The sequence below is a fragment of the Phyllobates terribilis genome, unplaced genomic scaffold, assembly GCF_046119375.1.
Source record: "Phyllobates terribilis strain yellow unplaced genomic scaffold, ASM4611937v1 Scaffold_2__4_contigs__length_985480577, whole genome shotgun sequence".
Lineage (NCBI taxonomy): Eukaryota > Metazoa > Chordata > Amphibia > Anura > Dendrobatidae > Phyllobates > Phyllobates terribilis.
The window spans coordinates 17,726,104-17,798,192 of NW_027362762.1; the positions used below are offsets into that span (position 1 = coordinate 17,726,104).

The 72,089-nt window shown below is 48.1% G+C and overlaps 1 protein-coding gene across 2 annotated transcripts; it reads left to right on the forward strand.

The window, feature by feature from the left end:
• Nucleotides 1-7,803: 7,803 nt before the first annotated feature.
• Nucleotides 7,804-27,391, forward strand: LOC141189384 (uncharacterized). 2 transcript variants are annotated; one of them, XM_073661141.1, is made up of 3 exons: nucleotides 7,804-7,909; nucleotides 13,244-14,272; nucleotides 23,709-27,391. In XM_073661141.1, the coding sequence occupies exons 2-3, from the start codon at nucleotides 13,370-13,372 to the stop codon at nucleotides 26,073-26,075; spliced, it is 3,270 nt and encodes a 1,089-aa protein (XP_073517242.1). In that variant the 5' UTR covers nucleotides 7,804-7,909; nucleotides 13,244-13,369; the 3' UTR covers nucleotides 26,076-27,391. The 2 variants fall into 2 exon arrangements, with proteins under 2 accessions (XP_073517242.1, XP_073517240.1); XM_073661139.1 differs by having other exon boundaries at nucleotides 7,806-7,937.
• The last annotated feature ends 44,698 nt before the right edge of the window (nucleotides 27,392-72,089 follow it).

Sequence of the window (72,089 nt, forward strand, 5' to 3'; positions counted from 1 at the left end):
CAAGGCTCAAGTTCGATGCCGGCAAGCCTTCTATTCAGGAGACAGAAATACAAAACAAAAATCTAGGGTGGAAAGACATCAGCCCACCACCAGGATATAGGAGTACTACCGGACTAAGGCACCCTGAAGGAAAAGCCCCTCCAGAGACGGGCCGCCCTCCGGGCACCCAGTCCTTCATACTCCAGAGAACGTACCTTCACCAGGTCACCTAGGATGTTCCTACAGACTTCATCTACATGGAGGATTTTACTCTGCGTCGAGACTAAAACTCGTGCGTTCCACGTGAAATACCTGACCACTGCACTGACTATGAATAAAGTGTCTCGGTCCCTTCTCCCAAGGTCTCCGAACGCTCCATAGGCCCACCCGGCGTAGGACAGAGTAGCCAGCCGCGGCCAACCAATCGAAGCCCCCACCCTGTTGTACACCTCTGTATTAAAGGGACAATGAAGCAGGAAGTGCTCCATGCTTTCCAGCACGTTAGCACAAGCCTCACGGGGCCAATTCCTGTCCTCGGAGCTCCTGTACTTCAAATTGTCCCTCACATACAGCTTACCATGGAAGCAGCGCCAAGTCAAGTCCCAGTACTTCTTGGGGATACTGCTAGAATTTAACAAACTCAACCCAACCTCCAGATCCCGACTTGGGCAGTCTTTGAGGACCAATGGACTCTGAAAATGAGAAAGCAAGACCCTCATATCGAGGAGTTTCCTCGGGAGGGACCTCACCTCCCACATTCCCAGACCCCACCGGCGGATCATTTTCAGAACCGGGGTAACGTAAGCCGGGAGATGCCCGTGTGGTGTGCGGAGATCCTTCACTCTTCCCCCTGTCTCCCATTCCTGGAAGAAAGGCTGAAACCATCCCTTGCAGGAGAATACCCACGGAGGAGCCCTCTCTTTCCAGAGGTTTGCCACGTTCACTTTCAAGAAGGTGTTCACTAGGAACACCACGGGGTTCCCCATATTCAAACCCCCTAGTCTCCTCATGCGGTAAGTGACCTCCCGCTTGACTAGGTTCAGTCTGTTCCCCCATAACATCTGGAAGAACAGACTGTAAACCCGTGTCCAGAGAGGCTCTGGCAAGACACAGACGCTGCCCAGGTAGATTAGCAAGGGGAGCAGGAAAGCTTTGCACAGGCCAACCCTTTCCCTCAGGGCAAAGACCAACCCCTCCATTGGTCCACTCTTTGGGCGACACCTTTGATTCCGCCTTCCCAGTTTTTCGTGGGGTAATCACTCTGGCAGAATTCGATGCCCAGCACTTTGGCATGTTCTTGGGGTTCGGGTAGGGTGTCCGGAAGATCAAACCCGGGATCTCCGCCTCCCAGCCAGAGACTCTCACACTTATCCTGGTTGACCTTGGACCCGGATGCCTCCGAGTAGCGCTCCACTTCTGACATCACCGCCGCTGCCTCCTCTTGCGAAGAAACAAAGACGGTGACATCGTCCGCGTAGGCCACCACCCTCAGGATAGCCTCCGGCGCCGCCCCGCCCATCAGCACCCCCGCCAACGGTCCACAATCGATCCTTCTGAGGAAGGGATCGATCGCAAACGCGTAAAGCAAAGGGCTAAGAGGACAGCCCTGACGGACACCAGATCCTACCCCGAAAGGTCGTCCAATCCACCCATTCACCAGAGGGAAAGTCTCAGCCCCTGCATACAAGGTCTTAAGCCAGTCCACAAACCCTCCAGGCAGACCATACCTCAAAAGAGTGGACCAGAGGTACTCGTGGTTAACCCGATCAAAGGCTTTTGCCTGATCCAGGGTCAGCAAGAACCCCTTCCAAAGGCCCGCCCTGCCTTGCTCCACGGCCTCTCGGACACCTAGAACAGCACTAAAAGTGCTACGGCCAGGAACGCAACAGTGCTGAACCTCCGAAAGGAGCCGGGGTGCAAACTTCACCAGCCTGTTGAAAAGTATCTTAGCCAAAATCTTCCTGTCCACATTGAGAAGTGCTATGGGACGCCAGTTCTCAATGCGTGACGGATCCTTACCCTTTGACAAAATAATCAAAGCTGACCTCCTTAATGATCTTGGCAGAGTGCCCGAGGAGAGACACTCGTTAAACACCTGAGTCAAGAGGGGGACCAAAGAGTCCCTAAAGGTCCTAAAGAACTCGGATGTTAAGCCATCCGGACCTGGCGACTTTTTGGGCCTAAGCCCATCGATCGCCAGTCTCACTTCCTCTTCTTTGATCGCTTCTGCCAAACCGCCCAGCGAGAGGTCAGCCCCTGGCTCAGGAACAGATTCAGCCAGGAAAACCGACATCCCGTCACGATCCAGCTCCCTCCTTCCCAAGAGGTGCGAGTAGTAGGAACTGACGACCTCCAAGATCCCTGATCTGGACCTTCTCAGGGACCCCGTACTGTCCACCAGCCACGTCACTATCTTACTATTCACTGACATCTTACAGTTTCTGTAAGGGTCGGGCGAGCAGTACTTCCCGTAGTCCCTCTCGAAAACCAAAGATGCGTGCCTATCGTACTGACACCTCTTCAGCAAGGACTTCACTCTGGAGATCTCCTCGCGGCTACCTCCAGTCGAGCCAAGATGCTCGATTTTCCTCCTCAGGCTCTGATACAGGCGATCCCTGTTCAGGCTTCTGAGGTTCGAGAGCTGCCGGAAGAATCTCGCCACCCGATGTTTGAACATCTCCCACCACTCCGACTTAGTGTTACTTAGGCCCAGCAATGGTACCTGGCTCTGAAGGAATTCCTCAAACGACCGTCTTACAGCTTCTTCCTCAAGGAGTGACGAATTTAGCTTCCAATAACCTCTTCCCATCCGAGGAGTCTCTGTAACGTTCAGAGAAAACATAATCAAACAGTGATCGGAGAACTCCACCTCCACAACCGACAACGGTGAAGAGACGGCCTCCTCCTTCAAATAAAACCTTTCTAGCCTAGACCTGCACTGACTACCTCTAAAAAAGGTGAAACCGTGTTGCCCGGGTTGTGGACATCCACCAGGCGAGCCTCACTCACTATCCTGTTTAATGCGACGCAGTCATAAGCCAGCTGGTCTCCGGAACCTCCTCTATCACAGGATCTCGTGACGTTGTTGAAATCCCCTCCGAAGACCACCTGCCGACTTGAAAATAAAAAAGGTTTGATCTTCAGGAAGAGACATTTGCGGTCCCACTTGGACTGGGAACCGTAGATGTTAATGAGCCGAAGCTCTTGTCCCCCCATGGAGACATCTAGGATCAAGCATCTCCCCATTTCTAATTCGATCACTCGTCTGCATTCAACCGCTGCGGTCTTAAAAAGGACCGCCACCCCGCTATACGGCTCGGCCGCAAGAGACCAGTAGGAGGGTCCATGCCTCCACTCCCGCCTTGCTTTATGCAAGGTTGATATATCGGTCAACCTGGTCTCCTGCAAAAACAAAATGTCGGCGTCAAGTTGGCTGAGAAAATGAAAGGCCGTGTACCTTGCCGCATCTGACTTTATGCTGCAAACATTAATAGTTGCCAGCGTCAACGGGGTGGGTGCTGCCATCATGATTGATTGAATTAGATAGCCTTTTTCTTCCCACCACTGACAGTCCCAACCTCTTCCTCCGATAACGACAGGTTTTTAGTGCGCTTAAGACAAACAGACTCGTCCATTCTCTCCTTACATACACTCTTGCCCTTGTCTGGTGGTCCTGGGTTAGTCGTCCCCCCAGAGGGCTTTGTATTTGTATTTGCCCCCCGAGAGGAAGACCCAGCCATCTCCTGAGCCCCAAACACCTTGTCCGCAACCTCCGGCCCCGGGTCCCCACTTCCCCCCTCCAGAGGGAGGTCCTGGAGAGCCCCGAACCGGTTGGAGAGATCCACCAGAGGGGAGGCGGCTGAACCCTCCAATGGCGCCTGGATCACGGCCAGAGAGTCAGAGGGGTCGCACTCCAAAGAGGCAGCTCGAGACCTGGTCCCCCTCCTACCTCTGGCCGTTTTCCTGTTACCCTTTTTCTTTTTCTGTGACCACTCCCCCTCTCCCTCATCTAGACTGTCACCAGAAGAGGGTTCCTGGGAAGACGTGGCATCCTCTTGCTCTTCCCTTTCAAGTCTCTTGACCTCCTCACTCAATTCGCTGTCTTTAGGATTCTCAGGTGCAAGTGAAGTACCTGGGTCAGAGTTTAGGGACATTACTCCCTGCACCCTGTCCCCACGGCGCTGCTCCTGCCGCCTGATGGTGGATGGCGGCAGCTTGCTCCTCACCGGATCCCTGCCTCCCCCGCCTCTGCTGGTCCCTTCACCGGCAAGATTAGTCCCGGCTTTCGCATGTCCCGCACTCGCCGCTTTCAGGACCGCATTGGTGAAGGAACGCGGACAGCGACTGAACGGGTGACCGAGGTCACCACACAAGTTACACCTAATCCTGCAACAGGCAGCAGCAAGATGACCGAGGTCCCCACACAGTGCGCATTTCTGGGTGGTACACTGCGCACTGAAGTGTGTGGGGCTACCGCACCTGTGACAGACCTTAGGCTGCCCCCGGTAGAAAATCAAGATCCTATCCCTCCCCAAAAAGGTTGAGGAGGGGATATGGGTAACAGTGTTTCCCGAAACCTTCAATTTCACCATGAAGGTCCAGGCACCTGACCAGATACCATGGTCATCCAGATTCTTTTCGGGAATATTGGTGACCTCTCCGTATCGACTCACCCAGGTGGTAATGTCCATACAGGAAAGCGACTCGTTACTAGTCAAAACGGTCACTTTCCTGACTGAATCTTGGCGAGTTATTGCCAGGGAAAAGAGACCATGCCATTCGGGGCGACTCCGAGCCAGCTCATGGTGAGACCAGAAAAGCTCAAGGCCCTCCGGTCTCACGAAGCTGACATCGAAGTAGGAGGTCCCGTAGGGATGGATCAAGGCAAAGATGTCATATGCCGCAAAGCCCATCCCCAGCAGGAGCTCAACCACCTTCGACCTATCAGGACAGGCATCCTTGCTTACCCACTGGAGACGGACCACGTTCCTACGGTTACTCCTCTGCCCCGTTGTCGGCAGAGACCAGACAGTCTCTGCCCCTCTATCTCGGAAGGCTGAAAGACCATGTCTCTCTATCCAGAAAGACAGATCAACCTCCCTCCCCTCTACAGTGATGGAGCTCTCCCCTCTCCTCAGGGCATCCAGGAGTTGCTGTTGCAAGTCACCATCCCCAGGGCCACCAGACGAGGGCGCACTACTACCCCCAGCACTGACAGCTCCTGAATAACTTTGGGCTGAAGCCCCAGCCAATGCTGAGGGGGCAGCGGGACCATCGCCTACTTCCCCCCCACCAACACCAGTGCTGCTCCCACCATTCACTCCACTATTACTCTCACCATTTACTGCATCACTACTCCCACCATTCATTCCACCACTACCCCCATCATTCCCACTACTCCCAGCATTCATTCCACCACTACCCCCACCATTTGCTGCATCACTACTCCCAGCATTCATTCCACCACTACCACCATCATTCCCACTACTCCCAGCATTCATTCCACCACTACCCCCATCATTCCCACTACTCCCAGCATTCATTCCATCACTACTCCCACCATTCACTGCACCACTACTTTCATTCCCTTTACTTGTCACCCCATTACCACCATTTCCTCCGCTGTTCTCTGCACCTTGCACATTCACCTCCATTCCTTCCTCCCTTGTGTCTGGTGTCTCTGCACGCACACCTGCTGGGCCGGGGGAGGGGAGCACTTCCAGAAACTCTTTTCCCTGCAGCTTCACACCCGTTTTCTTTTGGTTGGTGCTGGCTTTCTGCAGGTCGTCTCCTGGAGCGCCCCGCCCCCCCTACTGCAGCATTTTTGTCCTTGTGCTGGGCAGACTGTTTGTTGGGCACTGCTGCCCACCCTGCACCCACAGACTTTGGGGTCTTAGTGTCCTTTTTGGGCGCTGGGGCACACTGCCCCCCTGTCGCAGCAGTGCGCCCAGTTTTCTTGGCGGATGTTTTTTTCACATCCCTCCCGGCCTCCCCGGCCCCGGTGATAACCGGCTTAGCCGCAGAGGGCAGGGAGGGAAACTCCACAGAACTCCCTATGTCCGGCGCTGTGAGTACCTCCACAGCCTCGCCCCCTGCACTGTTCCCCGCACAGATGGCAGCATCGCCGGACGTCGTTCTCCTCTCCCCACCTTGCCTCTGCCTCGAGCCCACTGCAGAGCCCGTGCCCTTAGGTTTGGTGGGGTTTACACAGGAGGTGGCAGGCGCAACATCAGACATTGGTACATACTTGTAACTCACCACCTCCTGTGCAGCTCCTCCGGTCTTCTTCTTCTTTTTTTTCTCCTCCACTGGATCATCCTCCCCGAAGGAAAACCGTGTCAGGTCCACTGGGGACTCCAGCAGTCGGATCTCCCGCAGCAGTCCTCTTTCCTCCTCCTCATCCCCCGACACTCCAGCCTCTGCTCTGGGAGTCCTCTGCCCTGCACGGAGACCACTGGAACTCCGGCTCTGCCCCTCACTGGCTCCAGCACCTGGGACTCCAGTCACCTCTTCATCCTCCCCCTCCTCTTCACTAAGGACGCCGGCTGGCGGTTCTGCTGAGGTGTTTAACCCCTTCATTTCTGAGAACCGCCGCTGGTTCTTAAACCTCTCCAGGAAGGGACCTGCGCTTTTCTCAATCCCCTCCCGGAGGAGAACTAACCTGACCACCTCGTCTCTGAGGGCTTTAAACCTCTGGGAGGTCGCGGGTCTCTCCTTGTTGGACGCCCGGGTGTTCAGGATCCGGGCCTCCTGCAGCTCCTCTTTCAGCTGGGTTAGTGCTTTGCCGGCGTCCTCGTACTCTCGTAACGTGGCGACCACTCGGGAGGAGAAGGAACTTGTGGACTCGCTGGAGCTCATCTCCCCCCAGGATCTTGCTGGGCTCTTGTTCCTGGGGCCTGGGGTGCCCCGGTCTCCCTCTCTGGGCGAGCGATGAATCGTCTCGGGGTTGGAGTAGGTGGGTATGTTTTTCTTCACCCTACCGGATCTCCTCACTCCCTCCTGGGCCGGTTGTTGTGGCTCCTTGTCCCCCACCGGCATAGACCGGGGGATAGGAGGCTGGGAAGCCATGCCGGCCTCCCAGTAAGCCTGCCTCTCCCTGGGGAGAAGAGAGGCAGACGAGGACCCTCCTCCTGGAAGTCCTGGATCTCAGGAGGCAGGTGCTACTCTCAGCAGGGAGAAACTGATTGTGGTCACCTGTCCTACAGTCACCTCCCCAGTAATGGCTGATAACAGGGAGTAATAGATTGTGGTCACCTGTCCTACAGTCACCTCCCCAGTAATGGCTGATAACAGGGAGTAATAGATTGTAGTCTCCTGTCCTACAGTCACCTCCCCCAGTAATGGCTGATAACAGGGAGTAATAGATTGTAGTCTCCTGTCCTACAGTCACCTCCCCCAGTAATGGCTGATAACAGGGAGTAATAGATTGTAGTCTCCTGTCCTACAGTCGCCTCCCCCAGTAATGGCTGATAACAGGGAGTAATAGATTGTAGTCTCCTGTCCTACAGTCTCCTCCCCCAGTAATGGCTGATAACAGGGAGTAATAGATTGTAGTAATTTGTGTTACTCTCAGTGCTGATGTGACAGGTCGCAGAGGTATTACGTGTGACCTCTGCTGTTTGCGGTGTGGACCCCCTGCCCGGTGGCTCTTGCTCTCGGTGGGTCGGGGTCCCGTTGTCAGGGTCCCGGGGTCGGGGACGTCTCCGCTTCCCTGGCCTTCGGCTCAGCTGTCATTCTTGTGGTTGATGTTACTGGCAGGACTGGTTTCTGCCCGGGCGGGCGGGGGAGTGACGAGAGGAATCATCTCGGGACACTTTTATTTTCAGTTTCGCAGGAACTCAGCGATGAGAAGAGGAGGGGATGTAAGAAGCGATCCGGGCAGAGGACGCCGCTCTCCGGGCTGCGGGGGAACAAGGTCTCGTCTGCGGAGGTCTCTTACCTATTCCTGAAAGCTCTGGGTGAGATGGTGAAGCCGGACAACATGGTGGACACAATGTGCAGGAAGCATCTATACAATGTTTATACTAAGGAGTCCAGACTGATACATTGTAGCAAAGCTGCCCTGCTGTGTTTACTTTCCTGAGCATTGTCTGCACCGAATACTTTGTATCCACTTTAATGGAATCTGTCAGCAGATATCACAACATTATCTGAGCATGATGTAGGCGCAGAGACCCTGATTCCAGCAATGTGTCATTAGTGGGCTGCTTGCTGCATTTTTTTTTTTTTATAAAATCACAGTTTTATCAGCAGGTGATTATCACTAGAGGACTAGTAAACCTCCTACCATGTAGTCCTCCATATTCATGAGCTTTGTATAACACCACTGATTGGCAGCTTTCTGCCTATGCACAGTGTACGCAGCTGTCAATCACTGGAGAAATGGGAGACCTGCAGCTGAGAAAACAGGAATTGTATCAGAACTGCAACAAACAGTCCAGTAATGACACATCGCTGGAATCAGGGTATCTTCCCCGACATCATGATGCTCTCAGATGGGTGAGCAAAAACACGGTGACACATTCCCTTTAATCATTCTCCTCCAGCCCCATTTTTCGTGGTGTATAGTATCCGGTCCTCTCACTCTCAACGTGTAACATTTGGCTGCATTGACCCCTCCGATGTATATCATTCAGCACCATTGCCCCTGGGGTATAATATTTGGCCTCTTGGCACCTCGTGTATAACATCTGTGTCCCGGCCTCCCCCCAATATCAGGGTCTGACCTCACAAATGCTCTTCGGAAAGAAGCGGCAAAATCATATAGAAATTCTGCCCAGAAAAGTTACGGGAAATCAGAAACCTTTAATAGACGTTTCCAACCCCCGTGTTTTAGATAAAAGTCCGCAGACCCGCTGTGAATGTCCGCGAGCATCGCCCGACTATGTAATGTGTATGTCTCATGATGGCGAAGGTCCGGAAACATAAAGATGAGATGATGGATTTCACACCCGGAAATAAACTGACAGATGGGTGCAGAAGAAACTGCAGGGGACAGATGGATATGGAAGGGACAAGACTCTGGAGAGGCCAAAGGGGCGTGGGAAGGAAAGAAGAGTCTGGAGGGAACGGAGAGACAGAAGTTTTGGGAGAGGACAGAAAAGTATGAAGGGGACAGAATGGGTTTGAAGGGGGACTGAGTAGTCTGGAGAGGACAGAGGAGATGAGAAGGGCACAGAGGAGTCAGGAGGGGACAGTGGTCTGGAGAGGACAGAGGAGATGAGAAGGGCACAGAGGAGTCAGGAGGGGACAGTGGTCTGGAGAGGACAGAGGAGATGAGAAGGGCCGAGAGGAGTCAGGAGGGGACAGTGGTCTGGAGAGGACAGAGGAGATGAGAAGGGCACAGAGGAGTCAGGAGGGGACAGTGGTCTGGAGAGGACAGAGGAGATGAGAAGGGCCGAGAGGAGTCAGGAGGGGACAGTGGGCTGGAGAAGGACAGAGGAGATGAGAAGGGTCCAGAGGAGTCAGGAGGGGACAGTGGTCTGGAGAGGACAGAGGAGATGAGAAGGGCCCAGAGGAGTCAGGAGGGGACAGTGGTCTGGAGAAGGACAGAGGAGATGAGAAGGGCCCAGAGGAGTCAGGAGGGGACAGTGGTCTGGAGAGGACAGAGGAGATGAGAAGGGCACAGAGGAGTCAGGAGGGGACAGTGGTCTGGAGAGGACAGAGGAGATGAGAAGGGTCCAGAGGAGTCAGGAGGGGACAGTGGTCTGGAGAGGACAGAGGAGATGAGAAGGGCACAGAGGAGTCAGGAGGGGACAGTGGTCTGGAGAGGACAGAGGAGATGAGAAGGGCACAGAGGAGTCAGGAGGGGACAGTGGTCTGGAGAGGACAGAGGAGATGAGAAGGGCACAGAGGAGTCAGGAGGGGACAGTGGTCTGGAGAGGACAGAGGAGATGAGAAGGGCCCAGAGGAGTCAGGAGGGGACAGTGGTCTGGAGAGGACAGAGGTAATGAGAAGGGTTCAGAGGAGTCAGGAGGGGACAGTGGTCTGGAGAGGACAGAGGAGATGAGAAGGGCACAGAGGAGTCAGGAGGGGACAGTGGTCTGGAGAGGACAGAGGAGATGAGAAGGGTCCAGAGGAGTCAGGAGGAGACAGTGGTCTGGAGAGGACAGAGGAGACGAGAAGGGCACAGAGGAGTCAGGAGGGGACAGTGGTTTGGAGAGGACAGAGGAGATGAGAAGGGTCCAGAGGAGTCAGGAGGGGACAGTGGTCTGGAGAGGACAGAGGAGATGAGAAGGGCCGAGAGGAGTCAGGAGGGGACAGTGGGCTGGAGAAGGACAGAGGAGATGAGAAGGGCACAGAGGAGTCAGGAGGGGACAGTGGTCTGGAGAGGACAGAGGAGATGAGAAGGGCCGAGAGGAGTCAGGAGGGGACAGTGGGCTGGAGAAGGACAGAGGAGATGAGAAGGGTCCAGAGGAGTCAGGAGGGGACAGTGGTCTGGAGAGGACAGAGGAGATGAGAAGGGCACAGAGGAGTCAGGAGGGGACAGTGGTCTGGAGAGGACAGAGGAGATGAGAAGGGTCCAGAGGACTCAGGAGGGGACAGTGGTCTGGAGAGGACAGAGATGAGAAGGGTCCAGAGGAGTCAGGAGGGGACAGTGGTCTGGAGAGGACAGAGGTAATGAGAAGGGTCCAGAGGAGTCAGGAGGGGACAGTGGTCTGGAGAGGACAGAGGAGATGAGAAGGGCACAGAGGAGTCAGGAGGGGACAGTGGTCTGGAGAGGACAGAGGAGATGAGAAGGGCTCAGAGGAGTCAGGAGGGGAAAGTGGTCTGGAGAGGACAGAGGTAATGAGAAGGGTCCAGAGGAGTCAGGAGGGGACAGTGGTCTGGAGAGGACAGAGGAGATGAGAAGGGCACAGAGGAGTCAAGAGGGGACAGTGGTCTGGAGAGGACAGAGGAGATGAGAAGGGTCCAGAGGACTCAGGAGGGGACAGTGGTCTGGAGAGGACAGAGGTAATGAGAAGGGTACAGAGGAGTCAGGAGGGGACAGTGGTCTGGAGAGGACAGAGGAGATGAGAAGGGCACAGAGGAGTCAGGAGGGGACAGTGGTCTGGAGAGGACAGAGGAGATGAGAAGGGTCCAGAGGAGTCAGGAGGAGACAGTGGTCTGGAGAGGACAGAGGAGACGAGAAGGGCACAGAGGAGTCAGGAGGGGACAGTGGTCTGGAGAGGACAGAGAAGATGAGAAGGGTCCAGAGGAGTCAGGAGGGGACAGTGGTCTGGAGAGGACAGAGAAGATGAGAAGAGTCCAGAGGAGTCAGGAGGGGACAGTGGTCTGGAGAGGACAGAGGAGATGAGAAGGGTCCAGAGGAGTCAGGAGGGGACAGTGGTCTGGAGAGGACAGAGGAGATGAGAAGGGCTCAGAGGAGTCAGGAGGGGACAGTGTTCTGGAGAGGAAAGAGGAGATGAGAAGGGCACAGAGGAGTCAGGAGGGGACAGTGGTCTGGAGAGGACAGAGGAGATGAGAAGTGTCCAGAGGAGTCAGGAGGGGACAGTGGTCTGGAGAGGACAGAGGAGATGAGAAGGGCCGAGAGGAGTCAGGAGGGGACAGTGGTCTGGAGAAGGACAGAGGAGATGAGAAGGGCCCAGAGGAGTCAGGAGGGGACAGTGGTCTGGAGAGGACAGAGGAGATGAGAAGGGTCCAGAGGAGTCAGGAGGGGACAGTGGTCTGGGGAAAGACAGATGAGATGAGAAGGGTCCAGAGGAGTCAGGAGGGGACAGTGGGCTGGAGAGGACAGAGGAGATGAGAAGGGCACAGAGGAGTCAGGAGGGGACAGTGGGCTGGAGAGGACAGAGGAGATGAGAAGGGCCCAGAGGAGTCAGGAGGGGACAGTGGTCTGGAGAGGACAGAGGAGATGAGAAGGGCACAGAGGAGTCAGGAGGGGACAGTGGTCTGGAGAGGACAGAGGAGATGAGAAGGGCACAGAGGAGTCAGGAGGGGACAGTGGTCTGGAGAGGACAGATGAGATGAGAAGGGTCCAGAGGAGTCAGGAGGGGACAGTAGTCTGGAGAGGACAGAGGAGATGAGAAGGGCACAGAGGAGTCAGGAGGGGACAGTGGTCTGGAGAGGACAGAGGAGATGAGAAGGGCCCAGAGGAGTCAGGAGGGGACAGTGGTCTGGAGAGGACAGAGGAGATGAGAAGGGTCCAGAGGAGTCAGGAGGGGACAGTGGGCTGGAGAAGGACAGAGGAGATGAGAAGGGCACAGAGGAGTCAGGAGGGGACAGTGGTCTGGAGAGGACAGAGGAGATGAGAAGGGCACAGAGGAGTCAGGAGGGGACAGTGGTCTGGAGAGGACAGAGGAGATGAGAAGGGCCCAGAGGAGTCAGGAGGGGACAGTGGTCTGGAGAGGACAGATGAGATGAGAAGGGTCCAGAGGAGTCAGGAGGGGACAGTGGTCTGGAGAGGACAGAGGAGATGAGAAGGGTCCAGACGAATCAGGAGGGGACAGTGGTCTGGAGAGGACAGAGGAGATGAGAAGGGCTCAGAGGAGTCAGGAGGGGACAGTGGTCTGGAGAAAGACAGAGGAGATGAGAAGGGTCCAGAGGAGTCAGGAGGGGACAGTGGGCTGGAGAAAGACAGAGGAGATGAGAAGGGCCCAGAGGAGTCAGGAGGGGACAGTGGTCTGGAGAGGACAGAGGAGATGAGAAGGGTCCAGAGGAGTCAGGAGGGGACAGTGGGCTGGAGAGGACAGAGGAGATGAGAAGGGTCCAGAGGAGTCAGGAGGGGACAGTGGTCTGGAGAGGACAGAGGAGATGAGAAGGGCCCAGAGGAGTCAGGAGGGGACAGTGGTCTGGAGAGGACAGAGGAGATGAGAAGGGTCCAGAGGAGTCAGGAGGGGACAGTGGGCTGGAGAGGACAGAGGACTCCATGGAGGAGGCACATGGGTCTGGAAATCACAGAGAAGTCTATCAGCAGTTTATTTCCAGTCATTGTCAGGGTCCTGAGTCAGGAATAACGTTTCACCCACTGGGCATTCGGCTACCAGCCATCATAGAGTATGACTGGTTCTACGGAGGTCCACAACGATGAAGATTGACGAGAGCTCGCCGCTCGATAAAGCAATATTGAATCCGTCGCTTTCTCTGCACAGTTGTATTTACTTGAAATCATTGCTAGTTGTAAAGAATCCATGTTCTGAGCCTTTTATTTAGGGACCTCCTTATTTTGGTGACTTTGAGAGTCCCAGCTCATGGACCCCACAGGTACAATCCACACGTTTAGCGTTATTATTTCTACATTACACAGCTGCTCTTTGTCTTTCAGGTGTGAATGGTCGGCTCCCTGTGGATCTAGCACCCAAGTTATACCAACATGATTTGGATCTTCTCGGTATCGGTGTCCTAGCGTGCCGACATCTAAAGTTCTGAAACTTTTGGAGTATTGCTGAAGATGGAATCCTACAATAACATGGCAGCCGCTTCTCATAATATTCCACCTGAGCCGGAAGTTTTTGGTTACTACTTTGAGATACCTGAAGAAGCAGAAGTGAAAAGAGTCCCGGTGTCAATGTTGTCATCCTCAGTTCAGCAGAAAATAACCAGTCTTGGTAGCGGTATCGAGACTTCTTATGTCATAGTTGTGTCACCAATTACTTTGCAAAAGTTCCCAAATAACCACAAAGCAAGGAAGACCTTGGCCAAAACAGCGGCCAAAAATCCCCAGGTGACATCCAGTAACAGGAGTCGAACATCTGTTAGAAGGTCGTCTGTGAGAAGAGCAGATGCAAGGACCAGGGAAGAACATGGGACTTATCTAATCCCCGTGAAATGTTTCAAAGACATCGCAGTTGCCATATTACAACTGTCCCAAATCTATAACCCGGAGATGTTGAGCATCAAGAGTGAATTCCAAACCCTAAGCGACTCGCTCAATGTTAGCCAACAGGCGATGATCAAGATGGAAGCTGCCGCTCTGTACATGTGCAAAAACGTCATGTATTTACTGCCTCAAGGCAAGAAAGCGGAAATAAGGGATGAAAAGTGCGAGGCACAGGCAAAAGTGGTGAAAGCAGAGGTCACCAACTCTCAGCTACAGGTCATAAACTTCAGATTTCAGGAATCGAAACCAAGTATTGTTCCCAAAAATTCACAGCTGAAGATGGAAGAACTGAGCAGAAATAGTGAAGGTGGACACGGCGACCTGGGCTGCGTATCACTCCGGAAATCCTCATTTCTGCAGCATCAAAACTGCAGATCAGAATCCAGGGCAACTGTTGTGAGATTGTGGGATGAAGACTCGAGTCCCTCCAATGACCGTCCAACATCTGGACCTTCCACCGAGCGCAAGAAGCAGGTAAGTCACAAAATTCCTCCTTCCACTGGTGGCGCCACAAGAAGAATGCGGTGCCGCACTTTAACATCACATCTACATAGGGTCATGTTACAACCCGCGAGCTGCTGGATCCGTTGGATTTTTGCATGCCGCTCGTATGTGACCTATTTGGGATTTTTTTTACAGCAGAATCAAAGCTCTAAAATACAGTAGTTCTGTGAAGAAGAGTATCACAAATGTGTTTAGTTCCATGACTTGTCTGAGAACTACCCCAAATTGTCTTCCCGTTCCTTCACTCACGACGTTGCCCATCATGGTCACTTTTCCACCATCTCCAGATTTGGGGTTCTCAGGCCTGGTTGTTTAATGCACTGGCCGGGGCCTAATGAAAGAAACTCCAGAAATAATATCTTTTAAGGTGTTGTACCTGAAGGATGACCTAAAAGAACCCGGGCATTTCTACGTGTACTAGTAATAATGGAACAACATAGACAAATATATAACATTTCATTATAGCTTAAAATATATATTTAAAAAGTAAGAGTCATGAAATGTGTACGAAAAGTCTAAAAATAAATAAAAAGCTTGCATTAAGGCCACGGTCCTACTATCAGTATTTGGTCAGTATTCGGTCAGTATTCAGTTAGTATTTTTTCTCAGGAGTTGGAGCCAAAACCAGAAGTGGATGATAAATGCAGAATTGGTGACTTGTTTCTATTAGACCTTTTCTCTGATTGTTTCTCATCTGGTTTTGGCTCCTGAGAAAAAATACTGACCGAATACTGATAGTGGGGCCGTGGCCTTATAAAAAAAAAAAAAGTGAAAAAAAACAACAAAAGTGCTTAGATTAAAAGAGCGGGAATCACACGTGTACGAATTACTGAAATCCACGTGCCACCTCCCCAACAATCCCATTCAGATGTGAGGAGCTGCAGACATTTCATGTATTCACCTTTAGGGATTGTATCTATGGGGCGGGGGCGGAAAAGGAAAATTCTTGCAATTTTCAGTAGCAATAAAGAGTATGAGAAAAAATCTGCACGTTTTTCTGCAATGAAACGAGGATTTTTCTGCATGGTTTTCACCAAGGGAAATCTAGTCACGGTATGTGGGAGCGATCCTAAGTCTAAAAGTCAAATTTATCTTCATCTTCCCCCACCCTCCAATAAGACATTACATGTCGGATGTTGAGCTGTGCACACACCAAACCTGGGAGATGCCGGCCGTGATACGCAGCCAGCATCTATCTATAACGGTGATGACGAGGATCTGCTCCGATCACTGTTGTTTGACTATTGAAATGCTGCTGCCGATGAGTGACGATCACCAGTCTGTGCATGCACCGGCTTCCTTCACCCCCCCCCCCCAATTCGGACACCATCACAGCGGACCCCAATGGGTTATCCTGGCAGCAGAGCACCTGCTGAAGGCCCCTGGAAGTACCATCTTAGTCCTCCTATAAAGCCCAGAGCACGGTGTTCTTCATAGACGAATGAAGGCCATTCTAAGTATAACACAGCGATATTGTTATACATAGTCCCCTAGGGGGACTAAAAAATAAAGTAAAAAAAAAAGTCTGGAAATTCAAATGATCTTCCATAGTAATATAGACATTTAAAAAAATAATCGGTATCACCACGTCCGTAAATGTCCAACCTATCAAAGTATGAAATGAATTAACCCAAATGGTAAACACCATCAAGAGAGAAAATCCGAACACCAGAATCGCATTTTTATTTGTCGCCCTACCAAAACCCCCCCAAAAAAAGAACATATCTACCCAAAACATGTGTCAATAAAAAACATCAGTTCCCCGTGCGAAAAACAAGACGTCACACGGCTCCATCCACAGAAAAATAAAAAACTTACGGGTCTCAGAAAATGGCGACGCAAACCACGTTTGTTTTCCGTGGAGTAGTTTGGTATGGCCATAATAGTACTGCCCTAGAGGATCACGCTGTCAGGGACAATGAACAAAGTAAAAGCAAACACCCCCCAAATGGTAGAATTATATATTTTTTTCACCATTTATCCTGTTTTTCGGTACTTATAATAATAATAATATTTTTTTATTTATATAGCGCCAACATATTCCGCGGCACTTTACATTTTAGAGGGGACTTGTACAGACAATAAAAGATATTACAGAATAACAATAATCATATAAATCACCAGATACCAGGAGGAGAGAGGGCCCTGCTGCTCGCAAGCTACAATCTATGTGGACATGGGGGAGACACGAGAGGTGGATGGTAACAATTGCTTGTATTATACGGTCAACCATCAATGTAATAAAAAGGGTAATCACTAGTAATGAGTGAACGTGCTCGCCACTGCTCGGAGCTCGCTGAGTATTTCCAGGGATATATATATATATATACTTTATATCCATCTGAACTAACAGTCCTTCTGAGGACTAATCCAGCTGCATATATTCAGTGGTGATAGCAGGAGTTAGGCAGGCAGGCAGTGTATATGGCAGACTGCAGTGTATGATACAGCACAGGAGGGTCCATTGAACGTCTTGTCTGCTGCTGCTGTAATAATTACAGATACAGTATTTGTAGACATAGCCCCAGATATCAGGGGCCAGGGCTGATTTTTGTATATTAATCCTGGTTATTTGCTTAAAAAGCAATCCAGAGTACACCATTTTTCCACTCCATTTGCTTGGTAGCACTGCAGAATACAGCCAGATCTTTTCCATATTACAGCGATAAAAATCCAGAAATTTGTAGTGCACGTAGAAAATATTGGCCTTCATTTACAGTTTGTTGCAGATGTGTCAGTGAAGCTAGTCAATGGATCCAGTTGGATGAACACGTAAGTGGGCTGCGCTGCTGGAGTAAATGAATTCTTCAGAGATGATGATGATGATGATGATGATGAAAAGGCTTTTTATTCACGCTTGAAGCTATTCACACGAGGTCACTGTGAAGAATAGTAAACTACAGGCCCGCTATTTAAAATCGTGGTTGTCCGTCAGACGTATCACATATAACTGCGGTTCAAAGGTTCAAATCCAGTCATTTGTAGTGAGCGTGGAAGATACTGTCCTCCATTTAAAATGGGCAAGGCACGTGGTAAGGGACGGGGAAGTGGACGTGATGGTGATGGTGCATGCAGAGGCCGAGGACAAGGCCGTGGGCAAGCTGAAATTGTGGCACAACAAACACCCACATCTTGTCGCTCGACCTTCCTGTCCCAATTATTAGGGGACCGCAGAACACCACTATTGAACACATAGCAGTGTCAAAAGGTTGGTGGTTGGATAGCGGATAATGCTTCCAGTCACTTTGCCACCACCACCACCCTGTCTTTCACACGGTCAAGCCTCAGTAGCCGTGAGTCTGGACCACATATTCCTCACCCTGATCCTCCTTCCTCCCACCATGCCGAGTACCCTGAGACAACTGATCCCACACTTGGATACTCAGAAGAGCTGTTCACTTTTCCATTTATAGATTCGGGCCTCTCACCCTGCCAGCTTCAAGCGGGTCAAGAGGAGAACACGTGTAGCGATGCCCAAATATTTGATCAGCCACGGTCACATGAAAGAAATGGTGGGAAAGTGCAATTACTGTCACAAGAGGTGGATGATGATGAGACACAATTGCCAGAAAGTCAGGAGGAGGACCAGGGTGCGCAAGTGGAAGACAAGGTGGTGGATGACATAGTAACTGACTCAACCTGACAGGTGGAAATGCAGAGCGAGGACAGCAGCACACAGGGAGAGGGAGGGTGGGGAACCATTCCCCAGAACACCAACACGACGGAAGTTGCCAGAACAACTGTTAGGTCTTCCCGAGTCTGGTTGTTTTTTAAAGATTCTGCAGATAAACCCAAAAAGGCCATGTGCACCACCTGCCAGGCCAGAATCAGCAGGGGTAGCAAAACTAGCAGCCTGACCACCAGCAGCATGATCAGGCACATGGCAGCAAAGCGCCCGACTAAGTGGGCAGAACCCAAGGGGCCAGAAACAGTGTCTGCAAGTGACACCGCTGCTTGTTCCACTGTTGTGCGTGCACATAGTGGAAGCCAGGAACCAGTCAGACCTTGGGATGGAACACGTCCTCCCGACACCGAGGATTGCGGGCCCTGGGTCAATCAGAGTTTCCCCCACATTCTACAGCTCCTGTACCTCCTCCTCCTTCTCTTCAGCCTCCATTTCTGAAATGACCACATCAGTCACAAGCTGGAAGCACTGCAGCACTGCCTCGGCCAAGCGGCAGCAGGCTGTGCTGAAGCTAATATGCTTAGGTGACAAACCGCACAATGCTGAAGAGTTGTGGACAGCTCTGAAAGAGCAGGCAGATCTGTGGCTGACACCGCTGAACCTACAGCCAGGCATGGTCATGTGTGACAACGGCCGGAACCTGCTGTCGGCTCTGAAGCGAGGCGAGCTCACACACGTACCATGCCTGGCCCATGTGCTTAACCTTGTGGTTCAGCTGTTTCTCAAAACCTACCCAGATCTGCCCTATCTGCTTGTCAAGTATGTCGTGTGTGCCCAATTTAGAAAGTCAGATGCAGCTTCCGCTGCCCTTGCCATGCTTCAGCAGCATTTGCAGCTTCCAGCTCACCGAATGGTGTGCGATGTCCCCAAGTGTTGGAACTCTACATTGCAGATGTTGGGAAGAATTTGTGAGCAGAAGAGGGCAGTTGTTGAGTATCAGCATCAACACGGTCGTCGGTATTCAGTTCAGACTCCACACATAAGACCTCAGGAGTGGACATGGATGTTAGACATCTGTACCATCCTCCAAAACTTTGAGAGGACTCCACCAAGATGATGAGCGGCGATGACGCCATAATTAGCGTCACCATCCCGCTTCTCTGTCTTCTGAAACGCTCTCTGCTCACAATCAAAGAGGATGCATTGCAGGCGGAGCATGATGAGATGGAGCAAGGAACCATACAGGGTGATTACACATAGCCCAGCCTCATCTCATCCCAACGTGGATTGGGTGACAATGAGGAAGAGGAGGAGGAGGAAGGACAGGAGCTAGTTTCCTGCGCAATAGACGGTACTACCTGCACAACTGTCATACCGTCTGTTCAGCGTGGATGGCCTGAGGACAGGGAGGAGGATGAGGAGGAGAGCATGGTCAGTCATCCTCTTCGTAAGGACATGGAAGTCTTGCCTGTTAGCAGTCTGGCACACATGGCTAAGTTTATGTTATGCTGCCTTTCCCATAACCCTCGCGTTGTCCAAATTTTGGGTGACAGTCATTACTGGTTGGTGACACTTCTAGACCCACACTACTAGGAGAACTTTCTATCTCTTATTCCCGCAACGGACAGGGGCAGTACCAGCAGGCCCTTGTCGCGGAATTATTAAAAAAATTCCCATCTGAAAACGCTGATGGCAGAGGTCACAGTTTGTTGGACAACCAAGGAGTACAGGTGAGAGAGACACAAAACCAATCCAAGAGAGGCAGTGGAACACTGTCAAAGTTCTGGGACAGTTTTGTCAGACCCTCCCATTGCACAGGCCCTGAGGTGCGGGGTACTCTCACAAGGAGGGAAAAGTTTGGGAAGATGCTTAAGGAGTTCCTTGCCGACCATACCAACATCCCCCGTGATTCCTCTGTGCCTTATAATTATTGGGAATCCAACCTGGACACATGGTATGAACTGGCTCTCTATGCCTTGGAGGTCCTGGCCTGCCCTGCCGCTAGCGTTTTGTCAGAACGGGTTTTTAGTGCCGCTGGTGGAATTATAACCGATAGGCGCAACCGCCTGTCAACTGAAAATGCTGACAGGCTGACTCTTATAAAAATGACCAAGGGCTGGATTGGGCCATACTTCTCAACACCACCGAATGATAGCATTGTAACATAAACTCAAATCCAGTCTTTTTTTTTTTTTGTCTATTTGATCTTGTCCTCCTCCTTCTCCTCATCCTCATCCTCCACTACCATATCACCACCATATCTGTCATATCACCATATATACGTCTCTTGCAAGGGGCATTGGATTTCCTCCAAATTTTCAGCAGCCGTTGCATTAACTGCATAGGTAAACAGTATGGGAGACTCACTTCCTAATAATGGGAATATTTTTTCAAGAGGCCCTCGTCTACGTCTCTTGCTAGGGGCATTGGAGTTCCTCCAAATTTTTGTCAGCCGTTGCATTAGCTGCATAGGTAAACAGTATGGGAGTCCCACCTCCTAATAATTGGAACATTTTTTCCAGGAGGCCATCCGACCTCTACGTCTCTTGCTAGGGGCATTGGAGTTCCTCCAAATTTTTGCCAGCCGTTGCATTAACTGCATAGGTAAACAGTATGGGAGACCCACCTCCTAATAATTGGAACATTTTTTCCAGGAGGCCCTCCGACCTCTATGTCTCTTGCAAGGGGCAGTGGAGTGACTCCAAATTCTTGGCAGCGGTTGCATTAACTGCATAGGTAAACAGTATGGGAGACCCACTTCCTAATAATGGGAACATTATTTCCAGGAGGCCCTCCGACCTCTACGTCTCTTGCAAGGGGCATTGGAGTGCCTCCAAATTTTTGGCAGCTGTTGCATTCACAGCATAGGCAAACAGTATGGGAGACCCACTTCCTAATAATGGGAACATTTTTTCAAGAGGCCCTCCTCTACGTCTCTTGCTAGGGGCATGGGAGTGCCTCCAAATTTTTGGCAGCCATTGCAGTCACTGCATAAGGAAGAACAGTATGGGAGACCTTAACCTTTCTAATGGGAACATGTCATTGCTGAGGCCCACCTCTATGTGTCTTTAAATTGTTATTGGGGTTTTCCTAAGTTTTGGCAGCCATTATACTCACTGTATACCCTACAACTGTATAGCAGACCCTCTCCTTTCTAATGGGAACATGTCATTACTGAGGCCCACCTCTATGTGTCTTTAAATTGTTATTGGGGCTTTTCCTACATTTTGGCAGCCGTTGGACTCACTGCATACCTTATAATTGTATAGCATACCCGCTCCTTTCTAATGGGAACATGTCGTACTCATTACTGAGCCCACCTCTATGTGTCTTTAAATTGTTATTGGGGTTTTTCCCAAATTTAGTCACTGCATGGGCATTATCACTATAGGAGACCCACTCCTTGTAATGGGAACATTTTTTTTTTACTGAGGCCCTCCTCTATGTCTCTTCAAAGGGGTATTGGGTTGCGTCCAAATTTTTGGCAGCCCTTGCAGTCACTGCATACGCAATAACAGTATAGGAGACCCACTCGTTAATAATGGGAACAACAAAGCATTTCCAGCTGATGGCTCTATAACAATAGTGAGGGTCTACTAGTGGCCCTTTAAGAATAGAAAGGACCACCTGATGGTCCTATAAAAATAGTGTTTGTGACTTTCAGAGTCCCTCCATCATAAATGAAACAGGATGTGTCTGATCATGTCTCATACACCACATGGCCAGATAAGGTAGTAAAATGTTAAAATGACATTTCCCGGTGACTGCAGTTTTCACCGTTGAAAGCAATGCAAAAGTGCAAAACCGCATCAAAAACGCTACGTGTGAACATAGCCCAAGGTGTGGAGGAGCATTTTTGTTTCTGTATATTTATCTTGCCTTATATACAAGTCATTAACCTGGAAAGGATGTTCCTTAACATTTTTCCCAGGAAAATCCATTTTAGTTTTGTTTTTGTATGTTTTATTGTGAGTCTGTAAAAGTGTTGTAATACTCTGACAACATTGTTGACAGCAGTGATCTGGGAGTCAGAGATGCATCCAGGGGTCTTCCCCAGGTGGAGTCGCCGGAAAAATGCTTGAGTTTCCCATAGACTTACATTGGGCTCGTTGCTCGGGTCGATCACCCGAGCATACCAATTTGCTCGACTCGAACAACGAGTACCCGAGCATTGTAGTGCTTGCTCATCAGTAGTAATTACATAATGCTAAATAAACCAGTCACCAACCAGTATGTGAACAAGTACAGACACAGAAGTCTATTAAGTACATGGGAGTGGGTGAACAGATGATATGCGGGTCCTGATTTGGAAGGAAGTATTGTATGGGGAAAAAAAAGGATAGTTAGATAAGTGTGTTTAGGTGATAGGCCAGTCTAAAGAAATGTGTTTTTAGGGCACGATTAAAACTGTGGATATTGGGGACTAAACGAAGAGTCCTGGGTAGTGCGTTTCAAAGAATTGGCGCAGCATGCGAGAAGTTTTAGAGACGGGAGTGGGAGGTTCGGATTATTGAGGATGTTAATCTTAGGTCATTAGCAGAACGGAGGGCACGTGTAGGGTGGTAGATTGAGAAGAGGGAGGAGATGTAGGGCGGTGCAGAAGCATGGAGCGCTTTGTGGGTAAGGTTGATGAGTTGATATTGAACTCTATAGCGGATGGGTAACCAGTGCAACGACTGGCACAGGGTGAAGGCATCGGTGTAACGGTTGGCGAGGAATATGATCCTGGCTACTTTATATGATAAAACAAATGGTGTCATTCAAAACTACAACTCATTCTGCAAAAAACTAAGCCCCATTATGGCTACAGTGTGTGAACAGAAAAACAAAAGGAAAAAGTTATAGAAGAATGGAAGGAAGAAATGCAAGTACGAACATGACTGCTTGTCATGACGGAATTCATTCTTTCCTTTATCTTCCCTTTGTATCCACTGTTCTGCTTATGGCTTCACAACGTGCGCCTAAAATCACGGGTTGTTCCAGCTTTAGGGGTTCACATACTTTTTTGCTTTATATAGTAGATATCCAAAGCAAAGCCTCATTCATACGTCCATTTTTCACATACGAGTTCTATCAGTGTTTTTCATGGATAGCGCTCGTACCTATGACAGTCTATGGGGCCTTTCACATGTTCAATATTTTTCTTGGACCGAGTGGCTGGCACTAATGTTGAGTGAGCGTGCTCGTTTAACCCTTTAAATGAGCACGCTCAGGTGCTTGCCGAGTAGTTTCGGCATGCTCGGCATCTCTGTTTGAGTGGCTGTTAAACAGCTGTGACATATGCAGGGATTGACTAATAAACAGGCAATTGCTGCATGTGTCACAGCTGTCTAATAGCCGCGACAAATGCAGCCGCGGCGGCTCAAACAGAGATGTCAAGCATGCCGAAAATATTCGGCAAGCACCTGAGCGTGCTCGTTTAAAGGCTTAAACGAGCACGCTCGCTCAACACTAGATGGCGCAAAATCGCAGAGACTTTCCCGTTTTCAATATGGTTGTCGGATCAAAATCAATAATGCGAGACTATGGGTGCATGAAAACATCGAACAGCGCTGAGATGTCATCCGACGGTTCAATTGGAGAAGGAGCAGAGTTTTTTTTCTTTCTATGTATGAGAGACTGATAAAATTCAGAATAAACTCTAACCGAAAACACTGATGCAACTCGGTCAGTTTTACTTGTACTTGAAAAAGACTAATGTGTGAATGAGGCCTAACATGAATAGAATCAGGATCGATGTTCTTGTGCAATGACTGAATTTTGTGGCTTCTTCTTCTCCAGATTTCTTCTAGTGGACAATCAGGAGGACCAATCAAAAGAAAATTCTACTCTATCGGCAACGAGGAAACTTCTATAAAGAAAATTTGCCAAAGTGATCCTGAACGAAAAAGCATTCCAGCCAGTTCTCCTCTCCTGCGGCATTCCTCATCTTCAGAGGCTTCTTCTCCGCAGGATCCTCAGGAGTTGACACCTTTATTTTCAGATGCAAACAGCAAAGATCTCAAGGTGTTCTCCCCCACTCCACACTCATCATTTTCAAAGGCTTCTTCTTCCTTGAATTCTCAGAAGTTGCCACCTTTATTCTCAGATGCAAACAATAAAGACCCCAAGGAGCTCTTGCCCAGTCCACACTCTTCATATTCAGAGGCTTCTTCTCTGCAGGATCCTCAGAAGATGCCAAATTTATATTCAGATGCAAGCAGCCCAGATCTCAAGGAGCTCTCCCCCAGTCCACACTCATCATCTCCAGAGGCTTCTTCTCCGAAGGATCCTCAGGAGTTGCCACCTTTATTCTCAGATGCAAACAGCAAAGATCTCAAGGAGCTCTCCCCCAGTCCACACTCATCATCTTCAGAGGCTTCTTCTCCTCAGGATCCTCAGGAATTGCCACCTTTATTCTCAGATGCAAACAGCCCAGATCTCAAGGTGTTCTCCCCCAGTCCACACTCATCATCTTCAGAGGCTTCTTCTCCTCAGGATCCTCAGAAGTTGCCACCTTTATTCTCAGTTGCAAACAGCAAAGATCTCAAGGAGCTCTCCCCCAGTCCACACTCATCATCTTCAGAGGCTTCTTCTCCTCAGGATCCTCAGAAGTTGCCACCTTTATTCTCAGTTGCAAACAGCAAAGATCTCAAGGAGCTCTCCCCCAGTCCACACTCATCATCTTCAGAGGCTTCTTCTCCTCAGGATCCTCAGGAATTGCCACCTTTATTCTCAGATGCAAACAGCCCAGATCACAAGGCGTTCTCCCCCAGTCCACACTCATCATCTTCAGAGGCTTCTTCTCCGCAGGATCCTCAGAAGTTGCCACCTTTATTCTCAGATGCAAACAGCAAAGATCTCAAGGAGTTCTCCCCCAGCCCACACACATCATCTTCAGAGGCTTCTTCTCCGCAGGATCCTCAGGAATTGCCACCTTCACTCTCACATACAAACAGCCCAGATCTCAAGGAGTTCTCCCCCAGTCCACACTCATCATCTTCAGAGGCTTCTTCTCCACAGCATCCTCAGGAATTGCCACCTTTATTCTCAGATGCAAACAGCCCAGATCTTAAGGAGCTCTCGCCCAGTTCATACTCTTTGTCTTCAGAGGCTTCTTCTCCGCAGTATCCTCAGGAGTTGTCAAATTTATATTCAGATGCAAGCAGCCCAGATCTCAAGGAGCTCTCCCCCAGTCCACACTCATCATCTTCAGAGGCTTCTACTCCACAGGACCCTCAGGAGTTGCCACGTTTATTCTCAGATGCAAACAGCAAAGATCTCAAGGAGTTCTCCCCCAGTCAAAACTCCTCATCTTCAGAGGCTTCTTCTCCGCAGGAACCTCAGGAGTTGCCAAATTTATTTTCAGATGCAAGCAGCCCAGATCTCAAGGAGTCGTCTCCCAGTCCACACTCATCATCTTCACAGGCTTCTTCTCCGCAGGATCCTCAGGAGTTGCCACCTTTATTCTCAGATGCAAACAGCAAAGATCTCAAGGAGTTCTCCCCCAGTCCACACTCATCATCTTCAGAGGCTTCTTCTGCACAGGATCCTCAGGAGTTGCCACCTTTATTCTCAGATGCAAACAGCAAAGATCTCAAGGAGTTCTCCCCCAGTCCACACTCATCATCTTCAGAGGCTTCTTCTCCACAGGAACCTCAGGAATTGCCACCTTTACTCTCACATACAAACAGCCCAGATCTCAAGGAGTTCTCCCCCAGTCCACACTCATCATCTTCAGAGGCTTCTTCTCCGCAGGATCCTCAGGAGTTGCCACCATTATTCTCAGATGTAAACAGACCAGATCTTAAGGAGTTCTCTTCTTCCAGTCCACACTCATCTCCTGTGCCCCTGGGACCTCACCCAACTTATGGAGAATATACGAGTCCTCCTCATCTGGAGGCCAAGTCCAGTACGTCAGAGTCCTGCAGGAGTTCTGAACGGGGAGACACGGCGTCTTTTAAAGACACCCTTTCCATCTCAAAGTATTTAGGATCTCAGCGCCCCTTGCTTCTAGACATTGATGACACGACCAATGATGAAAAAACGCAAAGACTTCTCGACCGTGTGAGGGAGTGCAACAAAATAATTGATGATATGCGACAAAAGAAAGAAATGGGTGAGAGCATCTCAGAAATACGAGATGTGCATAAAGGGGAGACCCACTAACCTATGAGGGTCAGGGGGTGGGTTGCACATCTGGGACTGGTAACAGGGGGCTAGTATAGGAGCAGCAGATCCTCAAAGAGTAAATGAAGAAGTCACAGGGGAGAGCAGTGGTTTTACCACATGATCGCTGGCCCAGGTTCTAAGCAAAGCCCCCGGAGCTGTCCTGAGATTGTCCCTGTTATCAGCCAACCTAAAAGTCTACCCCAACAATTCCCTACGTAGTTTACATTCCCCGGTAGTACTGCCTTTAAAAAAATAATAAATAAAAAGTCAAAATAATTTTAATACATTTTGTAAAAACATAAAATCAAAGAAAGAACAAACAAATATTTGTAATATAAAAGTTATAAAACATTAAAAAAAATGTATAAACAAATAAAATAAAAAAAATCCTTTAATCTCTACAGCCTATGAAATAAATAAAAATTTAGATTTTTTTTGCCTCTTTTATTGGTGATACATAATAGCCTAATTTGTAGGTCATTTTATTCACATACACATATAGATATAAATGAAAAAAAAATGAGAAAAAAATATATATATATACATTTTTATTATTATTACTATTATTATTTTTTTACTGACACCTAAGGAAAAATTAGAAAAAAGAGGAAATGTCTGTTTTTTTATTACAACCCCGGAAAGCCACTGAGATACATCTTATATCGTGTTCCCGTTTCCATAACAGTAATTTTTATGTTTTCTCTGGGGCGTCCGTTTGTCTCGCCGCTCATGCAGCTACTTACTATGTCATGGCGTTCTGAAACGTCATAGTAAATCAGTGGGCGGATCACGCCGACTTTTTAAGTCCTTGAGCGGTCCAGAACAACAAACAGAATCTTATTATGCATCTCTGTATACAGGGAGCTCCCCCTAGTGGTGGCTGCAGACAGAATCTTATCATGTATCTCTGTATACAGGGAGCTCCCCCTAGTGGTGGCTGCAGACAGAATCTTATCATGTATCTCTGTATACAGGGAACTCCCCCTAGTGGTGGCTGCAGACAGAATCTTATCATGTATCTCTGTATACAGGGAGCTCCCCCTAGTGGTGGCTGCAGACAGAATCTTATCATGTATCTCTGTATACAGGGAACTCCCCCTAGTGGTGGCTGCAGACAGAATCTTATCATGTATCTCTGTATACAGGGAGCTCCCCCTAGTGGTGGCTGCAGACAGAATCTTATCATGTATCTCTGCATACAGGGAGCTCCCCCTAGTGGTGGCTGCAGACAGAATCTTATCATGTATCTCTGTATACAGGGAGCTCCCCCTAGTGGTGGCTGCAGACAGAATCTTATCATGTATCTCTGTATACAGGGAGCTCCCCCTAGTGGTGGCTGCAGACAGGATCTTATCATGTATCTCTGTATACAGGGAGCTCCCCTAGTGGTGGCTGCAGACAGAATCTTATCATGTATCTCTGTATACAGGGAGCTCCCCCTAGTGGTGGCTACAGACAGAATCTTATCATGTATCTCTGTATACAGAGAGCTCCCCCTAGTGGTGACTGCAGACAGAATCTTATCATGTATCTCTGTATTCAGGGAGCTCCCCCTAGTGGTGGCTGCAGACAGAATCTTATCATGTATCTCTGTATTCAGGGAGCTCCCCCTAGTGGTGGCTGCAGACAGAATCTTATCATGTATCTCTGTATTCAGGGAGCTCCCCCTAGTGGTGGCTACAGACAGAATCTTATCATGTATCTCTGTATACAGAGAGCTCCCCCTAGTGGTGACTGCAGACAGAATCTTATCATGTATCTCTGTATTCAGGGAGCTCCCCCTAGTGGTGGCTGCAGACAGAATCTTATCATGTATCTCTGTATACAGGGAGCTCCCCCTAGTGGTGGCTGCAGACAGAATCTTATCATGTATCTCTGTATTCAGGGAGCTCCCCCTAGTGGTGGCTGCAGACAGAATCTTATCATGTATCTCTGTATACAGGGAGCTTCCCCTAGTGGTGGCTGCAGACAGGATCTTATCATGTATCTCTGTATACAGGGAGCTCCCCCTAGTGGTAATTGCAGACAGAATCTTATCATGTATCTCTCTATACAGGGAGCTCCCCCTAGTGGTGGCTGCAGACAGAATCTTATGTATCTCTGTACAACAGTAGAATTAAGTTTTTAATGCACTTTCTATTTAAACAATTTTTTATAAGAATGAAATAGTTATTTTTGTGACCAGAAAAATTTAACCCCCCCCAACCCCACCACAAGTCCCAGCAAACATGGTAACATTCCTGGTGGCTCAGTCCGTGTTGTATACTGAAGTTTCCATCGATTTGACCAGAAGCTGCATTGTCCTGGATACACATTGGGCCCCCTGGTGGCGGAAGAAAGGAATGCAGAAGAAACTACTATGGAGGACTGATACATAACATTGTAGAAAAGTAATTTCCTCAATGTGTAGATGTCTGCCCAACCTTGTCCAAGAGGGGACACCCCAATGTCATTTGAATAACAAATAGTGTATGTCACCGCCTTTATTACACCCCCCAAAAAATACAGCCCTGAGATCAGACCTCTGTAAACTAATACAGACCACCAGATGAGTACAAAGACTAAGAGCCAGGAATAAATACAGACCCCAGACCATTCTCCCTAAACTAATAAAGACCACCTAAACTATAGACCCCAGATCAACCCTCTAAAAAAATATAAACCTCAGAAAAATAATACAGATTCCAGAAAAAAGGCCCTAAATAAAATCTAACCAGATAAGAAATAAAAGTACAAAACCCCCAAATTAGGCTGTGTGCACACGATGCGTTTTTTAAGCGTTTCCACAGCAGCAATTCCGCTGCAGAAACACTTAAAAAGCGCTTGGTAGAAGGTCTGCCATGTCCCCCAATGATAATCCGCATGTGCTGTGCACATGCTGCGGAAATGTCCACTGTGGGGTATCATTGCGGAAAAAAACGCAGCACTACCAATTATTTTGGGTAATCGGGGCGTTTTAGCCGCCATTGACTTGCATTGAATCGCTTAATATCCGCATCACTACATGTGTACATGCGGATATTAAGCAGTTCAATGTGCGGATGGTACCCGGGTGTGGAGGACAGGAGACTCATCCAGACCCGGGTACCATAGAACCTGTAAAAAAAATTGTTAAAATATACATTATACTCACCTTCCGATGGCCCCCGGTCTCCCCAGTAGCTCGCGGTGGTGTAAAAGGACCTTCCATGACGTCATTTAGTCATGTGACAGGTCACACGATCGCTGACGTCGGCGGTCAGAAGGTAAGTATAATGTTTTTTTTTTATTTTTTACCATTTTTATTATTTTTTTTAACTAACTTAGTCACACCATATAAATCCATGCTGATGCTAAAATCGCTTGGAAAGAGCTTGACAACCCGCATGCGAAATCGCATGTGCAAAACGCTTCACAAACGCTTCTACCTGGCAGGAAAAAACGCATGTACAATCCGCATGTACAATCCGCATGTACAATCCGCATGTACAATCTGCATGTACAATCCGCATGTACAATCCGCATGTACAATCTGCATGTACAATCCGCATGTACAATCCGCATGTACAATCCGCATGTACAATCTGCATGTACAATCCGCATGTACAATCCGCATGTACAATCTGCATGTACAATCCGCATGCACAATCTGCATGTACAATCCGCATGTACAATCTGCATGTACAATACGCATGTACAATACGCATGCGTTTTTTCTGCCAGAGAGATGCAGAAACGCTCAGGACAAATGCAGAGCATTTCTGCATCGTGGGCACATAGCCTTAAACTAACACAGACCCCAGACCAGACCCCAAACTGATCCAGACCCCAGACCAGACCCCAAACTGATCCAGACCCCAGACCAGACCCCAAACTGATCCAGACCACAGACCAGACCCCAAACTGATCCAGACCCCAGACCAGACCCCAAACTGATCCAGACCCCAAACTGATCAAGACCCCAAACCAGACCCCAAACTGATCCACACCCCAGACCAGACCCCAAACTGATACAGACCTCAGACCAGACTCCAAACTGATACAGACCTCAGACCAGACCCCAAACTGATACAGACCCCAGACCAGACCCCAAACTGATCCAGACCCCAGACCAGACCCCTATATCAATTCAGACCCCCTAAAAATACAAACCCAGGACCAGCTAACCTAACACAAACTCAATAAAAACTTCAGTCCCCAGAGCTGAACCCCTAAATAAAATCTGAAACAAATACAATGACAAGACTCCTAAATAAAGTCAGGCCCCTTTAAATAAAACTAAGTTTAAAAATGACAAACCCCTTAAATATATAGACCTCCCCAGACTCCCAAATAAATATAAACCTCAGACAAGACCCCCCCTATATATACAGACACCTAAAGCCATCTTAGTATAAACTTTAGACCCCCATAATAAACACCCTGTCCCCCCGACGTGCCGATACTTCTCTTTTTTCCAGCACTGCTCCTCGGCTGGCCTCAGTCCTCAGGAGATTTGGCCGCTCTCTCAAGAGTCCCGGAGTCTCGCTTCTTTGGGCAGAGGTGGAGAATATGTGAATATGATGTTACATTTCCAAAGCCTGAAAATATACAAAAACTATATGTGAAAAAAAGGCGTAAAACATATCTAAAGAGAAAAAATACTGCACAAGAATCTGTATCTAAAACCTGCACATGAAAAAAATACCTAAAAACGATCTAAACTGTTCATAAAAGCTGTACAGAAAACTTTCTATATATTACAAAACTGTATATAAAAAGTCTCGACGTATTCCTCGGCTCTCCTGGGTTTTGTGGCCCCCCACACTGACAGGATAATCACCAGTAGGGTTCTCTGTCCTGCTCGGGGAAGGGTACAGGTATCATCGGATGGGGCTGGTTTGGGGATTCTGTTTGGATAAATCCTTGTTATATGTTTTATATATATATATATTGGTAAAGTAACAACTTTTAATAAAGTTGAATACGAAAATATAAAGTGTGACGTGTGGCTCTTTTTCTTGCTAAGAATGGCTCGCAGGATCAAGTCCCCCATTGGGACTAAAAAAAAAATCCATAAAAATAAAACAGTATTAACACTTTTTTTTTTTTAGTTAAAAAAAAAATCTAAAAGTTTAAATCCTATTTTTCCATTAAATCTTAAAAATAAAAATGACAAACATAATAGTTATCGCCACATCCACACGGGTCCGAACTCTTCGAATATTGTTATTTATTACGTTTTGAATTCCACATAAAAATGGAAAAATTGCTGTTTTTTTTGTTATCTTACCCCTCCCCCCCCAAAAAAAAATGGAATATAAAAGTTTTTTGGAGTCTTTTGTATACGATCTGTAAATGCAGGATTGAAAAGCATGTTGTTGTTGTTGTTGTTGTTGTTGTTGTTGTTGTTGCTGTTGTTGTTGTTGTTTTCTTCTTTAAATAATTAGTAGCGGCAAATCCACAACCAATTAACACCAAATTAGTAACATTTAGTGTGAATTTGCTGCTATAATAAGAGTTTATATTAACCCCTTCACGCCACAACTTGTATTGACCTTCCTGACCGGGCCAAATTTTTCAATTCTGACCAGTGTCACTTCAGGCTATGCGCCCACGTTGCGGACCTGAAGCATATTTTTTACGCTTCTCCCTGGCGGGAAAATCGCATGCGGATATTACATGCGGTTTTCCCGCCAGGTAGAAGCGTTTGTGAGGCGTCTTTGCATGCATTTCCGCATGCGGGTTATCAAGCACTTCTCCAAGCATCACTTGGAAAAGTGCTTGACAACTTGTTCAGAATGGTAAAAAATAAAAAAATAAACTTTATACTCACCTTCTGATGCATTCTCTGCCCCGTCCGGAGGCTTGAGCGGCTCACGCTGTTGTGTGCAGGACCTGCGGTGACGTCATTGAGTCATGTGGTGGGTCACATGACTCAATGACGTGGCAGGTCCTTCAGACAACAGCGCGACGGAGGGAAAACATCAGAAGATAAGTATAAACTTTATTTTTTCTTTTTTTAAAAGGTTCTTTGGTACCCAGGTCTGGATGAGAGTCTCCTCTCCTCCAGACTTGGGTACCATCCGCACATTGATTCCGCTGCGCTTCCGCAAAATTAATGAACATGCTGCGGATTTTTGACCGCAGCATATACGCTGCGGAAAAATCCGCAGCATGGGCATTGACATTGCGGAATGCCATTGGGGACCATGGGGTGCGGATATACATGCGTTTTTCAAGCGTTTACGCCGCGGAAATTCCGCAGCATATACGCTTGAAAAACGCTACGTGGGCACACAGCCTTATGAGGTAATAGTTCTGGAACGCTTCAACTGGTCCCAGTGATTCTGAGATTCTTTTTTGTGACACATTGTATGTCATGATAGTTGTAAATACAGGTCGATATGATTAGCGTTTTTTAATAAAGATATTGTAAATTTGACAAAAATTTTGAAAAATTCTCAATTTTTGAACTTTGAGTTTTTATGCCCTCAAAAAAAATGTCATACCGCACAAATTTATTATTAATAAATAACATTTATCACATGTCTACTGTATTTCAGCATCATTTCTGAAACATATTTTTTTTTTGTTAGGAAGTCTTTTAAAGTGACTTTGAGGTTCCTTTATATATCAGAAAAAACCCCAAACAAAGCCCATTCTAAAAACAGCACCCCTTATGGTATTTAAACACTATTCAGGAAGTTTTTTAACTCTTCAGGTGCTTCACAGGAGTAATAGTAAAGTGAAAGAAAATAATAAGAAATTTAGTGTTTCTCAATAAAATGTTGCTTTAGCTTCAAATTTTTCATTTTCACAAGGGTAACTGGACAAAATGGACCACCTAATTTGTTGTGCAATTTACGAGTACACTGATGCCCCATATGAGGGAGAAAACTACTGTTTCGCCGCACAGCAAGGCTTGGAAGGGAAGGAGCGCTATTTGATTTTTCAAGCACAGATTTGGCTATAGTAGACGCCATGTCGCACAAGAAGAGCCCCTGATGTGCCAAAACGGCAGAAAACCCCCAAAAGTGACCCTATTATGGAAACTACATCACTCAAGGAATTTACCTAGGGATGTGGTGAGCTTCTTGAACCCACAGTTGCTTCACAAAAGTACAGTATATAGGGAGAAGAGGAGGGGGCCTGGGACTGAGCCTTGAGGAACCCTGACAGTAAAGGGAAGAGTAGCTGGCAAATAATACAGTGAAGGAGCGGTCAGAGAGGTAGAAGAACCAGTAGAGAGCAGTGTCCATGAATTGAATAGAGCGGAGGATAGTGAGAAGGAGCTGGTGATCCACAGAGTCAAATGATGCAGACAGGATCTTATCATGAACCTCTGTATACAGGGAGCTCCCCCTAGTGGTGGCTGCAGACAGAATCTTATGTAACTCTGTATACATGGATCTCCCATTAGTGGTGGCTGCAGACAGAATCTTATGTATCTCTGTATACAGAGAGCTCCTCCTAGTGGTGACTGCAGACAGAATCTTATCATGTATCTCTGTAATCAGAGAGCTCCTCCTAGTGGTGACTGCAGACAGAATCTTATGTATATCTGTATACAGGGAGCTCCCCCTAGTGAGGACTGCAGACAGAATCTTATCATGAACCTCTGTATACAGGAAGCTCCCCCTAGTGGTGGCTGCAGACAGAATCTTATCATGAACCTCTGTATACAGGGAGCTCCCCCTAGTGGTGGCTGCAGACAGAATCTTATCATGTATCTCTATATACAGGGAGCTCCCCCTAGAGGTGACTGCAGATAGAATCTTATCATGTATCTCTGTATACAGGGACCTCCCCCTACTGGTAGCTGCAAACAGAATATTATGTATCTCTGCATACAGCGAGCTCCCACTATTGGTGACTGCAGACAGAATCTTATCATGTATCTCTGCATACAGCGAGCTCCCGCTAGTGGTGACTGCAGACAGAATCTTATCATGTATCTCTGTATACAGGGAGCTCCCGCTAGTGGTGACTGCAGACAGGATCTTATCAAGTATCTCTCTATACAGGCAGCTCCCCCTAGTGGTGGCTGCAGACATGATCTTATCATGTATCTCTGTATACAGGGACCTCCCGCTAGTGGTGACTGCAGACAGAATCTTATCATGTATTTCTGTATACAGGGAGCTCCCCCTAGTGGCAACTGCAGACAGAATCTTATGTATCTCTGTATACAGAGAGCTCCCCCTAGTGGTGGCTGCAGACGGAATCTTATCATGTATCTCTGTATACAGGGAGCTCCCCCTAGTGGTGGCTGCAGACAGGATCTTATCATGTATCTCTGTATACAGGGAGCTCCCCCTAATGGTGACTGCAGACAGAATCTTATCATGTATCTCTGTATACAGGGAGCTCCCCCTAGTGGTGACTGCAGACAGAATCTTATGTATCTGTGTATACAGGGAGCTCCCCCTAGTGGTAACTGCAGACAGAATCTTATCATGTATCTCTGTACACAGGAGTTGGCGTCGGCAGGAAGTGGAAAGGGCTTGGATCTCAGGTTTGAAGGAGAGATCAGAGTCAAGCTGAGCAACTGGGAAGAGTGGGCCGCCATTGACTTTGATGGATAGGTCAGTTGGGGGGTTGAATGAGATGGTGGAAAGATGATGAATTCGGTGATCCTGATGAGACTCAGATACCTGAGGCCCACACGGGCTGTACTGTGCTGTCAGGGCAGGAAGATAAGGAGGGTGACTCTCAGGGCGAGGAATTGGAGAACAGAAAGGATGATGATGAGGTTTTAGATCCCACTTGGTGTGAACCCAGAGGCACGCAGCTGAGTAACTCAGCAGAGGAGGTGGTGGAAGAGGAGGAAGTTGAGAAAGTTACGTTGTAGTTTCCCACACAGACACTGAGTGATGCAATCACGACGAGCACTGTATCCTTAGCCACAACCGTGGCTGTGGCCCAGCAGCGATCACGGGTCTGCAGTTCACAGGGGCGGCAAGGGTTGCCTAGCCTGGGTATTTTTGGAGACCGCAAAGGATGACACAACTCACGTTATCTGCCAACGTTGTAAAAAACGACTGAGGACAGGCAAAAAATGCAATAATTTGACTACTACATGCATGAACTGGCACATGCGCGATCAACATGCGTTAGACTCTCTGGCCGCAGAACCTCCACTTGTTTACCAGCTACAGTCAGGGTGAGTGAGAGCCCGTCAGCTATTACGGAAGAGGACATGCCTGCTGTTTTTGACTGATCTCATACACCTAGCACACCAAATCTTTCTCAATCCACTGTAACATCTCCACCTGCACCACTCTTACAGTCCAGTAGTTTGTCGTGTTCACCGTACTCCGTCCTCTCTCAGCACTGCAGCCAGCCCTCGGTTGCGCAGTGTTGTGGTCACTTAAAAGATTGTTTCCTCCTACACATGCCAAAGCAAAGTACTTGAACTTCACCATCTCCAATCTGTTGGCCACGGAAATGCTGCCTTTCTGCCTGGTGGATACAGATGTTTTCCGAAAGCTGATGGCCGTCGCAGTTCCCAAGTACAAGTTGCCCAGTCGCCATTATGTCTCTAAGAAAGACGTACCTGCACTACACCAGCATGTCACAGACAAGATCACCCTTTCCTTGAAAAAATCTATGTCAGACAGGGTGCATTTTACCACTGACACCTGGACAAGCAAGCATGGCCCGGGGCATTACATCTCACTGACTGGGCACTGGGTGACTCTGGTGGCTGTGGGGGCAGGCGGGGAATGGGCTGCTCTACAAGTCTTGGAATCCCCAAGGCTTTCAGGGCGCTTGGAGGTGGATAACGAAACCACTACCCACCAAAAAATGGAGAACTAAACTACTAAACAACAGGGGTTGGAGAACTAAACTACTAAACAGCTAGGGTTGGAGAATGAAACAAATACACATCAGAACATGGAGAAATAAACTAATAGACAACAGGGGTTGGAGAACTAAACTACTAAACAGCTAGGGTTGGAGAACTAAACTACTACACACCAGGGGATGGAGAACTAAACCACTAGACACCAAGTCTTGGATCCTCATGGACTGTGGGACAAACCTCTGTATGTAACACTTCCTCCAGTACTTCTGCCTCTTACACCTCCTCTAGGGCCTCCACCGGCACCCTCAACCTCTGCCTTAATGAGACAAGCGTGTGACGATACAGCTTCTAATCTTAATCAACCAGACATCTAGATTTGTTAAGCCAAGAAAAATACCCTAATGTGTTTGTGTTGACTTGTGAATGTATGTGTATTCCTGTGGCTGGTCAAGAAGGACAGAAGAGTATTTGTATAACCCTGATTGTTGTCTTCTCTTGGTTCTGAAACAATGATGTTTGTTACTATGCTAATTGAATATTATTGTCACAGGTGTGTCAGGTGTGACAGACAGTCGCTCTGGATCCGGCTGTAGAAGGTCACTGCACTTGGCATTGCAAACGCCTTCTTGATCCTCTCATCTCTGTAGTATAGTTATATCCTTCTTTCTTTAGGACCCAGCAGTGACCTCCACCTTCAGCTGCTGATTGACACACCCTTGCTTGGTAGTTAAAAACTCTCAGTTTCTCCAGAGAGTCGCAGGTGATAGTTCTATGTACCTCTTTGCAGTCTCGTCTTTGGTGTCCATGGAGGATAGTTGGCGTTATCTCTCTGGTGTCTGCTCAAGCTAAGTGTTTACCTTATTGTCTTTAGTTTGTAGTGGGGCCTGATTAGTGCTCACTCCATCCCTTCACTATCAAGGGCCTAGCTCTAAGGACATTCAGGGTTTAGGTTCCTGCTCGGCAATAGGTGCAGAACCTATATAGGGATGATAGGGTAGGCAGGGTGATATTAGCTCTGCCTAGGGGTCTCCACTCCACATTTCCCTATTTGTTGGGCTCCCTTCCCCCTCTTCCCGTCGTTGTACACTTATTCCGTCCCTCACCTTGCGTGACATTTATACTAAAGCCAACTTGTGAAGACCCGTGGTTTTCCGTGGGTGTAATACCACTCAGACAACACAGGGTGAGGGTAAAACAGTGTGGCAATACTTTTTTGAACCACAAAACAGGCAATAAACACATAGAACAGCAAATTCCCAAGATGGTACAACATTCCACTTCCAGGGCCAACTACCTCAACCAGTGGCCCCCCCACTTCTGGCGGGCCCCCACAGAGAGAAGGTTTCCATGGGGTCAGATGACTGGCTGGTTCCAATCTGGCTTCTCCGAATGTCTCCATGGGTTCCAGGCGACCGGAGGGTCCCACCTGGCAACCCCAAACAACATATCCATGGGGCCAGGTGACCTCATTGTCCCAACCTGGTCTCCCCAAATGTATTCATGGGTTCTCTGATGCTCAATGGAGCAGATCAGTATCACTGTTCTGAAGAGTCTCTCTGATTCTCCTTGCAGCAGGATAGAAAACCGTTTTTATATTTCCAACTGTGGCTCAGGTCGTCATTCACAGGTCAAGGGGAAAGGTGCAGGGCTCAGGTCTCATTGTTTGAACATTTAATCAGTTTACATAATTCTTTAAATCAACAACTAACTGGCTTAGTACAATATGTAATTAGCATATTATCAAACATCATTGTTCTATTCTGAGTCATTGTCCTTCTTGACCAGCCAAAGAAATAGACACAAATTTGAAAGTCAACACAAACACCATAGTTTATTTAACTTGGTCTAACAAAATCTAGACGTCTGACTAATTAAGATTATAAGCTGTGTCATCATCACACAGCTAGATGTTGATTTAAAGAGCCCCCTGCTATGTCGGCTGTGTGGGTTGATTGAATGCTCAAACAGCGAGACCTGAGCACTGTGGAATAATATCCTCCCTAACCCTTGCGATGTGGATGTGTACGTGAAAGAATAAATGTGATCTATTTAAGGAACATATGCCTCTATAGCAGGCATATTTGAAACAGAGATTTGAAAGAGACTTTACAAGGAGAAGCAAAGATCAGACCCTCATCAGCTTGGTAGTATGGCTTTATCCAAAGATTTGGATTCTACATGATTGTAGCCTAAGGGTATATAGCCCTGAATGGAAAGATACAGATCTGCTCCATTGACCATCAGAGAGCCCATGGATATATTTGGGGAGACCAGGTTTGGACGAAGAAGTCACCTGGCCCCAGGGATATGTTGTTTGGGGCTGCCAAGTGGGACCCTCCGGTCGCCTGGAACCCATGTAGACATTCGAAGAAGCCAGATTGGGACCAGCCGGTCATCTTACCCCATGGGAACTCTCAGAGAGGCAAAGGTGGGACCCATGGGTCTCCTGGCCTCTGGCCTTGTACCTCGATCGACTGCTAGCTTCCTAAGCTTGCCGCTACCTTCTCTCTTCGGCGGCCCGCCAGAAGCAGGTTGGCCATTGGTTGAGTTAGTTGGCCCTGGAAGTCCCAAAGTTGCAGCTGTTCTATCCCAGGCGAACCAGCGGAAGGGTGAGACTGTGTAATGCTGTACCCTCTTGGGTATTTTCTGGGACTGTTATATGTGTTTATTGTCCGTTTTGTGGTTCAATAAAGTATAGCCATACTGTTTTACCCTCACCCTGTGTTGTCTGAGTAGTATTACACCCACGGAAGACCCCGTTTCTTCATAACACGTTCCAACAGTGCAGAGAGTCCCTCCCACCTCCATACAGCGCAGCCAGGGCTCACTGCAATCAGGCAGTGTTTAAATTATTATGCCTTGGAGATCACAGTCACACAGGTCAAGGATTTGTGGACAGCTATCCATTGCCGACTTTGAGCAATGGCTGTTTCCATTGCATCTGGAGCCAGGGAAGGCCATGTGCAATAACGGTGCGAACCTGGTGGCGGCCCTACGCCAGGGAAGCCTCACACACGTGCCTTGCGTGGCTCACATCCTCAACCTGGTGGCACAGCATTTTCTCCACCACTATCCAATCCTGGATGCGCTGCTGCAGAAACCACACGCGCTGTGTGCTCACACCATTCGCAACCCTCGGGTCATCGACTTGCGTTGCTATAGAGATCTTTCGGCCTACTGGTTAACCGGTTGTGATGCAATGTTCCGACATCGTCAAATTCCACTCTGCACATGTTGCAGCAACTGTGGCAGCAGCGACGAGTCCTGGTGCATTATGTCATTTTGCATAACCTGGGCAAACACAGTATGGACATGGGGCATATCACACTTGCAGAGTGGACACAGAAGAAGGACCTCTGCACCATTCTGCACATTTTCAAAAAATCTACATGCTGGAGCACACTTTGAATAGTCTGCGGGAGGAGGTGGTGGTCCCAGGAGAGGAGGAGGAAGAGGAGGAATCAGAGGAGGAGGCAGAAGGATAACAATATCTCTAAGTTCCGGACTGTCGTCGCACAGGCGGTTGCCATGGGAGGGTGGATTGCAGTGATCAAGGGTATCAGACAAACTGTTAGTGAAGAAGCAGGAGCCAAGGAACAAATGGAGAAGGGCAAGGAGGAAGAGGTGATGGGCGCGCAACAGTTAGAAGATGAAGAGGATAATGATCCCCTCTTTATTGTCTGTGGTTGGCGGGAGGGGACAGAGGAAGCAAGCTTGAGTGTTATCCCACCACCAACACACTATGGACTTCATGGAAGACACCGACACATGAGAACCTTCTTGCTGCAGGGAACCAGGGAAGGACCGAGCAGAGGGACCAGGTGCTACTCTGGGCCAGTCCTTGTATGAGAGCAGGTGACTCCCACGGGTAACTGGCAGGAGCCTCCAGGTAGGCTGGCTTGTAGGCACGGCAGGTAACTGGTAGGAGCCTCCAGGTAGGCTGGCTAGTAGGCACGGCAGGTAACTGGTAGGAGCCTCCAGGTAGGCTGGCTGGTAGGCACGGCAGGTAACTGGTACGTTCTCCGGGTAGGCAGGCAAGCCTGGCCCATAGACAGACTGGCGGTTTGGACCGTAGGCAGACCGTCGGGCTGGAGAGTGCACTTGGCTAGCGGAGACAGGTAGTCAGGCTGGCGAGCTGGACTGGTAGTCAGGCTGGCGGACTGGACTGGTAGTCAGGCTGGCGGACTGGACTGGAAGTCAGGCTGGCGGAATGGACTGGTAGTCAGGCTGGGGGACTGGACTGGAAGTCAGGCTGGCGGACTGGACTGGTAGTCAGGCTTGCGGACTGGACTGGAAGTCAGGTTGGCGGACTGGACTGGAAGTCAGGCTGGCGGACTGGACTGGTAGTCAGACTAGCAGCGGGACCTGAGGGCTGAAGCAGAGTTTAGAACACAAAGCTACAACCTTGCACGGGCACCTCCATTTTGGAGGAGGTGCCTTTTATATGAGAAGTCCTCCGGTCATTGACCGGGGACTCCTTAGGACGGCGCGCGTGGCCCCTTTAAGAGGGAGGGAGCACGCCCGAAGCACAGTGCTTGGGAAGCTGCGCGCGTCGGCAGCAGTAGCAGCAGGAGAGCCGGGAGACGCCGGGCCAGGAGCGCGGCGGTAAGGGGGGCGGCGTCTCTCCCTGTCAGGGGGCAGAGACACGGATGCTACAGTACCCCCGCCTTTACGCCCACTCTTTTTTAGGCCTGAAAGAAATTTTTTAAGGAGAAGCGGGGCGTGGATGTTCTCCCTGGGTTCCCAAGTTCTTTCCTCTGGGCCAAACCCCTTCCAATCCACCAGTAAAAAGGTTTTTCCTCTTACCCTCTTGGTGGCCAGAATGTTCTCTACCTCATAGACGTCCTCAGCGGAGACCGGAGCTGGGGAGGTACCTGCATCGTCGGAAAAAGAATTAAGAACAACTGGTTTGAGGAGAGATACATGGAAGGAGTTGGGAATCCGTAAGGTGGCCGGGAGTTTTAACTTGTAGGCCACTGAATTGATTTGCTTGAGGACTTCAAATGGACCGATGAACCGTGGACCCAACTTATAGGAGGGTATTTTGAGAGGAACATGTTTGGAGGAGAGCCAAACCCTGTCTCCCGGACGGAACTGAGGTGGGTCCAGACGTCTCTTGTCGGCATGCCTCTTCATCCGCTCGGAAGATTGAAGAAGTGTGGATCTAGTGTCCTCCCAAATGGTGGCAAATTTGCTGACCAGAGACTCCGCAGCAGGGTTGTCCACTGAAGTGGAGACAGGAAACGGAATCCGGGGATGTTGACCGTAGACCACAAAGAACGGGGACTTGGATGAAGATTCTCTCTCATGGTTGTTATAGGAGAACTCGGCCCATGGTAGGAGCTCTACCCAATCGGTATGGTGAGCGTTGACGAAGTGCCGGAGGAAGCTGGTAAGGATCTGGTTGATACGTTCCACTTGGCCATTGGACTGTGGATGATAAGCAGAGGAGAAATCCAGGGAGACATCCAGCAGCTTACACGTAGCTCTCCAGAAGCGCGAAGTAAACTGGACCCCGCGATCAGACACAATGTGGAGGGGTAGGCCGTGGAGACGAAAGATGTGATGGATGAAGTCCTTAGCCAGCACAGATGCAGACGGGAGACCAGGCAAAGGGATAAAGTACAACCGGCAGAAACAGGGAGATCAGTAATAAAGTCCATACCAATGTGTTGCCACGGGGCAGCAGGTATGGGAAGAGTGCACAGTGCCCGGGAAGCTGCGCGCGCCGGCAGCAACAGCAGCAGGAGAGCCGGGAGACGCCGGCGGTAAGGGGGACGGCGTCTCTGCCTGTCGGGGCAGAGACGCCGATGCTACAATGGCGCTATGTAAGTGGGTAAAATAAATAAATAAGTAAAAATTGATGCCATTTTAGTGGTATGTGCCCATAATTTTTGGAAATGTTTGGTTTCCTTCATGTGTGTTGCCTGAATTTGGCAGAGCTTTCAGAGCACCAGGCCTACACCTGTCACTCATCCACCTGCTACTGATCAAAGTTTAAGCTAGAAATGCTGCTCCAAGCCTTGTGCAATACTGAAATGTGGCATGGTTTCACCACCACGCTATTAGCACAAAGAATTTAGATTGTGAAATGTGGACTCATGTCTGGAGCACAATACTAGCACAAAATAATTAAAAGCTGATGTGTGGCATGGTTTCTGTAGCACTGTAGAACCAGAAAAAAATTGATTTTCTAATGTAGAGCCCTGGATAAAGCAGAATCTCAGCGCAAAACAATTACAAGCTCAGATGTGGCCTGGTTTATGCAGGACTGTAGTAGCAGCAAAAATTTAGATTTTATGATGTCAGCCCCTAGATGGAGCAGAATATCAGCACCAAAGAATTAAAAGCTGAAATGTGGCCTGCTTTATGTAGCATGGTAGTAAGACAACACATTTAGATTTTATCATGTGAACCCTTGGATGGAGCAGAATATCAGCAGCAAAGAATTAAAAGCTCAAATGTGGCCTAGTTTGTGTAGCACAGTAGTAGCAGCAAATATTGAGATTTAGTAATGTGAACTCCTGGATGGAGCAGAATATCAGCATCAAATAATTAAACACTCAAATGTGGCATTGTTTCTGTAGCACATTAGTAAGACAACAAAGTTAGATTTTATCGTGTGAACCCCTGTATGGAGAATAATATCAGCACCAAAGAATTAAAAGATCAAATGTGGCCATCTTTATGCAGCACAGGAGTAACATAAAAAAATTAGATTTTTTTACTGTGGAGACTTGTATACAGTAGAATATATGCACCCAAAAATTTCAAGCTGAGATGTGGTCTACTGTATCACGCTAGTAACAGAAGAAATTCAATTTTTTACTGTGGATGAGGCCTGTATACAGCAGAATATATGCACGAAAAAAATTACAAGCTGAGATGTGACCTGCTGTATGTAGCATGGTAGTAACAGAAAAAAATTAGAGTTTCAAAGGTGTACTCCTGCATATAACACAATATCATCAGTGCACAACAGAGTTCTATGCTGTGCTGTCTCTGTCTGGACATCACTAATAGCAAAAACAATTGATCTGCTGGAAGGTCGATATCCCAGCCACACAGGATCCCATCTATCTAAGCTATCTGGCTTAGAAGCCAGCGCCTAGCTAACTAGTTAAATTCTCTCAGTATCCAGGAGCAGCCTCTCTGCGCTGTTACACTGACAAAATGGCGCTAAAACAACATCTCCACTATTTATATGTAGAGGGACATGTGATTTCAGCAGCCAATGACAGACACCCTTGTGTCTGGAAGTTGTTGATGGTTCCTGCACCCTGATTGACTTGCCGGAAGCAGCACACATTAAGATAAGAAAAGAAGAAAAGAGATTAGCAGCCCACCGCTACTCTGAATGCTCCCACCCCTCCCGTCATCAAACACGTCGGCCCCGATCATCATACAGCACCACTATTCTAGCTAAAGTCCTAAAAATTACAGTAGTGGAAAAGCGATCATTTCCTACACTTTGGCCGATTTGGGCCGATTTTCAGTAAAAATGCTCGGGTGTCCGATCACAAATCCGAATGTGCAATGTTCAAGCTGACTTTGTAAAAATAAACTTTTTTCGAACATGTTCGCTCATCTCTAGTGGTGGCCGAACACACGATCTTATCATGTATCTGTATAAAGGGAGCTCCCCCTAGTGGTGGCTGAACACAGGATCTTATCATGTATCTGTATAAAGGGAGCACCCCCTAGTGGTGACTGAACACAGGATCTTATCATGTTTCTCTGTATACAGGGAGCTCCCCCTAGTGGTGGCTGCAGACAGAATCTTATCATGTATCTCTGTATACAGGGAGCTCCCCCTAGTGGTAACTGCAGTCAGAATCTTATCATGTATCTCTGTATACAGGGAGCTCCCCCTAGTGGTGGCTGCAGACAGAATCTTATCATGTATCTCTGTATACAGGGAGCTCCCCCTAGTGATAGCTGCAGACAGGATCTTATCATGTATCTCTGTATACAGGGAGCTCCCCCTAGTGGAGGCTGCATAGAGGATCTTATCATGTATCTCTGTATACAAGGAGCTCCCCCTAGTGGTAACTGCAGTCAGAATCTTATCATGTATCTCCGTATACAGAGAGCTCCCCCTAGTGATGGCTGCAGACAGGATCTTATCATGTATCTCTGTATACAGGGAGCTCCGCTTAGTAGTGACTGCAGACAGAATCTTATCATGTATCTCTGTATACAGGGAGCTCCCCCTAGTGGTGGCTGCAGACAGAATCTTATTATATATCTCTGTATACAGGGAACTCCCCTAGTGGTGACTGCAGACAGTATCGTATCATGTTTCTCTGTATACAGGGATCTCCCCCTAGTGGTGGCTGCAGACAGAATCTTATCATGTATCTCTGTATACAGGGAGCTCCCCCTAGTGGTGGCTGCAGACAGGATCTTATCATGTATCTCTGTATACAGGGAGCTCCCCCTAGTGGTGGCTGTAGACAGTATCGTATCATGTTTCTCTGTATACAGGGATCTCCCCCTAGTGGTGGCTGCAGACAGAATCTTATGTCTCTTTGTATACAGGGAGATCCCCCTAGTGGTGGCTGCAGACAGGATCTTATCATGTATCTCTGTATACAGGGAGCTCCCCCTAGTGGTGGCTGTAGACAGTATCGTATCATGTTTCTCTGTATACAGGGATCTCCCCCTAGTGGTGGCTGCAGACAGAATCTTATGTCTCTTTGTATACAGGGAGATCCCCCTAGTGGTGGCTGCAGACAGAATCTTATCATGTATTTCTGTATACAGGGAACTCTCCCTAGTGGTGGCTGCAGACACAATCTTATCATGTATCTCTATATACAGGGAGCTCTCCCTAGTGGTGGCTGCAGACAGGATCTTATCATATATCTCTATATACAGGGAGCTTCCCCTAGTGGTGGCTGCAGACAGAATCTTATCATGTATCTCTGTACACAGGGAGCTCCCTCTAGTGGTGGTTGCAGACAGAATCTTATCATGTATCTCTGTATACAGGGAGCTCCCCCTAGTGGTGGCTGCAGACAGGATCTTATCATGTATCTCTGTATACAGGGAGCTCCCCCTAGTGGTGGCTGCAGACAGATCTTATCATGTATCTCTGTATACAGGGAGCTCCCCCTAGTGGTGGCTGCAGATAGATCGTATCATGTATCTCTGTATACAGGGTGCTCCCCCTAGTGGTGGCTGCAGACAGGATCTTATCATATATTTCTATATACAGGGAGCTCCCCCTAGTGGTGGCTGCAGACAGAATCTTATCAGGAATCTTTGTACACGGAGAGCTACCCCTAGTGGTAGCTACAGACAGAAACTTATCATGTATCTCTGTATACAGGGAGCTCCCCTTAGAGGGGGCTGCAGACAGAATCTTATGTATCTCTGTATAAAGGGAGCTCCCACTAGTGGTGGCTGCAGACAGGATCTTATCATGTATCTCTGTATACAGGGAGCACCCCTAGTGGTGGCTGCAGACAGAATCTTATCATGTATCTCTGTACACGGGGAGCTCCCCCTGGTGGCACATACAGACAGAAACTTATCATGTATCTCTGTATACAGGGAGCTCCCCTTAGTGGTGGCAGCAGACAGAATCTTATCATGTATCTCTGTATACAAGGAGTTCCGCTTAGTAGTGACTGCAGACAGGAACTTATCATGTATCTCTGTATACAGGGAGCTCCCCCTAGTGGTGACTGCAGACAGGATCTTATCATGTATCTCTATATACAGAGAGCTCCCCCTAGTGGTTACTGCATACAGAGCCTTATCATGTATCTCTGTTTATAGGGAGCTCCCCCTAGTGGTGGCTGCAGACAGAATCTTATCATGTATCTCTGTATACATGGAGCTCCGCTTAGTAGTGACTGCAGACAGGATCTTATCATGTATCTCTGTATACAGGGAGCTCCCCCTAGTGGTGACTGCAGACAGAACCTTATCATGTAACTCTGTATGTAGGGAGCTCCCCCTAGTGGTGGCTGCAGACAGGATCTTATCATGTATCTCTGTAAACAGGGAGCTCCCCCTAGTGGTGGCTCCAGACAGAATCTTATCATGTTTCTCTGCATACAGGGAGCTCCCCCTAGTGGTGGCTGCAAACAGGAACTTATCATGTTTCTTTGTATACAGGGAGCTCCCCCTAGGGGTGGCTGCAGAAAGAATTTTATCATGTATCTCTGCATACAGGAAGCTCCCCCTAGTGGTGGCTGCAGACAGAATCTTATCATGCATCTCTGTATACAAGGAGCTCCCCCTAGTGGTAACTGCAGACAGAATCTTATCATGTATCTCTGCATACAGGGAGCTCCCCCTAGTGATGGCTGCAGACAGGATCTTATCATGTATCTCTGTATACAGGGAACTCCCCACAGTGGTGGCTGCAGATAGGATCTTATCATGTATCTCTGTATACAGGGAGCTCCCCCTAGTGGTGGCTGCAGACAGTATCTAATCATGTTTCTCTGTATACAGGGATCTCCCCCTAGTACTGGCTGCAGACAGAATCCTATGTCTCTTTGTATACAGGGAGATCCCCCTAGTGGTGGCTGCAGACAGAATCTTATCATGTATCTCTGTATACAGAGAGCTCCCCCTAGTTATGGCTGCAGACAGGTTCTTATCATGTATCTCTGTATACAAGGAACTCTCCCTAGTGGTGACTGAAGATAGGATTTTATCATGTATCTCTGTATAGAGGGAGCACCCCCTAGTGGTGGCTGAACACAGGATCTTATCATGTATCTGTATAAAGGGAGCTCCCCCTAGTGGTGACTGCAGACACAATCTTATCATGTATCTCTGTATACAGGGAGCTCCCCCTAGTGGTGACTGCAGACACAATCTTATCATTTATCTCTGTATACAGGGAGCTCCCCCTAGTGGTGGCTGCAGACAGAATCTTATCATATATCTCTGTATACAGGGAGCTCCCCTTAGTGGTGACTGCAAACAGGATAGTATCATGTATCTCTGTATAAAGGGAGCTCCCCCTAGTGTTGACTGCAGACAAGATCTTATCATGTGTCTCTGTATACAGGGAGCTCCCCCTAGTGGTGGTTGCAGACAGAATCTTATCATGTATCTCTGTATACAGGGAGCTCCCCCTAGTGGTGGCTGCAGACAGAAACTTATCATCTATCTCTATATACAGGGAGCTCCCTCTAGTGGTGGTTGCAGACAGAATCTTATCATGTATCTCTGTATACAGGGAGCTCCCCCTAGTGGTGGCTGCAGACAGGATCTTTTCATGTATCTCTGTACACGGGGAGCTCCCCCTAGTGGCAGCTACAGACAGAAACTTATCATGTATCTCTGTATACAGGGAGCTCCCCTTAGTGGTGGCTGCAGACAGAATCTTATCATATATCTCTGTATACAGGGAGCTCCCCCTAGTGGTGGCTGCAGACAGGATCTTATCATGTATCTCTGTATACAGGGAGCTCCCCCTAGTGGTGGCTGCAGACAGATCAAATCATGTATCTCTATATAGAGGGAGCTCCCCCTAGTGGTGGCTGCAGACAGATCTTATCTTGTATCTCTGTATACAGGGTGCTCCCCCTAGTGGTGGCTGCAGACAGGATCTTATCATGTATCTCTGTATACAGGGAGCTCCCCCTAGTGGTGGCTGCAGACAGATCTTATCATGTATCTCTGTATACAGGGAGCTTCCCCTAGTGGTGGCTGCAGACAGAATCTTATCATGTATCTCTGTACACGGGGAGCTCCCCCTAGTGGTAGATACAGACAGAAACTTATCATGTATCTCTGTATACAGGGAGCTCCCCCTAGTGGTGACTGCAGCCAGGATCTCATCATGCATCTCTGTATGCAGGTTGCTGCCCCTAGTGGTGGCTGGAGACAGGTTCTTATCATGTATCTCTGTATACAGGGAGTTCCGCTTAGTAGTGACTGCAGACAGGAACTTATCATGTATCTCTGCATACAGGGAGCTCCCCCTAGTGGTGACTGCAGACAGGATCTTATCATGTATCTCTATATACAGAGAGATCCCCTTAGTGGTGACTGCAGACAGAACCTTATCATGTATCTCTGTTTATAGGGAGATCCCTACTAGTGGTGACTGCAGACAGAATCTTATCATGTATCTCTGTATACAGAAAGCTCCTCCTTGTGGTGGCTGCAGACAGAATCTTATCATGTATCTCTGTATACATGGAGCTCCGCTTAGTAGTGACTGCAGACAGAATCTTACCATGTATCTCTGTATACAGGGAGCTTCCCCTACTGGTGGCTGCAGACAAGATCTTATCATGTATCTCTGCAAACAGGGAGCTCCCCCTACTGGTGGCTGCAGACAGAATCTTATCATGTATCTCTGTATACAGGGAGCTCACCCTAGTGGTGGCTGCAGACAGAATCTTATCATGTATCTCTGTACACGGGGAGCTCCCCCTAGTGGTAGATACAGACAGAAACTTATCATGTATCTCTGTATACAGGGAGCTCCTCTTATTGGTGGCTGCAGACAGGATCTCATCATGTATCTCTGTATACAGGGTGCTGCCCCTAATGGTGGCTGCAGACAGGTTCTTATCATGTATCTCTGTATACAGGGAGTTCCGCTTAGTAGTGACTGCAGACAGGAACTTATCATGTATCTCTGTATACAGGGAGCTCTCCCCCTAGTAGTGACTGCAGACAGGATCTTATCATATATCTCTATATACAGAGAGCTCCCCCTAGTGGTGACTGCAGACAGAACCTTATCATGTATTTCCGTTTATAGGGAGCTTCATCTAGTGGTGGCTGCAGACAGAATCTTATCATGTACCTCTGTATACAGAAAGCTCCTCCTAGTGGTGGCTGAAGACAGAATCTTATCATGTATCTCTGTATACATGGAGCTCCGCTTAGTAGTGACTGCAGACAGGATCTTATCATGTATCTCTGTATACAGGGAGTTCTCCCTAGTGGTGACTGCAGACAGAACCTTATCATGTCACTCTGTATGCAGGGAGCTCCCCCTAGTGGTGACTGCAGACAGGATCTTATCATGAATCTCTGTAAACAGGGAGCTCCCCCTAGTGGTGGCTCCAGACAGAATCTTATCATGTTTCTCTGTATACAGGGAGCTCCCCCTAGTGGTGGCTGCAAACAGGAACTTATCATGTTTCTCTGTATACAGGGAGCTCCCCCTAGGGGTGGCTGCAGACAGAATCTTATCATGTATCTCTGCATACAGGAAGCTCCCCCTAGTGGTGGCTGCAGACAGAATCTTATCATGTATCTCTGTATACAGGGAGCTCCCCCTAGTGGTGGCTGCAGACAGAATCTTATCATGCATCTCTGTATACAAGGAGCTCCCCCTAGTGGTAACTGCAGACAGAATCTTATCATGTATCTCTGCTTACAGGGAGCTCCCCCTAGTGATGGCTGCAGACAGAATCTTATCATGTATCTCTGTATACAGGGAGCTCCGCTTAGTTGTGACTGCAGACAGAATCTTATTATATATCTCTGTATACAGGGAACTCCCCATAGTGGTGGCTGCAGACAGGATCTTATTATGTATCTCTGTATACAGGGAGCTCCCCCTAGTGGAGGCTGCAGACAGAATCTTATCATGTATCTCTGTATACAGGGAGCTCCGCTTAGTTGTGACTGCAGACAGAATCTTATTATATATCTCTGTATACAGGGAACTCCCCATAGTGGTGGCTGCAGACAGGATCTTATTATGTATCTCTGTATACAGGGAGCTCCCCCTAGTGGTGGCTGCAGACAGTATCTAATCATGTTTCTCTGTATACAGGGATCTCCCCCTAGTAGTGGCTGCAGACAGAATCTTATCATATATCTCTGTAAACAGGGAGCTCCTCGTAGTGGTGGCTGAAGATAGGATCTTATCATGTATCTCTGTATACAGGGAGCTCCCCCTAGTGGAGGCTGCAGACAGAATCTTATCATGTATCTCTGTATAAAGGGAGCTCCCCCTAGTTATGGCTGCAGACAGAATCTCATCATGTTTCTCTGTATACAGGGATCTCCCCCTAGTAGTGGCTGCAGACAGAATCCTATGTCTCTTTGTATACAGGGAGATACCCCTAGTGGTGGCGGCAGACAGAATCTTATCATGTATCTCTGTATACAGGGAACTCTCCCTAGTGGTGACTGAAGATAGGATCTTATCATGTATCTCTGTATACAGGGAGCGCCCCCTAGTGGAGGCTGCAGACAGAATCTTATCATGTATCACTATATACAGGGAGCTCCCCCTAGTGGTGGCTGCAGACAGGATCTTATCATGTATCTCTATACAAGGAGCTCCCCCTAGTGGTGGCTACAGACAGAATCTTACCATGTATCTCTGTATACAGCGAGCTCCTCCTAGTTGTGACTGGAGACAGGATCTTATCATGTATCTCTGTATACAGGGAGCTCCCTCTAGTGGTGGCTGCAGACAGGATCTTATCATGTATCTCTGTATAGAGGGAGCTCCCCCTAGTGGTGGCTGCAGACAGAATCTTATCACATCTCTCTGTATACAGGGAGCTCCACCTAGTGGTGGCTGCAGACAGAATCTTATCATATATCTCTGTAAACAGGGAGCTCCTCGTAGTGGTGGCTGCAGACAGAATATTATCATGTATCTCTGTATAAAGGGAGCTCCCCCTAGTTATGGCTGCAGACAGAATCTCATCATGTATCTCTGTATACGGGGAGCTGCCCCTAATGGTGGCTGCAGACAGAATTCTTTCATATATCTCTGTATACAGGTAGCTCCCGCTAGTGGTGGATGCAGACAGAATCCTATCATGTATCTCTCTATACAGGGAGCTCCCCCTATTGGTGGCTGCAGACAGAATCTTATCATTTATCTCCGAATACGGGGAGCTCCCCCTAGTGGTGACTGCAGACAACATCTTATCATATATCTCTGTATACAGGGAGCTCCCCCTAGTGGTGGCTGAAGACAGAATCTTATCATGTATCTCTGTATACAGGGAGCTCCCCCTAGTGGTGGCTGCAGACAGAATCTTATCATATATCTCTGTATACAGGGAGCTCCCCTTAGTGGTGACTGCAAACAGGATAGTATCATGTATCTCTGTATAAAGGGAGCTCCCCCTAGTGTTGACTGCAGACAAGATCTTATCATGTGTCTCTGTATACAGGGAGCTCCCCCTAGTGGTGGTTGCAGACAGAATCTTATCATGTATCTCTGTATACAGGGAGCTCCCCCTAGTGGTGGCTGCAGACAGAAACTTATCATCTATCTCTATATACAGGGAGCTCCCTCTAGTGGTGGTTGCAGACAGAATCTTATCATGTATCTCTGTATACAGGGAGCTCCCCCTAGTGGTGGCTGCAGACAGGATCTTTTCATGTATCTCTGTACACGGGGAGCTCCCCCTAGTGGCAGCTACAGACAGAAACTTATCATGTATCTCTGTATACAGGGAGCTCCCCTTAGTGGTGGCTGCAGACAGAATCTTATCATATATCTCTGTATACAGGGAGCTCCCCCTAGTGGTGGCTGCAGACAGGATCTTATCATGTATCTCTGTATACAGGGAGCTCCCCCTAGTGGTGGCTGCAGACAGATCAAATCATGTATCTCTATATAGAGGGAGCTCCCCCTAGTGGTGGCTGCAGACAGATCTTATCTTGTATCTCTGTATACAGGGTGCTCCCCCTAGTGGTGGCTGCAGACAGGATCTTATCATGTATCTCTGTATACAGGGAGCTCCCCCTAGTGGTGGCTGCAGACAGATCTTATCATGTATCTCTGTATACAGGGAGCTTCCCCTAGTGGTGGCTGCAGACAGAATCTTATCATGTATCTCTGTACACGGGGAGCTCCCCCTAGTGGTAGATACAGACAGAAACTTATCATGTATCTCTGTATACAGGGAGCTCCCCCTAGTGGTGACTGCAGCCAGGATCTCATCATGCATCTCTGTATGCAGGTTGCTGCCCCTAGTGGTGGCTGGAGACAGGTTCTTATCATGTATCTCTGTATACAGGGAGTTCCGCTTAGTAGTGACTGCAGACAGGAACTTATCATGTATCTCTGCATACAGGGAGCTCCCCCTAGTGGTGACTGCAGACAGGATCTTATCATGTATCTCTATATACAGAGAGATCCCCTTAGTGGTGACTGCAGACAGAACCTTATCATGTATCTCTGTTTATAGGGAGCTCCCCCTAGTGGTGACTGCAGACAGAATCTTATCATGTATCTCTGTATACAGAAAGCTCCTCCTTGTGGTGGCTGCAGACAGAATCTTATCATGTATCTCTGTATACATGGAGCTCCGCTTAGTAGTGACTGCAGACAGAATCTTACCATGTATCTCTGTATACAGGGAGCTTCCCCTACTGGTGGCTGCAGACAAGATCTTATCATGTATCTCTGCAAACAGGGAGCTCCCCCTACTGGTGGCTGCAGACAGAATCTTATCATGTATCTCTGTATACAGGGAGCTCACCCTAGTGGTGGCTGCAGACAGAATCTTATCATGTATCTCTGTACACGGGGAGCTCCCCCTAGTGGTAGATACAGACAGAAACTTATCATGTATCTCTGTATACAGGGAGCTCCTCTTATTGGTGGCTGCAGACAGGATCTCATCATGTATCTCTGTATACAGGGTGCTGCCCCTAATGGTGGCTGCAGACAGGTTCTTATCATGTATCTCTGTATACAGGGAGTTCCGCTTAGTAGTGACTGCAGACAGGAACTTATCATGTATCTCTGTATACAGGGAGCTCTCCCCCTAGTAGTGACTGCAGACAGGATCTTATCATATATCTCTATATACAGAGAGCTCCCCCTAGTGGTGACTGCAGACAGAACCTTATCATGTATTTCCGTTTATAGGGAGCTTCATCTAGTGGTGGCTGCAGACAGAATCTTATCATGTACCTCTGTATACAGAAAGCTCCTCCTAGTGGTGGCTGAAGACAGAATCTTATCATGTATCTCTGTATACATGGAGCTCCGCTTAGTAGTGACTGCAGACAGGATCTTATCATGTATCTCTGTATACAGGGAGTTCTCCCTAGTGGTGACTGCAGACAGAACCTTATCATGTCACTCTGTATGCAGGGAGCTCCCCCTAGTGGTGACTGCAGACAGGATCTTATCATGAATCTCTGTAAACAGGGAGCTCCCCCTAGTGGTGGCTCCAGACAGAATCTTATCATGTTTCTCTGTATACAGGGAGCTCCCCCTAGTGGTGGCTGCAAACAGGAACTTATCATGTTTCTCTGTATACAGGGAGCTCCCCCTAGGGGTGGCTGCAGACAGAATCTTATCATGTATCTCTGCATACAGGAAGCTCCCCCTAGTGGTGGCTGCAGACAGAATCTTATCATGTATCTCTGTATACAGGGAGCTCCCCCTAGTGGTGGCTGCAGACAGAATCTTATCATGCATCTCTGTATACAAGGAGCTCCCCCTAGTGGTAACTGCAGACAGAATCTTATCATGTATCTCTGCTTACAGGGAGCTCCCCCTAGTGATGGCTGCAGACAGAATCTTATCATGTATCTCTGTATACAGGGAGCTCCGCTTAGTTGTGACTGCAGACAGAATCTTATTATATATCTCTGTATACAGGGAACTCCCCATAGTGGTGGCTGCAGACAGGATCTTATTATGTATCTCTGTATACAGGGAGCTCCCCCTAGTGGAGGCTGCAGACAGAATCTTATCATGTATCTCTGTATACAGGGAGCTCCGCTTAGTTGTGACTGCAGACAGAATCTTATTATATATCTCTGTATACAGGGAACTCCCCATAGTGGTGGCTGCAGACAGGATCTTATTATGTATCTCTGTATACAGGGAGCTCCCCCTAGTGGTGGCTGCAGACAGTATCTAATCATGTTTCTCTGTATACAGGGATCTCCCCCTAGTAGTGGCTGCAGACAGAATCTTATCATATATCTCTGTAAACAGGGAGCTCCTCGTAGTGGTGGCTGAAGATAGGATCTTATCATGTATCTCTGTATACAGGGAGCTCCCCCTAGTGGAGGCTGCAGACAGAATCTTATCATGTATCTCTGTATAAAGGGAGCTCCCCCTAGTTATGGCTGCAGACAGAATCTCATCATGTTTCTCTGTATACAGGGATCTCCCCCTAGTAGTGGCTGCAGACAGAATCCTATGTCTCTTTGTATACAGGGAGATACCCCTAGTGGTGGCGGCAGACAGAATCTTATCATGTATCTCTGTATACAGGGAACTCTCCCTAGTGGTGACTGAAGATAGGATCTTATCATGTATCTCTGTATACAGGGAGCGCCCCCTAGTGGAGGCTGCAGACAGAATCTTATCATGTATCACTATATACAGGGAGCTCCCCCTAGTGGTGGCTGCAGACAGGATCTTATCATGTATCTCTATACAAGGAGCTCCCCCTAGTGGTGGCTACAGACAGAATCTTACCATGTATCTCTGTATACAGCGAGCTCCTCCTAGTTGTGACTGGAGACAGGATCTTATCATGTATCTCTGTATACAGGGAGCTCCCTCTAGTGGTGGCTGCAGACAGGATCTTATCATGTATCTCTGTATAGAGGGAGCTCCCCCTAGTGGTGGCTGCAGACAGAATCTTATCACATCTCTCTGTATACAGGGAGCTCCACCTAGTGGTGGCTGCAGACAGAATCTTATCATATATCTCTGTAAACAGGGAGCTCCTCGTAGTGGTGGCTGCAGACAGAATATTATCATGTATCTCTGTATAAAGGGAGCTCCCCCTAGTTATGGCTGCAGACAGAATCTCATCATGTATCTCTGTATACGGGGAGCTGCCCCTAATGGTGGCTGCAGACAGAATTCTTTCATATATCTCTGTATACAGGTAGCTCCCGCTAGTGGTGGATGCAGACAGAATCCTATCATGTATCTCTCTATACAGGGAGCTCCCCCTATTGGTGGCTGCAGACAGAATCTTATCATTTATCTCCGAATACGGGGAGCTCCCCCTAGTGGTGACTGCAGACAACATCTTATCATATATCTCTGTATACAGGGAGCTCCCCCTAGTGGTGGCTGAAGACAGAATCTTATCATGTATCTCTGTATACAGGGAGCTCCCCCCAGTGGTGGCTGCAGACAGGATCTTATCATTTATCTCTGTACACAGGGAGCCCTCCCTATTGGTGGCTGCAGACAGAATCTTATCATGTATCTCCGAATACGGGGAGCTCCCCCTAGTGGTGACTGCAGACAAGATCTTATCATATATCTCTGTATTCAGGGAGCTCCCCCTAGTGGTGGCTGAAGACAGAATCTTATCATGTATCTCTGTATACAGGGAGCTCCCCCTAGTGGAGGCTGCAGATAGAATCTTATCATGTATCTCTAAATTCAGGGAGCTTCCCCCAGTGGTGACTGTGGATAGAATCTTATGATGTATCTCAGTATACAGGGAGCTCCCCCTAGTGGTGACTGCAGATAGAGTCTTATGATGTATCTCTGTATACAGGGAGCTCCCCCTAGTGGTGACTGCAGATAGAATCTTATCATGTATGTCTGTTGCAGGGAGCTCCCCCTAATGGTAGCTGCAAACAGAATCCTATCTTATATCTCTGTATTCACGGAGCTCAGCTTAGTAGTGACTGCAGGCAAGATCTTATCATGTATCTCTGTATACAGGAAGCTCCCCCTAGTGGTAGCTGCAGACAGAATCTTACCCTGTAACTCTGTATACAGGGAGCTCCCCCTAGTGGTGGCTGCAGACAGGAGCTTATCATGTATCTATGAATACAGGGAGCTCCCCCTAGTGATGGATGCAGACAGAATCTCATCATGTATCTCTTTATACCGGGAGCTCCCACTAGTTGTGACTGCAGACATGATCTTATCATATATCTCTGTATACAGGGAGCTCCCCCTAGTGGTGGCTGTAAACCGAATCTTATGATATATCTCTGTATACAGGAAGCTCCCCCTAGTTGTGGCTGCAGACATAGTCTTACCGTGTATCTCTGTATACAGGGAGCTCCCCCTAGTGGTGGCTGCAGACAGGATCTTACCCTGTATCTCTGTATACGGGGAGCTCCTCTCAGTGGTGGATGCAGACAAAATCTTATCATGTATCTCTCTATACAGGGAGCTCCCCCTAGTGGTGACAGCAGACAGGATCTTATCATGTATCTCTGTATACTGGAAGCTCCCCCTAGTGGTGGATGCAGACAGAATCTTACCCTGTATCTCTGTATACGGGGAGCTCCTCTCAGTGGTGGCTGCAGACAGAATCTTATCATGTATCTCTGTATACAGGGAGCTCCCCCTAGTGGTGGCTGCAGACAGAACCTTATCATGTATCTCTGTATACAGGGAGCTCCCCCTAGTAGTGACTGCAGACAGGATCTTATCATGTATCTCTGTATACAGGGAGCTCCTCTTAGTGGTGGCTGCAGACAGGATCTTATCATGTATCTCTGTTTACAGAGAGCTCACCCTAGTGGTGACTGCAGGCAGGATCTTATCATATATCTCTGTATACAGGGACTTCCGCTTAGTAGTGACTGCAGACAGGATCTTATCATGTATCTCTGTATACAGGGAGCTCCCCCTAGTGGTGGCTGCAGACAGAATCTTATCATGTATCTCTGTTTACAGAGAGCTCCCCCTAGTGGTGGCTGCAGACAGAATCTTATCATGTATCTCTGTATACAGGGAGCTCCTCTTAGTGTTGGCTGCAGACAGAATCTTATCATGTATCTCTATATAGAGGGAGCTCCCCCTAGTGGTGGATGCAGACAGAATCTTATCATGTATCTCTGTATACAGGGTGCTCCCCCTAGTGGTGACTGCAGACAGAATCTCATCATGTATCTCTGCATACAGTTAGCTCCACCTAGTGGTGACTGCAGACAGAATTTATCATATATTCCTATATACAGGAAGCTCCCCCTAGTGGTGGCAGCAGATAGAATCTTACCCTGTATCTCTGTATACAGGGAGCTCCCCCTAGTGGTGGCCGCAGACAGAATCTTATCATGTATCTCTGTATACAGGGAGCTCACTCTAGTGGTGGCTGCAGACAGGATGATATCATGTATCTCTGTATACAGGGAGCTCCCCCTAGTGGTGACAGCAGACAGGATCTTATCTTGTATCTCTGTATACAGGGAGCTCCCCCTAGTGGTGGCTGCAGACAGGATCTTATCATGTATCTCTGTATACAGGAAGCTCCCCCTAGTGGTGGCTGAAGACAGATTCTAATCATGTATCTCTGTATACAGGTAGCTCCACCTAGTGGTGACTGCAGACAGAATTTATCTTATATCTCTGTATACAGGGAGCTCCCCCTATTGGTGGCTGCAGACAGAATCTTATCATTTATCTCTGTATACAGGGAGCTCCCCCTAGTAGTGGCTGCAGACAGAATCTTATCATGTATCTCTGAATACAGGGAGTTTCCTCTAGTGGCGGCTGTAGACAGGATGATATCATGTATCTCTGTATACAGGGAGCTCCCCCTAGTGGTGACTGCAGACAGGATCTTATCATGTATTTCTGCATACAGGGAGCTCCCCCTAGTGGTGGCTGCAGACAGGATCTTATCATGTATCTCTGTATACAGGGAGCTCCCCCTAGTGGTGGCTGCAGACAGAATTTTATCTTGTATCTTTGTATACAGGGAGCTCCCTCTAGTGGTGGCTGCAGACAGAATCTTACCATGTATTTCTGCATACAGTGAGCTCCCCCTAGTGGTGGTTGCAGACAGGATCTTATCATGTATCTCTGCATACTGGGAGCTACCCCTAGTGGAGGCTGCAGACAGAATCTTATGTATCTCTGTATACAGGGAGCTGCCCTTAGTGGTGGCAGCAGACTGAATCTTATCATGTATCTCTATATACAGGGAGCTCCCCCTAGTGGTGGCTGCAGACAGGATGCTATCATGTATCTCTGTATACAGGGAGCTCCACTTAGTAGTGACTGCAGACAGGATCTTATTTTGTATCTCTGTATACAGGGAGCTCCCTCTAGTGGTGACTGCAGACAGAAGCTTATCATGTATCATTGTATATAGGGAGCTCCCCCTAGTGGTGGCTGCAGACAGAATCTTATAGTGTGTCTCTGTATACAGGGAGCTCCCTCTAGTGGTGGATGCAGACAGAATCTTATCACGTATCTCTGTATAAAGGGAGCTCCCCCTTGTGGTGACTGCAGATAGCACCTTATCATGTATCTCTGTATACAGAGAGCTCCCCCTAGTGGTGGCTGCAGACAGGATGCTATCATGTATCTCTGTATACAGGGAGCTCCCTCTAGTGGTGACTGCAGACAGAAGATTATCATGTATCATTGTATATAGGGAGCTCCCCCTAGTGGTTGCTGCAGACAGAATCTTATCATGTATCTCTGTATACAGGGAGCTCCGCTTAGTAGTGTCTGCAGTCAGGATCTTATCATGTATCTCTGTATACAGGTAGTTCTCCCTAGTGGTGGCTGCAGACAGGATCTTATCATGTATCTCTGTATACAGGGAGCTCCGCTTAGTAGTGACTGCAGACAAGATCTTATCATGTATCTCTGTATACAGGAAGCTCCCCCTAGTGGTGGCTGCAGACAGAATCTTACCCTGTATCTCTGTATACGGGGAGCTCCTCTCAGTGGTGGATGCAGACAAAATCTTATCATGTATCTCTCTATACAGGGAGCTCCCCCTAGTGGTGACAGCAGACAGGATCTTATCATGTATCTCTGTATACTGGAAGCTCCCCCTAGTGGTGGATGCAGACAGAATCTTACCCTGTATCTCTGTATACGGGGAGCTCCTCTCAGTGGTGGCTGCAGACAGAATCTTATCATGTATCTCTGTATACAGGGAGCTCCCCCTAGTGGTGGCTGCAGACACAATCTTATCATGTATATCTGTATACAGGGAGCTCCCCCTAGTGGTGGCTGCAGACAGAATCTTATTATGTGTCTCTGGATAGAGGGAGCTCCGCATAGTAGTGATCGCAGACAGGATCTTATCATGTATCTCTGTATACAGGGAGCTCACCCTAGTGGTGACTGCAGGCAGGATCTTATCATATATCTCTGTATACAGGGAGCTCCGCATAGTAGTGACCGCAGACAGGATCTTATCATGTATCTCTGTATACAGGGAGCTCCCCCTAGTGGTGGCTGCAGACAGATTCTTATCCTTTATCTCTGTATACAGGGAGCTCCGCTTAGTAGTGACTGCAGACAGGATCTTATCCTGTATCTCTGTATACAGGGAGCTCCCCCTAGTGGTGGCAGCAAACAGAATCTTACCCTGTATCTCTGTATACAGGGAGCTCTTCCTAGTGGTGGCTGCAGACAGAATCTTATCATGTATCTCTGCATAGAGGGAGCTCCCCAAGTGGTGGCTGCAGACAGAATCTCATCATATTTCTCTGTATACAGTTAGCTTCATCTAGTGGAGGCTGCAGACAGAATCTTATCATGTATCTCTGTATGCAGGGAGCTCCCCCTAGTGGTGGCTGCAGACAGAATCTTATCATGTATCTCTGTATACTGGGAGCTCCCTCTAGTGGGAGCTGCAGACAGGATCTTATCATGTATCTCTGGATACAGGGAGCTCCCCCTAATGGTGGCTGCAGACAGAATCTAATCATGTATCTCTGTATACAGGTAGCTCCACCTAGTGGAGACTGCAGAAAAAATCTTATCATTTATCTCTGTAAACAGGGAGCTCCCCCTAGTGGTGGCTGCAGACAGAACATTATCATATATCTCTGTATACAGGGAGCTCCCCCTAGTGGTGACTGCAGACAGAATCTTATCATGTATCTCTGTATACAGGGAGCTCCAGCTAGTGGTGGCTGCAGAGAGGATCTTATCATGTATGTCTGCATGCAGGGAGCTCCCCCTAGTGGTGACTGCAGACAGGATATTATCATGTATTTCTGTTTACAGGGAGCTCCCCCTAGTGGTGGCTGCAGACAGGATCCTATCATATATTTCTGTATACAGGGAGCTCCCCCTAGTGGTAGCTGCAAACAGGATCTTATCATGTATATCTGCATACAGGGAGCTCCCTCTAGTGGTGGCTGCAGACAGAATCTTATCATGTATCTCTGTATACAGGGAGCTCCCCCTAGTGGTGACTGCAGACAGGATATTATCATGTATTTCTGTATACAGGGAGCTCCCCCTAGTGGTGGCTGCAGACAAAATCTTATCATGTATCTCTGTATACAGGGAGCTCCCCCTAGTGGTGCCTGCAGACAGGATCCTATCATGTATTTCTGTATACAGGGAGCTCCCCCTAGTGGTGGCTGCAGACAGAATCTTATCATGTATCTGTGTATACAGAGAGATGCTCCTAGTGGTGGCTGCAGACAGAATCTTATCATGTATCTCTGTATACAGGGAGCTCCCCCTAGTGGTGGCTGCAGACAGGATCTTATCATGTATCTCTGTACACAGGGAGCCCTCCCTAGTGGTGACTGCAAACAGAATCTTAACATGTATCTCTGTATACAGGGAGCTCCCCCTAGTGGTGGCTGCAGATAGAATCTCATCATGTATCTCTATATACAGGGAGCTCCTCCTAGTGGTGACTGAAGATAGAATCTTATCATTTATCTCTCTATACAGGGAGCTCCCCTTAGCAGTGGCTGCAGACAGAATCTTGTTATGTATCTCTGTATACAGGGAGCTCCCCCTAGTGGTGACTGAAGATAGAATCTTATCATGTATCTCTCTATACAGGGAGCTCCCCTTAGCGGTGGCTGCAGACAGAATCTTGTTATGTATCTCTGTATACAGGGAGCTCCCCCTAGTGGTGACTGCAGACAGAATCTTATCATGTATCTCTGTATACAGGGAGCTCCCCCTAGTGGTGGCTGCAGACAGAATCTTATCATGTATCTCTGTATACAGGGAGCTCCCCTTAGTGGTAGCTGCAAACAGAATCTTATCAGGTATCTCTGTATACAGGGAGCTCCCCTAGTGGTGACTGCAGGCAGGATCTTATCATATATTTCTGTATACAGGGAGCTCAGCATAGTAGTGACTGGAGACGGGATTTTATCATGTATCTCTGTATACAGGGAGCTCCCCCTAGTGGTGGCTACAGACAGAATCTTAATCTGTATCTTTGTATATAGGGAGCTTCTCCTAGTAGTGGCTGCAGACAGAATCTTATCATGTATCTCTGTATACAGGGAGCTCCCCCTAGTGGTGGCTGCAGACAGGATCTTATCATGTATCTCTGTATACAGGGAGCTCCCCCTAGTGGTGGCTGCAGACAGGATCTTATCATGTATTTCTGTATACAGGGAACCCCCCTAGTGGTGACTGCAGACAGGATCTTATCATGTATCTCTGTATAGAGGGAGCTCCCCCTAGTGTTGGCCGCAGGCAGAATCTTATCATGCATCTCGGTATACAGGGAGCTCCGCTTAGTAGTGACTGCAGACAGAATCTTATCATGTATCTCTGCATACAGGGAGCTCCCCCTTGTGGTGACTGCTGACACAACCTTATCATGTATCTCTGTATGCAGAGAGCTCCCCCTAGTGGTGAATGCAGACAGAATCTTATCATGTATCTCTGTATACAGGGAGCTCCCGCTATTGGTGACTGCAGATAGAAACTTATCATGTATCTCTGTAATCAGGGAGCTCCCCCTAGTGGTGACTGGAGATAGAATGTTATCATGTGTCTCTCTATACAGGGAGCTCCCCCTAGTGGTGGCTGCAGACAGAATCTTATCATGTATCTCTGTATACAGGGAGCTCCCCCTAGTGATGGCTGCAGTCAGGATCTTATCATATATCTCTGTATACAGGGAGCTCCTTCTAGTGGTGGCTGCAGACAGAATCTTATCATGTATCTCTGTACACAGGGAGCTCCCTCTAGTGGTGGCTGCAGACAGAATCTTATCATGTATCTCTGTATACAGGGCGCTCCCTATAGAGGTGGCTGCAGACAGAATCTTATCATGTATCTCTGTATACTGGGAGCTCCCTCTAGTGGTGGCTGCAGACAGGATGATATCATGTATCTCTGTATACAGGGAGCTCCCCCTAGTGGTGACTGCAGACAGGATCTTATCAAGTTTCTCTGTATACAGGGAGATCCCCCTAGAGGTGGCTGCAGACAGGATCATATCATGTATCTCTGGATACAGGGAGCTCCCCCTAGTGGTGGCTGCAGACAGAATCTAATCATGTATCTCTGTATACAGGAAGCTCCACCTAGTGGTGACTGGTGAAAGAATTTATCATATATCTCTGTATACAGGTAGCGCCCCCTAGTGGTGGCTGCAGACAGAATCTTATCATGTATCTATGTATACAGGGAGCTCCCCCTAGTGGTGACTGCAGGCAGGATCTTATGATATATCTCTGCACACAGGGAGTTCCACATAGTAGTGACTGCAGACAGGATCTTATCATGTATCTCTGTATACAGGGAGCTCCCCCTAGTGGTGACTGCAGATTGTATCTTAAGATGTATCTCTGTATACAGAGAGCTCCCTCTAGTGGTGACTGTAGATAGAATCTTATCATGTATCTCTCTATACAGGGAGCTCCACCTAGAGGTGGCTGCAGACAGAATCTTATCATGTACCTCTGCATACAGGGAGCTCCCCCTAGTGGTGGCTGCAGACAGAATCTTATCATGTATCTCTCTATACAGGGCGCTGCCCCTAGTGGTGGCTGCAGACAGAATCTTATCATGTATCTCTGTTGCAGGGAGCTCCACTAGTGGTGACTGCAGGAAGGATCTTATCATATATCTCTGTATACAGGGAGCTCCCCCTAGGGCTGGCTGCAGACAGGATCTTATCATATATCTCTGTATACAGGGAGATCCCCCTAGTGGTGGCTGCAGACAGAATCTTATCCTTTATCTCTATAAACAGGGAGCTCACCCTAGTGGTGGCTGCAGACAGAATCTTATCCTTTATCTCTGTATACAGGGAGCTCACCCTAGTGGTGACTGCAGGCCGGATCTTATCATATACCGCAGTATACAGGGAGCTCCGCTTAGTAGTGACTGCAGACAGAATCTTATCATGTATCTCTGTATACAGGGAGCTCCCCCTAGTGGTGGCTGCAAACAGAATCTTACCCTGTATCTCTGTATACAGGGAGCTCCTCCTAGTGGTGGCTGCAGACAGAATCTTCTCATGTATCTCTGCATAGAGGGAGCTCCCCTAGTGGTGGCTGCAGACAGAATCTTATCATGTATCTCCATATAGAGGGAGCTCCCCCTAGTGGTGGATGCAGACAGAATCTTATCATGTATCTCTGTATACAGGGAGATCCCCCTAGTGGTGACTGCAGACAGAATCTCATCATGTTTCTCTGTATACAGTTAGCTCCACCTAGTGGTGACTGCAGACAGAATTTATCATATATTCCTATATACAGGGAGCTCCTTCTAGTGGTGGCTGCAGACAGAATCTTATCATGTATCTCTGTACATAGGGAGCTCCCCCTAGAGGTGGCTGCAGACAGAATCTTATCATGTATCTCTGTATACTGGGAGCTCCCTCTAGTGGTGGCTGCAGACAGGATGATATCATGTATCTCTGTATACAGGGAGCTCCCCCTAGTGGTGACTGCAAACAGGATCTTATCATGTATCTCTGTATACAGGGAGATCCCCCTAGAGGTGGCTGCAGACAGGATCATATCATGTATCTCTGGATACAGGGAGTTCCCCCTAGTGGTGGCTGCAGACAGAATCTAATCATGTATCTCTGTATACAGGAAGCTCCACCTAGTGGTGACTGGTGACAGAATTTATCATATATCTCTGTATACAGGTAGCGCCCCCTAGTGGTGGCTGCAGACAGAATCTTATCATGTATCTATGTATACAGGGAGCTCCCACTAGTGGTGGCTGCAGACAGAATCTTATCATGTATCTCTGTATACAGGGAGCTCCCCTTAGTGGTAGCTGCAAACAGAATCTTATCAGGTATTCCGGTATACAGGGAGCTCCCCTAGTGGTGATTGCAGGCAGGATCTTATCATATATTTCTGTATACAGGGAGCTCAGCATAGTAGTGACTGCAGACGGGATTTTATCATGTATCTCTGTATACAGGGAGCTCCCCCTAGTGGTGGCTACAGACAGAATCTTAATCTGTATCTTTGTATATAGGGAGCTTCTCCTAGTAGTGGCTGCAGACAGAATCTTATCATGTATCTCTGTATACAGGGAGCTCCCCCGAGTGTTGGCTGCAGACAGGATCTTATCATGTATCTCTGTATACAGGGAGCTCCCCCTAGTGGTGGCTGCAGACATTATCTTATCATGTATCTCTGTATACAGGGAACCCCCCTAGTGGTGACTGCAGACAGGATCTTATCATGTATCTCTGTATAGAGGGAGCTCCCCCTAGTGGTGGCCGCAGGCAGAATCTTATCATGCATCTCGGTATACAGGGAGCTCCGCTTAGTAGTGACTGCAGACAGAATCTTATCATGTATCTCTGCATACAGGGAGCTCCCCCTTGTGGTGACTGCTGACACAACCTTATCATGTATCTCTGTATGTAGAGAGCTCCCCCTAGTGGTGAATGCAGACAGAATCTTATCATGTATCTCTATATACAGGGAGCTCCCGCTAGTGGTGACTGCAGATAGAAACTTATCATGTATCTCTGTAATCAGGGAGCTCCCCCTAGTGGTGACTGTAGATAGAATGTTATCATGTGTCTCTCTATACAGGGAGCTCCCCCTAGTGGTGGCTGCAGACAGAATCTTATCATGTATCTCTGTATACAGTGAGCTCCCCCTAGTGGTAGCTGCAAACAGGATCTTATCAGGTATCTCTGTATACAGGGAGCTCCCCTAGTGGTGACTGCAGGCAGGATCTCATGATATATCTCTGCACACAGGGAGTTCCACATAGTAGTGACTGCAGACAGGATCTTATCATGTATCTCTGTATACAGGGAGCTCCCCCTAGTGGTGGCTGCAGACAGAATCTTATCATGCATCTCTGTATACAGGCAGCTCCCCCTAGTGGTGACTGCAGGCAGGATCTGATCTTGTATCTCTGTATACAGGAAGCTCCCCCTAGTGGTGACTGCAGACAGGATTTTATCATATCTCTCTATACAGGGAGCTCCCCCTAGTGGTGACTGCAGACAGGATCTTATCATGTATCTCTGTATACAGGGAACTTACCCTAGTGGTGGCTGCAGACAGATTCTTACCCTGTATCTCTGTAGAGAGGGAGCTCCCACAAGTGCTGGCTGTAGACAGAATCTTATCATGTATCTCTGCATAGATGGAGCTCCCCCAAGTGGTGGCTGCAGACTGAATCTTATCATGTATCTCAGTATACAGGGAGCTCCCCCTAGTGTTGGCTGCAGACAGAATCTTATCATGTATCTCTGCATAGATGGAGCTCCCCCAAGTGGTGGCTGCAGACTGAATCTTATCATGTATCTCTGTATAGAGGGAGCTCCCCCTAGTGGTGGCTGCAGACAGGAACTTATCATGTATCTCTGTATACAGGGAGATCCCCCTAGTGGTGGCTGCATTCAGAATCTTATCATGTATCTCTGTATACAGGAAGCTCCCTCTAGTGGTGGCTGCAGATAAAATCATATCATGTATCTCTGTATACAGGGTGCTCACCCTAGTGGTGGCTGCAGACAGAATCTTATCATGTATCTCTGTATACAGGGAGCTCCCCCTAGTGGTAACTGCAGACAGAATCATATCATGTATCTCCGTATACAGGGAGCTCCCCCTAGTGGTGGCTGCAGACAGGTTCTTATCATGTATCACTGTATACAGGGAGCTCCGCTTAGTAGTGACTGCAGACAGAATCTTATTATATATCTCTGTATACAGGGAGCTCCCTCTAGTGGTGGCTGCAGACAGTATCTTATCATGTTTCTCTGTATACAGGGTTCTCCCCCTAGTGGTGGCTGCAGACAGGTTCTTATCATGTATCTCTGTATACAGGGAGCTCCCCCTAGTGGTGGCTGCAGACAGAATCTTATCATGTATCTCTGTATACAGGAAGCTCCCCCTAGTGGTGGCTGCAGACAGTATCTTATCATGCATCTCTGTATACAAGGAGCTCCCCCTAGTGGTGACTGCAGACAGAATCTCATCAGGTATCTCTGTATACAGGGAGCTCCCCCTAGTGTTGACTGTAGATAGAATCTTATGAGGTATCTCTGTATACAGGGAGCTCCCCCTAGTGGTGACTGCAGATTGTATCTTAAGATGTATCTCTGTATACAGAGAGCTCCCTCTAGTGGTGACTGTAGATAGAATCTTATCATGTATCTCTCTATACAGGGAGCTCCACCTAGTGGTGGCTGCAGACAGAATCTTATCATGTACCTCTGCATACAGGGAGCTCCCCCTAGTGGTGGCTGTAGACAGAATCTTATGTATCTCTCTATACAGGGCGCTCCCCCTAGTGGTGGCTGCAGACAGAATCTTATCATGTATCTCTGTTGCAGGGAGCTCCACTAGTGGTGACTGCAGGCAGGATCTTATCATATATCTCTGTATACAGGGAGCTCCCCCTAGTGGTGGCTGCAAACAGAATCTTACCCTGTATCTCTGTATACAGGGAGCTCCTCCTAGTGGTGGCTGCAGACAGAATCTTCTCATGTATCTCTGCATAGAGGGAGCTCCCCTAGTGGTGGCTGCAGACAGAATCTTATCATGTATCTCCATATAGAGGGAGCTCCCCCTAGTGGTGGATGCAGACAGAATCTTATCATGTATCTCTGTATACAGGGAGCTCCCCCTAGTGGTGACTGCAGACAGAATCTCATCATGTTTCTCTGTATACAGTTAGCTCCACCTAGTGGTGACTGCAGACAGAATTTATCATATATTCCTATATACAGGGAGCTCCCCCTAGTGGTGGATGCAGACAGAATCTTATCATGTATCTCTGTATACAGGGAGCTCCCCCTAGTGATGGCTGCAGTCAGGATCTTATCATATATCTCTGTATACAGGGAGCTCCTTCTAGTGGTGGCTGCTGACAGAATCTTATCATGTATCTCTGTACACAGGGAGCTCCCTCTAGTGGTGGCTGCAGACAGAATCTTATCATGTATCTCTGTATACAGGGCGCTCCCTCTAGAGGTGGCTGCAGACAGAATCTTATCATGTATCTCTGTATACTGGGAGCTCCCTCTAGTGGTGGCTGCAGACAGGATGATATCATGTATCTCTGTATACAGGGAGCTCCCCCTAGTGGTGACTGCAAACAGGATCTTATCAAGTTTCTCTGTATACAGGGAGATCCCCCTAGAGGTGGCTGCAGACAGGATAATATCATGTATCTCTGGATACAGGGAGCTCCCCCTAGTGGTGGCTGCAGACAGAATCTAATCATGTATCTCTGTATACAGGAAGCTCCACCTAGTGGTGACTGGTGAAAGAATTTATCATATATCTCTGTATACAGGTAGCGCCCCCTAGTGGTGGCTGCAGACAGAATCTTATCATGTATCTATGTATACAGGTAGCTCCACCTAGTGGATACTGTAGACAGAATTTATCATATATCTCTGTATACAGGAAGCTCCCCCTAGTGGTGGCTGCAGACAAAATCTTATCATTTATCTCTGTAAACAGGGAGCTCCCCCTAGTGGTGGCTGCAGACAGAACCTTATCATATATCTCTGTATACAGGGAGCTCCCCTAGTGGTGGCTGCAGCCAGAATCTTATCAAGTGTCTCTGTATACAGGGAGCTCCCCCTAGTAGTGACTGCAGACAGAATTTTATCATGTATCTTTGTATACAGGGAAATCCCCCTAGTGGTGGCTGCAGAGAGGATATTATCATGTACTTCTGTATACAGGGAGCTCCCCCTAGTGGTGGCTGCAGACAGGATCCTATCATGTATTTCTGTATACAGTGAGCTCCCCCTAATGGTGGCTGTAGACAGGATCTTATCATGTATCTTTGCATACAGAGAGCTCCCCCTAGTGGTGGCTGCAGACAGAATCTTACCATGTATCTCTTTGTACAGGGAGCTCCCCCTAGTGGTTGCAGCAGACAGGATCTTATCATGTATCTCTGTATACTGGGAGCTCCCCCTAGTGGTGGCTGCAGACAGAATCTTATGTATCTCTGTCTACAGGGAGCTCCCCCTAGTGGTGGCTGCAGACAGAATCTTATCATGTATCTGTGTATACAGAGAGCTCCCCCTAGTGGTGGCTGCAGACAGAATCTTACCATGTATCTCTTTATACAGGGAGCTCCCCCTAGTGGTTGCAGCAGACAGGATCTTATCATGTATCTCTGTATACTGGGAGCTCCCCCTAGTGGTGGCTGCAGACAGAATCTTATGTTTCTCTGTCTACAGGGAGCTCCCCCTAGTGGTGACTGCAGACAGGATCTTATCATGTATCTCTGTATACAGGGAGCTGCCCTTAGTGATGGCTGTAGACAGGATCTTATCATGTATCTCTGTATACAGGGAGCTCCCTCTAGTGTTGGCTGCAGACAGAATCTTATCATGTATGTGTGTATACAGAGAGCTCCCCCTAGTGGTGGCTGCAGACAGAATCTTACCATGTATCTCTTTATACAGGGAACTCCCCCTACAGGTTGCAGCAGACAGGCTCTTATCATGTATCTCTGTATACTGGGAGCTCCCCCTAGTGGTGGCTGCAGACAGAATCTTATGTATCTCTGTCTACAGGGATCTCCCCCTAGTGGTGACTACAGACAGGATCTTATCATGTATCTCTGTATACAGGGAGCTGCCCTTAGTGGTGGCTGCAGACAGGATCTTATCATGTATCTCTGTATACATGGAGATCCCCCTAGTGGTGGCTGCAGACAGGATCTTATCATGTACCTCTGTATACAGGAGCTCCCCCTAGTGGTGGCTGCAGACAGAATCTTATCATGTATCTCTGTATACAGGGAGCTCCCCCTAGTGGTGGCTGCAGACAGGATCTTATCATGTACCTCTGTATACAGGAGCTCCCCCTAGTGGTGGCTGCAGACAGAATCTTATCATGTATCTCTGTATATAGGGAGCTGCCCCTAGTGGTGGCTGCAGACAGAATCTTATCGTGTATCTCTGTATACAGGGATCTCCCGCTAGTGGTGGATACAGACAGATTCTTATCGTGTATCTCTGTATACAGCGATCTCCCGCTAGTGTTGGATACAGACAGAATCTTATCATGTATCTCTGTATACAGAGATCTCCCCCTAGTGGTGACTGCAGACAGGATCTTATCATGTATCTTTGTATACAGGGAGCTCCCCCTTGTGGTGACTGCAGACAGAACCTTATCATGTATCGATGTATACAGAGAGCTCCCCCTAGTGGTGGCTGCAGACAGGTTCTTATCATGTATCTCTATACACAGTGAGCCCTCCCTAGTGGTGACTGCAGACAGAATCCTATCATGTATCTCTGTATACAGGGAGCTCCCGCTAGTGGTGACTGCAGATAGAATCTTATCATGTATCTCTGTATACAGGGAGCTCCCCCTAGTGGTGACTGTAGATAGAATCTTATCATGTAATACCCTCTATACAGGGAGCTTCCCCTAGTGGTGGCAGCAGACAGAATCTTATCATGTATCTCTGTATACAGTGAGCTCCCCCTAGTGTTAGCAGCAAACAGAATTTTATCAGGTATCTCTGTATACAGTGAACTCCCGTAGTGATGACTGCAGACAGGATCTTATCATATATCTCTGTATACAGGGAGTTCCGCATAGTAGCGACTGCAGACAGGACCTTATCATGTATCTCTGTATACAGGGAGCTCCCTCTAGTGGTGGCTGCAGACAGGATGATATCATGTATCTCAGTATACAGGGAGCTCCCCCTAGTGGTGACAGCAGACAGGATCATATCATGTATCTCTGTATACAGGGAGCTCCCCCTAGTGGTGGCTGCAGACAGGATCTTATCATGTATCTCTGGATACAGGGAGCTCCCCCTAGTGGTGGCTGCAGACAGAATCTTATCATGTATCTCTGTATACAGGGAGCTCCACCTAGTGGAGACTGCAGACAGAATTTATCATATATCTCTGCATACAGGGAGTTCCCCCTAGTGGTGGCTGCAGACAAAATCTTATCATTTATCTCTGTAAACAGGGAGCTTCCCCTAGTGGTGGCTGCCGACAGAACCTTATCATATATCTCTGTATACAGGAAGCTCCCCTAGTGGTGACTGCAGCCAGAATCTTATCAAGTGTCTCTGTATACAGGGAGCTCCCCCTAGTGGTGACTGCAGACAGAATTTTATCATGTATCTTTGTATACAGGGAGCTCCACCTAGTGGAGGCTGCAGAGAGGATCTTATCATGTATGTCTGCATACAGGGAGCTCCCCCTAGTGGTGACTGCAGACAGGATAATATCATGCATTTCTGTATACAGTGAGGTCCCCCTAGTGGTGGCTGCAGACAGGATCCTATCATGTATTTCTGTATACAGGGAGCTCCCCCTAGTGGTGGCTGCAGACAGGATCTTATAATGTATCTTTGTATACATGGAGCTCCCTCTAGTGGTGGCTGCAGACACAATCTTATCATGTATCTCTGTATACAGAGAGCTCCCCCTAGTGGTGGCTGCAGACAGAATCTTACCATGTATCTCTTTATACAGGGAGCTCCCCCTAGTGGTTGCAGCAGACAGGATCTTATCATGTATCTCTGTATACTGGGAGCTCCCCCTAGTGGTGGCTGCAGACAGAATCTTATGTATCTCTGTCTACAGGGAGCTCCCCCTAGTGGTGACTGCAGACAGGATCTTATCATGTATCTCTGTATAGAGGGAGCGGCCCTTAGTGGTGGCTGCAGACAGGATCGTATCATGTATCTCTGTATACAGGGAGCTCCACTTATTAGTGTCTGCAGACAGGATCTTATCATGTATCTCTGTATACAGGGAGCTCCCCCTAGTGGTGACTGCAGACAGAACCTTATCATGTATCTCTGTATATAGAGAGCTGCCCGTAGTGGTGGCTGCACACAGAATCTTATCGTGTATCTCTGTATACAGGGAACTCTCGCTAGTGGTGGATACAGACAGAATCTTATCATGTATCTCTGTATACAGGGAGCTCCCCCTTGTGGTGACTGCAGACAGAACCTTATCATGTATCTCTGTATACAGAGAGCTACCCCTAGTGGTGGCTGCAGACAGGTTCTTATCATGTATCTCTATACATAGGGAGCCCTCCCTAGTGGTGACTGCAGACAGAATCCTATCATGTATCTCTGTATACAGGGACCTCCCCCTAGTGGTGACTGCAGACAGAATCTTATCATGTATCTCTGTATACAGGGAGCTCCCGCTATTGGTGACTGCAGATAGAATCTTATCATGTATCTCTGTATACAGGGAGCTCCCCCTAGTGGTGGCTGCAGACAGGATCTTATCATTTATCTCTGTATACAGGGAGCTCCCCCTAGTGGTGACTGTAGATAGAATCTTATCATGTAATACCCTCTATACAGGGAGCTTCCCCTAGTGGTGGCAGTAGACAGAATCTTATCATGTATCTCTGTATACAGTGAGCTCCCCCTAGTGGTAGCAGCAAACAGAATCTTATCAGGTATCTCTGTATACAGTGAGCTCCCCCTAGTGGTGACTGCAGGCAGGATCTTATCATATATCTCTGTATACAGGGAGTTCCGCATAGTAGTGACTGCAGACAGGATCTTATCATGTATCTCTGTATTAAGGGAGCACCCCCTAGTCGTGACTGCAGACAGAATCTCATCATGTTTCTCTGTATACAGTTAGCTCCACCTAGTGGTGACAGCAGACAGAATTTATCATATATTCCTATATACAGGAAGCTCCCTCTAGTGGTGCCTGCAGACAGACTCTTATCATGTATCTCTGTATACAGGGAGCTCCCCCTAGTGGTAGCTGCAGAAAGAATCTTATCATGTATCTCTGTATACTGGGAGCTCCCTCTAGTGGTGGCTGCAGACAGGATGATATCATGTATCTCAGTATACAGGGAGCTCCCCCTAGTGGTGACTGCAGACAGGATCTTATCATGTATCTTTGTATACAGGGAGCTCCACCTAGTGGTGGCTGCAGACAGAATCTTATCCTTTATCTCTGTATACAGGGAGCTCACCCTAGTGGTGACTGCAGGCCGGATCTTATCATATATCGCAGTATACAGGGAGCTCCGCATAGTAGTGACTGCAGACAGGATCTTATCATGTATCTCTGTATACAGGGAGCTCCACCTAGTGGTGGCTGCAGACAGAATCTTATCCTTTATCTCTGTATACAGGGAGCTCACCC

Coding starts and splice junctions, on each gene's coding strand:
- LOC141189384 (XM_073661141.1), top strand. CDS start 13,370: ATGGAATCCTACAATAACATGGCAGCCGCTTCTCATAATATTCCACCT. Junction 14,273..23,708: donor CCACCGAGCGCAAGAAGCAG/GTAAGTCACAAA, acceptor CTTCTTCTCCAG/ATTTCTTCTAGTGGACAATC.